Source organism: Ictidomys tridecemlineatus, chromosome 11, assembly GCF_052094955.1.
Source record: "Ictidomys tridecemlineatus isolate mIctTri1 chromosome 11, mIctTri1.hap1, whole genome shotgun sequence".
NCBI lineage: Eukaryota > Metazoa > Chordata > Mammalia > Rodentia > Sciuridae > Ictidomys > Ictidomys tridecemlineatus.
In genome coordinates this window covers 122,881,080-122,952,884 of record NC_135487.1, presented here as the reverse complement: position 1 = coordinate 122,952,884, position 71,805 = coordinate 122,881,080, and the positions used below count along the sequence as shown (strand labels likewise).

Here is a 71,805-nt window from a genome sequence, read left to right as displayed (position 1 = left end):
TGTGGTCTGGGGACCTGCGTGGGAGCAGAGCGTCCTCAGGAGTTCTGCCACCCAATGAGGTGCTGAGTTGGTGTCTCTGCTCCCCCCTTGAGAGTCACACCTGTGCTCAAACTGTGGGCTTTGGACTCTCACCTGAACAATGAGGCTCTGAGTTCTGCTTGGTGTTCGCAGCTCTGGTGGATTCTGCGAAAATCTGTTGGATGGAGTCCTGTCACATGCACTGAGATGTTGTGTTCCCTCAAGGCAAGACCCCGCCTGAGCAGGAGAAGCCACCTGATAGCTTTCTCTGATTCAGGCACAGAGCAGCCAGAAACAGGATCTCCTCTACTCTGCCACCTTGGATCCCAGGCAACCGATTTCTGACAGAGATGCCAGAGTAATTCCGTGGACTTTCAATAAATGCTGCTGAAATAAAAGATATCCATAATGAACCTCAACCCTTATTTCAGTCACCTCTAAAATGAACAGGAACCACACATCTAAACATACAACCTAACACTATCCGTCTTTGAATTCAGGGTTATGAAGGGCAGCTGCCTATTTTTATAAATAAAGGATGTTTTGGGAACACAGCCATTTTGTTGTATTGTGTATAATTGCTTTTAAGGATTATTAATTACAATGGAAGTAGAGATAAAAGACTGTTCAGGTGTTGATAATTTTTGAAACTGAGGTTGTATACACACAGTTCAAATACTGTTTGGCCTACTTCATGCATGTTTGAAATTTCCCATAATAAAAACTTGTTTTGTTTTTTGTAGTCTACCTTCAGATCTACTCTGGGCTATCTCAAGATCATCCCCATAAGCTCCATCACTCTCCTTCTCATTTCTCTGCAGCAAGGCTCAACCAAGCCTAGAGTCCCCTGAATGTCCTGTGCAAGCCAGCCATTCATTCTAACATGCTAAGCACAAATGTATCATCATGGTGGTACTCAATGAATATTAGAGAAATGTATTATAAGTAACATTATGGAAGGTTCTGTCTGCATACACCCTGAAGTTGAAATTGAACTTACCCTTCCCTATCACTTCTATAAACATGTTAATTAGCTCCTACTTCTTCCTTTCAAAGGAAGACTATGGGGCTAGAGTGTAGTTCAGTGGTAGAGTGCTTGCCTAGCATGCCTGAAGCCCTGGTTCAATATGGAACACCACAACAAATCAAATAAAAAGGAAGACTGTGACATTTGAAAACTTTCTCAGCAATACAACCTGAAACTTTCTTCAAGAAAAATAAAACTCTTATCAAGGGAGGCATTGTTGCCCAATATCTGCTCTACGAACAAGGTGGCTCATTTCCTCATCACGTACTAATAAAGACAATTAATAAAACACATACCACTTTCCACAGAAAAGACCAAAATGTGCTCCCAACCTTTATCAATCCCCTGGTTTCTTTACACACACGAATTATCTTTATGTGTGTGCTCATCACCATGATGAAAGTGAATGGGAAATTAAAAAGAAACAGCAAACCAACTACTCTTCAAAGCTTCAAAGCAGAGCTATTGTCTGTGACTTCTTGTCTCAAATCAAGTGGTTCTGACTTGATTTGAGACACCTGCACATTCTGGCCACCTACAGAGCTCTCTTTTAGATTCCTCAGTGGCTCTGAGCACATGGCTGCACTGTCAAAGCAGTGAGATCCTGGTAGACATTAGAGATAACCAGAAATTCTGTGCAGAGAGCCTCCCCACTTCTGTGCTTATGAAAGTTACCCTTTACTTTGAAGCTCACACAAAAATATCACTTCATTCCCTCCATTGAAAATAATCATTCCTTGGTCTCTAGTTTTTGGTTATTGTATTCTGCCACTCATTAAATGGAAATGTTCTACAGGGACTCTGTCTAGCATAAAGTGAGATCCTGCTAAATTTTCAGAGTGAATGCTGAATCAATTATGATAGAAAGGAATCAAAATCCTTCCAGAATCCCTTCTAAGAATCATCTTTGTTCACTGGTAGTACTAACCCCCTGGGACCAAGAGCAGTTGTAAATGCCCACATTCCTAGGTCAAGGGCTTTTACAGGTGGGAGGAGAAGGCGATGATAATTGAGAGGTTGTTCTATTTTCAGGAGGGTGGAGTGGGCTGGTGTTACTCTACATTCACTGAACAGTGATTTTTCAACTCAGCCAAACTTGAATATCCTGCCAACTTGGTGGGTGAAACTTTTCTACCTGGGCCCAATTCAGTCTGAAAGGTTTTATCAAAATCATGAGACCAGAGCTATAGGCATTGTCAACCTAATGAGGCTTAAGTGTCACTGTTCCTCCCTTGCACAGTTCTTACAATAAGGTAGCATTTCTAAGTAGGCATTTCTGGAAACTGCTTAAAGAACACATTGGGATGGGGAGGATTTAATTTCAAAGACACACATGTATACATGTATAATGTGCTGTGATTTATTTACTCATCCTGAACACTCATCTTCACATCTAATTTTGAATTCTTTTTCATGAAGAGGGAGACCCCTACACCCAAACTCAATAAGGAGGTGAAGTGAACCAAAGAGGAAAAGAACAAAACTGATATAGTACAAAAAGCTGCCTGCTGTTTAGAAATGGTCTTGGAATATTCACCAAACACCTAACACTCCTCCCTTCCCCCAAAAGATCCAAAGAACTCAGTGGATGTCAAAGATCCAAATGACTCAGTGTGGAACCCTCTCCTTGGTCTCTAAGGTAGGAACAGCAGTGAAAAAGTGAAATAAACCAGCACCTGTCTGACTCAAAGAAAAGGACAGTCCTGGTCCACTTGGTGTCCACAGAAGGGGGGCGACCTTTGGAACACCAGATTTTTGTCACCCACAGGGTCTTGGGGCATCCTGGCCACATACTCACAGGGACATTCTCTCCTTGTAGCAGCTGGGATCTCCCAGCTTATCAATTCCAATTTACACCCTAACTCTGTGTGCTAAGGTCTTGGGTGAAAAATGGTGAATGGAAACAGAAGGGACAGTAATAAGGGAAGGACAGAGAAGAGGCAGGATAGAGATGCAACAGAGGGGGCCTCAGAAAGAAAGGCAAGGAGGGTGTCCCTGCCCCTTTAGGCCCCCCTCCCCTCCCCAAAGTAGTCATCACCCAAGGCCTAGATGAGGAGAAGTGGGTAAAGAAAAAGTAAAAGGGGAACAGCACTTGTTAGTTTCTCTACCTAGGTACTCATCAGAATGAAATCAGGAAATGTCAGGATACTTACACAAAGATCCCAGTGTGAAAGATGATTGTGAAGACCCGAAAACCAAGAAGGAAGAGTCAAGTTAACCAGTGAGTATCCTGAGTATGGCTCTGGTCCACAGCTGCCGCAGCGTCGTCGTCCTGCTCCAACTGCTCACTGATCACCAAGGACCAGTGTTCCGGTTCCCATAGTGCCCGCTGGTGACGTCTACCGCTCGTGGACGCCCATCTCAAGGTTCCATCCTCGCGGGAGACCCCGCCCCGCCCGCAGCCGCCTCCCCTCGGGACTCCCACGTCACCCTATGGCCGTCCTGACCCTGGATGGCAACTGGTCAGCAGCCATCGCTGCAGTCCCCAGCCCAAAGCAGCGCCAGAGCGACCACCTCCATCCCACACTCATCCCCGTGCTTCCTCCAGCGTCCAGGACTCAGACTCCCGCCTAATGCATGGCGAGAGAGGGCCAGAGCTCGCTGCCTCCATCCCCATGCATGGCCCTTGGATGCCCTATCAAGCCACCTCCAAGACCACCCTGGCCACATAAGCCCCTCCCCACCATGCACTGCCAAGTCCCCCAGAGACCAGCCACTGGCCAGCGCTCATGGGGGTGGAACCAGGGCCAGCGGCAGATGAGGGCGGTTGTGGATCACAGGCTACAAGCTGTGCAAATACAGCTCGGGCCGAAACAGTTCAGGCTGATCCAGCCAAGACTATGTCTGTCAGCCTGGACACCCTTGCATCCATAACCACTGTGGCAGCCCAAGTGGCGAAGAAAAGGCAGACTCTTAAGTGACCCCAGTACAGCCCGGGGTCTGAGGATGCCATCGGCATCCGTAGTTAGTGTTTCGTCTCCTGGGGTACGAAGCTTGCAGAATCACTGACCTTTTTTCAGAGGCATTTAGACCACAACACAAGCCTCTCTCACCTCCTTGCATGCACAGGGCATGCCAAGAGCACCAGGGGGTGCGTTTGTGCCCTGTTTTTAATGGCAGCTGCTGTGGTCCCTGCTGATCCCCGCAGCCCTCAAATCGGGACATCGTGCAGCGAGGTCTCCAGCTCCTGTCTCCTTTGCTTGACCCTCCAAAGGCTGCCTGCCGCCCTCCCGTTGGCCAGCGGCAGGTGTGCTCTGCAGTCAGGTGTGTGAATGTCTCCCTGAGGGGAGCTCATGTGGAGCCTTTTTATTTGAGAAGTTGTCTATTTATCGATTGTGTCTACTGCCAACCTCTACATCCAGTTCTGAGATGTCTGAACAAGTCCTTGTTCCTTGCTGCTCAGAGAAGTTTACTGAGATTTCCAGTCCACTAAAGGCACTGAAAGCAGCAGTCGGTCTCTGTGGCATCCCTTTACAGGCATGGAGATGGGGACTTCCACAGGGGGCTGTGAGGATGGCAAGGGTACTACTGGCTGGTGATGGCCTGCTGTGAGGTGGCAGCTGGGCCAGCAGTGGCTGTGCAGGTAAAGCAGGGTAGGGGCTGGTGGTCTGTTCACTTATTAAAAGTAGATTTTGGTAAAAAAAAAAACAACAAACACAAATTTAAATTGAAACCAGCCCACTACTCTGCCCACAGTAGAGGGCAGCATTTTCCTCGCAGGTCTATCTTACTCTCTCCATCTGCACTCTCAAAATTCATCTCAGAATGAGAGAAAATGACTATGGAATGGTTATATTAACTAATCCCCCCCCCAAGAGCTCCTGGCCTGCCCTACTCACTGGAAAAAGCAATTCCATTTATCTCAGGACAGGAACTATATATAAATAAATAAATAAATAAATAAATAAATAAAATAAACCGGAAACACAGGTAGTGTGTCTGGGATCAACAAGCCAGGGCACAGAAAAATGACCTCATAGGGAGAAACTGAAAAGACCCAGGAGAGTGTGAGAAGTGGACAGAAAATGGGGGTGTACATAGGGAGAGAGATGAAATGATGGAAGGCAGTAACAGGTGAAGGCAAAAAGAAACAAATGAAGGAAGATCCATATGGTCACATCGTCATAAAAGAAAAAAATTGATAATTCAAATAAAACACTGAACTTTAAGGGAAAAAAGTTTAAAATATGTGTACCAGATACTGTATACATTTACTTAAATACTGTGCTTATAATTCCCTAGAAATACTTTGAAGAAAAACTTGATATGTAACTGATTGTTTTAAAAATCAGAAATTAAACCATTACACTTAGATGGTAAACATCAGAGGAGCTGAGCATTCTCCTAGGAATGTTCCTAAATTGTACCCTTAGAGCTTTGACCTCTATAGCATGATCAAGGATCAAGGGCCTTGATTTAACTGGCTCTTGTTTTCTGCTTCCCTTTGGTTCTTCTCTGAGGATTGCTTTCTTTCCTGAGCCACTTTAGCACAACACTTACAAGATTGCCTCTGTACAGCCTCATCCTGTGCCTGCCAAGTTAACCCAGAAGCCTCCAGTTCCCACTGGCTCCCTCCAGTGTGCAGTCCACCGTCTTTTCTTCCTGATATCTGGTCTGTAACTCCAGGCTTGTCACGACCTGGTTGTATGCCTTTAGCTGGCCTCTTTGTCTCTGTGAGCTGATGCCCCTTATCTGTAAAAGGTGGACCTAGACTTAGATGATGTCTGAGGTCCCTGTCAATTTGACCTCTCCTTAAGAAAACTGATACACACACTTAACAGGGAACTTCCCCCAACATCTCCTCTCCAATCCCCACAGGGTGTTTCTACATGCGTGTTTTTCATGCTCCATCCTTCTTTTCCTAGGATATGACAAAGGCCTTTAATTCCCTTCAGACTACCTAACTTGTAGCATGAACTGGCTCATAAAAAGGAAGTGGTAGGATATGACCACACAGCATGCAGTGGGATGGTGGCTGGGATAGCAAGGATTTGGAGGTACAGGGAGACTTCTCCTCTAAGCTGGAACCTGGAATCTCCTCCAGACCCAGTGCATCCCCTTGGCTCATCCTCTTAACCATCTCCCATCCTGTTCCTACCTTCCTCATGCTTTGCCCTCTTGCCGGCCTCTGGGCACTATCATCAGATCTGACAGTTCTATCTGAACAGGGTTGTTTTGCTTGCTTGCCCATGAAATCCTTAAGGGCCCTGCTGTGTGCTCCTGTCTTGAGAGCCTTGCCTTCTAGGAACCACATGAGAAGCAAAGCCACCACAGGTCTCTAAAGCATAAGGAAGCCTTGGCCTGCCTCCTCCCCCTATCTGAATAACCCCATCTGCTAAGGAGCATTGGGCCCTCTTCCTTCAAAGCTGGTGCAGGTCTGAAGAGGTGATCAGAGATGTGTCCTACTAGGGTAGGCAGAAAGGCAAAATTACTTCCTGACAGTGATGGAATACCCATAGCCAAATACTGCCAGGTCCAGCATTAAGGAAAGAGCATCTAGGATTACATGGTAAACTTTGTGACACTGCTTCCTAGCAGCTTCTGTGGCACAACACCTGCCACAGCATGGTTCTCACCTCAGCAGCTCTCCTCAGATGATCAGCTTGGGGACAACAGTTGCCCCCTACACATGAGTCTTGTGGTCCCAACATGGCATTCCTTGGCAGTCCTAGAAGCACCCTAGTGAGCAGCAGGGCCCTGCTGGACAGTGTCAGTGGTGTTCAGCAAGCACCTTTCACAGACCCACACCTCACCAGGTAGCTCCTCGGAGCCAAGCCAGCTGGACTTTGCACTGCACCATCAGGTCTGAGCTCTTTGAGTCCATGAGGGGAAGGATATTGGTGACTTCACAAAGGCCCTCTCATTCGTAGCTTATCATAATCTGCTTCCTTTGTTAACATGTTCTCCAAAATGTACTGCCCTCCTGTCCCCCATTAAGTATGCTGTCCCATTTTATTAACCTGACTTCCCTCAGAAAGAGACTGGTGTCCACACCAAGCCTATGCAAAGTCTTGCATATGGCAGCCCTCTCCTTGTTTTTTAGTGGTGTGGGCAAGACACCAATTGTACTGAAGTTAGTTTTGTGTCTTCAGAGTGTTCCTAGGATGTGAGTAGGTGTGTATACATGTATGATAGAGATTTCTCTTTATGTTGCTGTAGCCATACGTTGAAGGCCAACATCATTCATGGACATGGAGGGTGAAACAGCATAGCAGTCTTTCAGTGACATTTTTTCTTTTAAAGCAAAATTGTATATAAAAAAGTTTATTTTCTTTCTTTCATTCTGTTTTCTTTTGGCTTTGTTTCCCATTTCTAGACCAGTCCCTAGAACAAGTGATAAGAATAGTATATGTATCCATGTACATATATTTACATATGTGTATGTATGTATATATACACACATATATATTTTATATATAATTATATTTATATAATTATGTATTTATAAATTATATATAGTTTTTATATAAAAAGAGGAGGAGGAGAAGAGCACACTCTTACATATTTATTTATATATACATTATATATATATATAATGTATATATACACACACACACATAAATATATGTATATGAGCATGTGTGTGTGGGCATGTGTGTGTGTGTGTGTATACATACCTACATATATATATATATATGAGTGTGTTTTAAAAATATCTTTTTAACCCCAAATGCCTTTTCTGTTATCTTATTCCTGGTGACATTGACTGAAGAAGATATGTCAGCTCTCTTTTTCAATGGTCTACATTTTGTAGTTTTCTAATAATTTCCTTGTGCTTAAAGTCAGGCTAACATTCAGCAAAAACACTGAATTCCTAATGATGTCTGGGCCTATCTGGAGGCACAGTGTCCATCTAGACTTGTGGTCTCCTTCCAGTTGCTCATGTCAGGCATACTTTGGAGATCCTCTCTGTCATTGTGTTTTTGCTTTGTATCTCTTTCTGGCCCTTTAAGACATGGGCAATATGTGTTGGTCTTATAGGTTGTTTCTTGGGAATGATCTTGGCTGAATGGATCACCAATAGTTGTAAATGTGTCTAAAAAAGATGGTGTTTTAGTGTAACAATTTGTTTTTCAAATGGTTTTCTGAAGTATTGTACAATCTTGCCATTGGAAGTTGATTTGTCAGAGATAACATAATTAATAAGGAGTCTTAACAGTATAAACTAAGTTGGATGCACAATATGCTGCCTCTAATGTGTGAGCTCAGCAGGACTCTCAGGAGGATTCCCTCTTACCCCCAACATCCAATCCCTCCTGGGTGCTCCCCTTCCTTTGCCCAACCAGAAACATAGCAATTCCCATTGTAGGACCAAAAGACATGAGGTATTTAGTAAGAAAAACATCCAGGTTCTCTCTGTTCACATAGTTAGCCTTCACAAGCCAGTTTAAAATCCCCCATTACTATTCCTGTGCTCAGATGTACTCAGTGTATTTTTATATTGAGATATTTCAGAACTTATAGCCTCAAATGCCCCTGGTATGCTTCTCCTCCTTCTCTGTAGGGAACCAAGAGTTCAGTTTCCCCTTGAATACAAGCACCAGCTTTTCTGTTCTCACCTCTTACTTTAGATCTCTTAGAAATATCTGAACAGCGTGTTTCCAAAAGGTTTATTCCCCTTGAATAATGAACAGGTTTTGGAGCAAAATTTAACCAGTTTGTCACTTGAGAGAGAAGGAATAACCCTAGGTATGGTCACACAAGGAAGAGGACCAGCTCAACAGTCAGTGGCTTATCTCATTAAGAAACTTAACATCGCTTTGTTCTTAAACACAATAAGAACTACGGTATGATAATTTTCATCTAAACCTAACTGATTACCAACTAAAATGGTTAAAACAAGTGTCTTAGGCATGAGGTTTTTGCTCAAACCAGCAGTTTTTCCCAGCTCCTTGTAGACCTCAGGCAGGACTTACACTGAAATGCAAATGGCAGAAGCCTGCAAGCTCAGTTGGAGACTGAGACCTGCCCACCCCACAAAAAAAGATAAAAGCTTCTATTACCTGAACTCATACTAGACTAAATCCCAAAGCAAATTGTATGGTACTTGACTAAAATAGTTACCAGACATGTCATTTTTCTAGAACTCTTGTTTTTTTTGTTTTTTTTTTTTTTTATTTCACATTTTTTGAGCTCATCATTTTGGTCCTATGCACCTAGTTTAATTTTTTTCCCTGATCAATCCTATTTTTATTCAATTATGAAGTATTTAAACATGTGCAACATTGCAATGGAGATTCATCTGTGAAAAGCTACAAGGCCTTTACTTTTATATGTGTGCACACTGTGTGTTGTGTTGTCTGTCCATATGTGTGTGGGTCCATATGTCATGTACCTGATATCAAGATTGACAAATGGAAAATAAATGCTCATGAATTAAAATGGATCCGAGTACCTTGAATTAATGTAATTTTAAAAGTTTCAATTTAAATTGAGTAAACAGATGAAAGTAAAGAAGTTTTTAGAATTAAACTTAACTCACAAGTCTCTCTAGGTGGTCAAAGAACTAATAAACTATTGATGTCTATAAAATATCTAATATCCATTGTTTCTAGGACTTTTCTTCAACACAAAAGAAATGCCTGATACTGTTCAATACATTTACCTGATATCTTGGTAAAAATGAGTAAAGTAGATTTGACATGGAATTACTCATAAATGTATTTGTTAGACATCTGATTAATTTATAAGGTTAAAATGCTACCTGTTAAATATACTATTAAGTACTTTTAACTTCTTAAATTCTATTGGGTAATATTATTGATGTTTTCATAAATTAGTAAATACAAAAGGGGGGGTAAAGTTGCTTTGTCATCACTGAGAACAAGGTTACTAAAATTTAAAGTCTCAACAGACATAAGTCTATATTCTTAAACATTGCTTGCATTTTCATGAAATGGCAAACAGATGTGATTAACTGTGTACTGTAAATAACAAAATATTTTTTATTAAAATACAATAATTTGCCTAAATAAAAACATTTACAAGGATTGTTTCATATTAAAAAAGGGGATTAACATACGGAAAAGAGAAATTAAAAACTCTTATGTGTCTGAAATGATCAGTCAAGACTCCTTGGGGTTTTTCCTGAGGGTCAAATGTTAATGTGCTAATATAAAACAAGGTTTAAACTATATGTTAAAAGGACAAATATTTCTTAACACACTAATTTCCCCATAATGTTGTGCCTTAGGATGGCTGCAGCAGAATAGCAGGGGGCGGTGTGACGAATAACTTGTGTACGTTGATACAGCAGGAATGGGAGCCGTTTATTGTAGGACAACAGAGCTATTTATACATTTTGCACAGCTTATCTTAATTAGCATAAACTAGATACATCAGTCAACCAATAAGGAATCTCCACACTTAATGGCTCACTTTTGTTACTTCTCAAACCACTCCCTCTGACATTTTGCCAGGCACCATCCAGACTTGTTTACGAACTCTAACATTTCTCTGGTAAAATACCACGTGTTATTTTGACTTGTCTACAGACCTTAACATATCCCCCTTTTGTTTAATTTAAATAAGAACCATAGTGGTTTTACATAAACACCATAAATAACCTGCTACAAACAGAAAGGGAGGATACAAAATGTCACAATATTAAGCCAATTGATGGCTCCATGCAAGAAGCCCTTGGAAAAATTATACCAGCAATGACACCGTTAGCAAAGATACCGAGTTACAATTTGTTGCAGATTACAGTTTGTTGTCTCAGTCCAGGTAAAGCAGTGTCTCAGTAGATTAACTCACAGTCCAGATAAATCACAGTCTAGGTCTGCAGGCAGCTAGCTTAAATCACAGTCCAGGTAAGTTCTGCAGGCAGCTAGCTTAAATCACAGTCCAGGTAAATTTTGCAGGCAGCTAGCTTGATCCGAAGTCGAAGTCTTGTCCGGTTCTCAGCCGAAGTTTCGTCTGGTTTTCAGCAACACTGGAAATTCTTCCACTTTCGTTTTCACCGGCACTGGGAGGAAGGCAGGAACTCTGCAACACTGGCTAAAGAAAATCCTGTAGCATTCTACTAAGAAAACAACCTTCTGAACAATTTAGTACATTATCTCAAGGTTTTGTTACATTTGAAATAAGCCTTAATAGTGCTCATTACTCATTAGCTTCCAGGTGTGGGAGAACCATTGTAGCTTAGTTATTGGCATTGAAAATGACCAAATATCAGGGAAGCTGGTAGTGTCTTCTGCCAGCTGTAGCATCCTGGGCAGCCCCATGTGGCCCTGGGGAGAGTTCGGGGAGTGTCCCGGACTCAAATTGCTACTGGACACAGGGAGCAAGAGCCTGGGAGACTGTGCCTCGAGGTCAGGTCTAGATTTGGGCTCCCGGCAGTTGAAGAGCCGGCTGCCGCTGCCGCTTGCAAAGTACTTGCTGCACCATGACCCGCTTGCGCACATGGCAGCCGCTGCACGGATTCTGATTCACGCACCCTCCGGTAACAAAAAGTATTTAGTAATAGCCTTTTGCTGCAACTTTTTTCCTGATAATCCTTCTTCTGAACTTTTTTCTTCTTTCTGACTAGAGTTCCTGGGCTTTTATCAACACAAGCCCTAACTGCTCTTGGTTCCATTGGGGTGCCTTCTTCCCTTAGTAATTTACTTCTCACCCCTTCCATATTTTCATCATAAAGACAATACAATACACTGAGACAAAACAAGACACAAACATACTGTATCAATCTTCTCCATTTTTCCTCTCGCCCTATCTAGGGACGAGCAGATTTGCTCCCGTCTACCTATGGACAGGCAGCTTTTTTTTGTCACTTACCCCTGAGTGTCCTGGGGCTCCCCGTAACAGGCCACCATCTGCCGTAGGATGGCTGCAGCAGAATGGGGGGGGGGACGAATAACTTGTGTACGCTGATACAGCAGGAATGGGAGCCGTTTATTGTAGGACAACAGAGCTGTTTATACATTTTGCACAGCTTATCGTAATTAGCATAAACTAGATAGATACATCAGTCAACCAATAAGGAATCTCCACACTTAATGGCTCACTTTTGTTACTTCTCAAACCACTCCCTCTGGCATTTTGCCAGGCACCATCCAGACTTGTTTATGAACTCTAACATTTCTCTGGTAAAATACCACGTGTTGTTTTGACTTGTCTACAGACCTTAACAATGTTGTGTTTATTAAGTTTTTTTGAGCAAATAATTTTGAAGGAAAAAGAATTATATAGCTGTTGTTAAACAAGAACGGTTATTTTAAAATATTGTACTATGCTATTTCTTTAAGAGCTAAATTTTGTTAATATAAAAACATCATTGTAATTGTGGTGCTGTTACTCTGCTTTGTATATTAAATGTGTTCCTATCTTCCAGGTATACAAGTCTTTAAAAAGAAAGTTTAAAAGAACATTATATCAACCTGGTATTCTCCAAACTAAAGTTGTATGGTAATTTTAGACTTATGAGAATACTAAATTTGGGGCCAAAATATACCTCAGTTGGTAGAGTGATTGCTCACTTGCACAAGGCCCTGGGCTCAATCCTTAGCATCACACACACAGCCACACACACACACACACACACACACACACACACACACAAACAAACAAAACAAAACAAAACAAAAAACAACCAAACTAACAAAAAAAATGAAATTTCTTGGAGATTCCTTTATATCACTTAATACTCTACAACTGACCTGTTATTAATAATATATAAAATTTTATGTTACCATTTACATTGAAGTACAATTTAAATGTTTATAAACTAATGAGACCCTAATCTATGTAAAGGTTAATATTGTAAAACACAAAAGCATTTTGCTACTTTTCTACAAAAGGTTAAAAGTTCTCAGCCTTTCCTTACTTTGTGCACTAAATGTTATATCATATTGTGTTAGCTAACATCAGAAAGGGCACAAGAAATAATATTTGTAAACCTTTTAGAATGGTAGATAAAAAAAGACAAAGATCAGCTTCAGAACTAGAACACTTCACCTAAGATTTGTGAAGAGCCCTGCCTTACCTGAGATGAGGCTCTGCCTCCCACCTTACTACATTCCAGAATGACTCCAAAGTAGGCCAGACTTCAGTTCATTTAAAATTGTGTTCAAAGGATTGATTTTTGTTGTTAAGATTACTAGGATCTCAAACAGGGGATATAATTTATAACTCAGCTAAAATTCAAGACTTTTGTTATGCAAACTAAATACATTTATACTCTTATGAACTTTATTTTCTATTTTCTTTATAAACTGTTTAACTGTTGCCTGTTGAGGGTTTGCAGAGGTATTGCTTCTAGATCAGAACCTGGGTTAATTTAAGGTAATAAGTCATCACCTACAGGATAGGATAGTACAGACCTCAAGTAATAAAAAGGGTAAGTGACTGTAAGGTTATAGACAAATTAAAGTTAAAGCCCAATACTCTTAATTTAACACTGGTGAGACTCATTTTTTAGATGTTTAAGATTGAGACTTAAAAATTAAAGTTAAATTTAAAAAACCCAAAACATCAATATTTGGCTCTTGCCTTTCCAGTCAGTCTGAATCCAGTGAACAGGGAACTTCTCTAAAGAGCTTTACAACTCTGGGCCACATAACGTCCCAATAAGGGATATTAAGGAGACCCCTGGAGAACAGAAAGCCAATTGATGCACTTGCCATGAAGAGGAGGGTTATTGGATTATTGGAAAAGGGAGACATCTCTGATGTTTCCAAGGGTAACCACATGGTCAGCAAGAACTGGACCCATCCTAGTGTAAATGGCACTAGCAGAACTAAGACACCTCACTCAAGTTGCCCCAAGAGTGACTCCATAGAAACTCAGCTTACTCTTAACAATAGATAGAAACAAAGGTCAGTTTGACCTTCTTCATCTTAAACATCTAGCAAAAATAGTTAAAACCCAAACACAGCCATTCATGGGTATTTAAAAGGTAAATAGTAATAGTTAAGTGTAACTTACTTAAGATATACACTTATGTCAGCCCTCCCCCCAAAAAAAGAAAAGAAGTAGACTGGAGCCTACAAAGAGAGATTCTTAGAAGGAATGTCTAATAACTCTCAAGTAAAATGGCCAAGTCAGAAGTTTTAGTCAGTTTAAGGCCTACAGATCTTTCTCACCTCATTCACAGGTAGGATTAATATTTGCTAACATGATTATCTAGCCCTAAATAACAGAAATAAAGAGATCTCTACTAGACACAGAGGTCATACCAGTAGAAAGATTTTATAAGATCAGGTGACATGAAGTAACTTAAATACAGTTCATGGACATGAACATCTATAACATTAAAAAATAAATGTTTTGTTTACATTCCTGATAACTCTGAAGATGTTAAAGATTTACATTTCCAAATAAAGTATGGGGAAAGCTTCTCATCCCTCACATCTCTGGGTAAGAAAATATTGACTTCTGTCCTCCTTATGATATTCATTGACATGTTCTGGACACTGTAATGTTTGTTCAGTACTAATGTTTTTTGTTTCTCTCTTAGAAGCACCCTTCCCCAGATGATTTTACAACCTATTCTTCACCAACCAGACTTCAATATGACCTGACTTCTAAAAGAAAACTCCAAAGCTGCTTACGCCACCTCACATCACCCCCTCTCAGTTCTGAAGCCGCCAGAGCAGTTGTCAGCCCTCTTCTGTAAAGCTAGGGCTGATCATGGTGACCACCACATGTAATCCCAGCTACTCAGGCAGCTGAGGTAGGAGGTTAGTAAGTTCAAGGCCAACCATAATAAAAGTGGGTTGGGATGCACTTCAGCAGTAGAGTGCCCCTGGATTCAATCACTAGTACCACATATACATAAAAAATAATAATAATAATAATGAAAAGAAAAAAAAAGCCTGGAGAACAAGATGTCCATAGAGGCCTTGGCATTTTTTATTTTTCTTTTTTATTAGAGCTTTATAGTGATACATTGTAGTTGAATTGATCCCAACAAACTCACACATGCGTGGAAATTGATTTCAGTTCATGACCCTCCCTTCTCTCCCATCACTCTCGCCTCTCCCTCTCTCCTTCCTCTGCCCTACTGGACTTCCTTTCCCTCATCTATTAATTCATATTTAATTGGCTCTTTGTGTTATCCTATTCTTCCCTCCCTCTTCCCTTGGTCATAGTCTACCTTCCTCATATGAGAGAAAACATTTGACCTTTGAGTTTCTGAGTTGGCTTATTTCACTTAGCATGCTATTCTCCATTTCCATCCATTTACCAGCAAAATGCCATCATTTCATTCTTTTTTATGGCTTATTAGAATTCCAGCGTATGTATACACCACAATTTATTAATCCACTCATCTAAAGTCAGGCATCTGGGCTAATTACAACATTTAGCTGTTGTGAACTGTGCTGGTAGAAACACTGAGGTGGCTGTATTCCTACAGTGTGCTGAGTTTAGATCTTTTGGGAGATCCACCAAGGAGTGGGATAGCTGGGTCACATGGTGGTCCCAACACTGTTTTTTTGAGGAACCTCCATACTGTTTTCCAGAGTGATTGTACTAGTTTGCAGTCCCACCAAAAATGTACAATTGAACCTTTTTCTCCACATCCTCACCAGCATTTTTTATTGTTCATATTTTTACATCATTGTGACTGGAGATAGAGGAAATCTTAGTGTAATTTTGATTTGCATTTTCCTGATTGCCAAAGATGTGGGGCATTTTCTTTATACTTTGCAAGCCATTTGCATTTATATGAATGAGAAGTTTCTATTTGGTTCTTTTGCCCATTAGTTGATTGCATTGTATGAGTGTGTGTGTGTATTGTGTTTGTGTGTGTGTGTGTGTTTGTGTGTGTGTGTGTTTGTGTGTGTCAAGATTTTTTAGTTCTTTTTATATCCTGGGTATTAGTCCCCTATCAGAGGAGCAGCTGACCAAGATTTTCTCCCATTCTCTAGGCTCTGTGTTTATTCTCTTGTTTTATTAGCTGTGCAGAAAATTTTTAGTTTGATGGTGCCTGACTTATTGACTCCTGGTTTTTTATCTTGTGCCTTGGGGTCTTGTAAGGAAAGCTGGAGCCAGCGTGTTTATGATGGAGCATTGACTCCATGTTTCCTTCCAGTAGTCATAAATGGCTCAAAGTCTCATTCCTAAGACTTTGAGCCATTTCAGTTTGAGTTTTGTGCAGAATGAGGACAGGAGTCTTGTTTCATTTTCTACATAAAGCTAACCAATTTTCCCAGCACCATTTGTTTAAAAGGCTGTCTTTTCTCCAAGATATACTTTTGGCACTTTTTCAAATGTCCGATAGCCCTAGGAAGATGGATTTGACCCTGTGTCCTCTGTGGTGTTCCATTGGTTTGGTGTCTGTTTTGATGCCAATGCCATGCTCTTAGTGTTCCCACAGCTCTGTAGCATAATTTCAGATCTGATATTGCCACAGGCCCCTGATCATCTCATTTCAGTCCTTACCTTAGGGCCCTAGTGCCCCTGGCTTCCACAATCATGGTCAAGTGCCAGTGCCCAGCCCTACATCTCCACCCACTGCCCCTGCTGGGCCTCAGCCCCTGCGCTCCACTCTACCAGAGTCTCCACTAGTGCCCACACCCACGTGCCAGGGCTGCACTTGTCACTAGGCTCTCAACGACTGCTGTTCCCAGTATCAGTCAATAGTCCCATCCATACCTGGCCTTGCCCTGGGCTCCTTCCTCTGCTGACCCCAGGGCAGTTGATCAAGCACCTGATCAATCAGATCCATCACTCAGCACCTCAGATGCAGTGATTTTATTTTATTGTTCAAAATCCTGGTGGAAAGACAGAGTGAATCAAGCATTAGCTGTTCCTGGCACTAAATGGTGAGGTCAAGGAAGCAGAGCTCCTAAGCCATGGCTTGTTCTCAGCTCTCCCCCATTTTGTGGAACTGACCCCCACCTCACCCTCTCCCTGGCCCAGCCCAGGATGTGCCCTGGATGGTTTCATGCTGCCCACTCCTTCTCCTCACCCTCTACTGCCTGTGCTGGGTTCCTTCCTGTGTACCATGGCACTTGGGGAGGAAGGTGAACTCTTCTCCCACCTGAAGGCACAATCCATTATTAGCAGTGGGACCTGGCACTGCTGGCTGTGTGTGGGCGAGGTTGCAGTGGACCAGCTGGTTGACCTCAGCCTTCACAAGTTTCCTCCAACCTTCCTGATCCCACTTTCCCTGGTAACTGTCTGCTCTGGAGTCGACTTCCTCTGATATGAGTCAGTCCTCCCTTTCTCCTGAGAATGACTGTAGGGCACAGCTTTTTCTCTCCTCTATTAACTACTAATATCGTCTTACAGTCAAACCAGATGGGGAGCTATTGGTAAGTGAGGACCCCCCATTAGCCCCTCATCCAGTTGCCTCTGCTCCCCCAGCTGAGATGCCTCTTGGCCACCTGCTGCCCTCTCCTTGTTCCCTGTCCCCTCAGAAGCCATGTTAAAAGGTTCTGATGTTGGGTCACTCCACTGTGGATACAAAGCCTCTGGTTTTCCTGTGGATTTAATGAGATCTCTCCCCCAATTCTCTTTTCTTCTCAGCCTGTCTCCCATTCTTACTGTCTGTGTGAACATTATATTCTTTACAGTGTTACTGACTTACAATTTTCTGTTTTGTTGTGTCTTTCTCTGGCCTTGGTGTTAGTGGAATCCTGGCCTTGGGAACTGAGTTGGGAAATGTTCCCACTTCTTCAATCTTTGGGAAGAGTTTGAGAAAGATGGTGCTATTTCTTCATAAAATTCATAGTCTTACCAGTGAAATCATCTGGTCCTGAGCTTTTTTTTTTTTTTTGATGGGATACATTTTTTATTATTGATTTATGCTCCTTACTCATTATTGATCTATTCAGATTTTTCTATCTGTTTGTGATTCAGTTTCAGTAGTTTGTATGTTATTAGAATTTAACCATTTCTTCTAGGTTATCAGATAATTGTTCATAATTTTTTATCATGCAAGCACACTCAGAGAGCCCTCCAGTGTGGACTCAAACAAGTTACTTCCTGTCACCCTGGTAAACAGAGTGAAGCCCTGGCAGGCTGTCCCCCCAAGATAAGAAGGAAAGGCAGAAGATGAGGGTGGAGATCACCAAACTAGACGTTTCTGACCCCAGGGTAAATGATGTCACTGAGAAAACTTGTGGTGGCTGATAAGAATTTCAAGGAGGGTCAAAAGCCCCAAAATTTAGTATAAATAATAGAGCTGATGAGCAGGGATTCAGCCAGCTGAAACAAGGATGCACTCTGGCTGGAGGCCTGATGAGGACCTGACATCCCGTCACTTGTCACTGTTTTCTAATCCTCTTCGTGATCCTCACTGCTCTCAAACTCTACCACCTTGTCTGGACCAGGGTGAGAGTCACAACTCCTCCCTATGACCCTCTTCTCAACAGGTCATCCATTCCAAGCCAGGAAAAGCCTGTCTTGGTTCCGAACCTGGTCACCTCAGTCTGAGTAAGTGTGCATCTGCTGGATATAAAGCCTCAGGCTTAAGACTTTTGAACTCAGCATGCAGAAGGAATGTCTGACATTAGCCTGTCATGATTAAGTGTTCTGCAGTACTTAGAATTAATCTAGAATTGTTTGCTGTGAATTAATTAATCTAGAATTATTTGCTGTGAATGGATCCTGTCTATTGCAGTGCCTAGTATTAGCGACTGTCATTTTCTTGATTAAGAACCTATAGAGTGAATTGTATTGAGTGATTTGAGTGAATAATGCATTGAAAGGGGCAGAAGCACGTGGACATTCTTTGTTTCTCCCCTCGACTGCTTATGTCATAATTTTGCCCCCTTGCGACACTTTGCCTGTCTGCTCCCTAGCTGAGGTCCCCCTGTGCCCTTCTCATTCTTCTTGTTTCTCCCCACACAGGCCCTTACTGAAAGGCTCCACATACATTGTCCACTCAGGGCCTGTGGTTTCCTAACTACTGATTTCTCTGAGAACCTGTTTCTGAAAATATTTCTCTTCCTCACAACAAAAGTCAGACAGAGGAAAGAAATAACAACTCAAACTGTGAAATAATCCTAATGAGACCCCCAAATAAGTATGAGGTAAGAGTTATAAACCACAGGGCACCTAGATCCATCCCTGCCCCCACCTGTCTCTCAGGTGTGAGCTCCTGCTGCCCACTGGGTTCTGATGTGCAGGTAACCATTTGGCAGCTGGCTTCTCTGGAGGGGAAAAAAAAAACCACCTGGTTTCTGGTGTCTTCCAATTTCTGTGGGACTCATACCCCAACCATGGCTGATTTCAAACTACCAACATCATGACCCTGAACACAGAATTGGGAAAAGATGCACAAAACCTGCTCACAAACCACACCAACTGTCTCCAGCACTCACAGCCAGGAAGGGAGGCCCATGTTTCAATACATAGGACACATTTTACACACAGCATGTCCCCTGGACACCAGCCAACTATCTCATGGGGACAGGGGGTGGGGGATAGACAGTGTGCTCCAAAGAGGGAGGAAAACTTGCTGAGAGATAGAATGTTGCTCTCCAATATGGCAGCACCCTAAGGTGTTCACGAGAATGATTTTCATTGCATTGGATTTCCACCTTGAAATCTAACTCTTCCCTGCAGTAACCATAGATGAGGTTTAGTTACTGCCCACTCGCCCTCGGCCTTCACTAAGCAATAACCAGGCCAGACTCATGCCAGGTCCCCACCGTCTACCTCCCCACAGGAAAGCACAGGTGACATTTCCTTTGGGACCTCAGCATGCCTGAGGAATAGCCAGGTGAGACTCTATTAAAAAATAAATAAATAAAATAAGTTGGGGGATGTTGCTTAGCAGTAAAGTGCTCCTGGAGTAAATCCCTAATACCATAAAGAAGAAAGACATCAAGAAGTATCTACTGCCTTTCACATCGTTCTTGACCCTCCAGTACCCCTTTCCCAGATTCTGATAAATGAGACCTTTCTACACCAAAATACACGTGAAGAGCCACAGAGACAAAGCCACAAACCTATGGCCATCTGATAGTTGACAAAGGGACCAAAAAAAATATTTTGGAGAAAAGACAGCCTTTTTAACAGATAACGCTGGGAGAACTGGATAGCTATATGTAGAAAAGTGAAATCACACCCCTGTCTTTCATCCCATTCATTCCACACACTTTCAAATTGAAATGGCTCAAAGTCTTAGGAATTAGACCAGAACCCTTACAACTGCTTGAAGAAAACACAGGATCACCTGGTGCACTGAGAGGCGCAGGAGGCTGAGGCAGGAGGATCCTGAATTCAAAGCCAGCCTCAGCAAAAGCGCAGCCATAAGCAACTCAATGAGACTCTGTCTCTAAATAAAACACAAAATAGGGCTGTGTTGGAGTGCCCTGGAGTTCAATCCCCAGCAACACCCCCCCCCCCCCGCAAAAAAAGAAAAGAAATAAAAAATATATGTGCCGGCACAAACTTCCTCAACAACCCTTAAGGCACAAGAAACAAAACCAACAGTCAGTAAGTGGGATGCCATTAAACTAAAAAGGTTCTGCATAGATAAGGAAATAAGAATATGAAGGGAGCATCTACAGAATGGGAGGAAATCTTGGCCAGCTACTCCTCCAATAGGGGATATTAATATCCCCTATTTCCCTAATTTCTCCCTAATTTCCCCCAAGACCCTTCATCCCTGAAAGGGAGATTCTCAAAATCTCCATACTTCAAGGCAAACCTCTAAATGTTTACAATATTTTATAAGAGACTCACTGTGTTAATCTTGGTGAAGTCAAGAATAACATTAAAAATAGAACCCCAAGGGCTGGGCTGTGGCTCAGCACTCACCTAACATGTGCGAGGCCCTGGGTTCAGTCCTCAGCACCACATAAAAATAAATAAATAAAATAAAGGTAGTGTGTCCAACTACAACTAAGAAATTAATATTTTAAAAAAATAGAATCCCAAGCCTATGACAAAAGACATTACATTGAATTTTTGGATAGTCCATTTTATATAACTTTTATTTTTATAATTATAAAACTATTAATATATTATTGCATATCATATTTAACATCATATAATGAAAGACATTTCTAATAGATTGTCCTTGCCAGGGGACCCTGGCTGGACCTGCAAACCAAGATTTTTTCTTCCCATAATGAGCTCTCCTCCCAGCAGCAAGGAGAATAGTTGGGCACAGACCCTGGGATTTTGGGTGCTGGGACAATTCCTGCATGTTCAGGAACACCCCGAAACTTCCCGACCCAACTGAAAATACCTGTCTGTGGGGCGGCTTGTTCGCGACTCTGATCCTGGGGCTGGACTCTTCTGACCAGCAGGGCTTTGTGCTGTCCAGTGCCTTTTAGGCTAGAAGATGGATGAGCTGGTTCCACAGGCAGCTGCCCTGGGAAAGACTGGGTCACACCCGAGCAGAACCACGTCTGCAAGTAATTTTTCAACAATTCTTTGAGTGATCCTGGACAGCGTACTGGTCAGCTTGCCTATGAGCTCATGTGCTTGTGGTTTAGTAACCAAGGCCCGCACACATGCTCCGTGAGGTCACTAGCGGATGCTCAACAAATATTCACACATATTCCTCTTTAAACTGGAATCCTTTACCTGGATTTGTAACTTCAGTTTCAAAATTGCTGGCTGCTGCAGGGCATGAGGGCACATACCTGTCATCCCCCATTCCTGGGGGTGGGGGGCCTGAGGCAGGAGGATTGCCAAATTCAAAGCCAGACTCAGCAACTTAAGGAGACCCTGTCTTAAAATGAAAAATAAAAAGGACTGTGGGGTGTGGAGATGTGGGGATGTGATTCTGTGGTTAAGTGCCCTGGAACAAGAAAAAAAGAAAAAGAAAAAGAAAAAGAAAAGAAATGCCGGCTGCTTTGCTACTAGACCAGAGCCACGGGCACCTCCTATAGAACTGCATTTTCCTAATACCAAAAAATAAAATAAAATAAAACTAGGAACAGGAAACACCTGATAGACATCACTGTTCCTCCAGCTAGCTCCTGTCTACAGCCACTACAACACATTTACATTGAAAGAATCAAATACCAATGTGTACTTTAAAGTACTTGCCTATTCACATTGTGAATTCTTTTTTTTTTCTTTTTTGCAAAACTTCCACGAGCTTTTACTACCAAACTTTTGCAGGTTAACTCTTTAACCCAGCTAATAGCAAACACCAAATCTCCTTGGAAATCCAGACCTGTAGAGATTTTCCTTTTAAAAAAAAATATATGTATCTGCATATTTTACAAATATGTGAAATTCTCCAATGTTGCAGGAAAAAAATTCCAAGTGATGCCAATCCATAAAAGAAGAATCTGGCAATCCATCCCCACGTGAAAAGAAAAAATAGAACCATCTTCTCCCACAATCAGGAAACTGATCCTTAGCCTGGGGGCCACATTCCTTGAAACTTGCCAAAGATCCTAGAGTTTCCTCCAGGAAATGGCCTGAAGGCCCCAGCAGAGATGAAGTGGCCTCTTCTAAGCCAAACACCAAAGACCCTGTAATTTAAAGTCTAACCTTTCAGCTAAAAATGCTCACAGAAAGCACCAAAAAGGTGCACCTCTTCCCTCCTGAACCACAGAGGTAAGAGATCAGAGAGAACCCAGTATTTTTTTTAATTTGTTCTAATTAGTTATTCTTGACAGTAGAATGCATTTTGACACCTGGTACATAAGTGGAGTACAACTTCTAATTCTCCATGTAATTCTACATGATGTGGAATTAAATCAACATAGGCGCACAGGGTGACAATGTGCAATTCATTCTGCTGCCCTTCCTACCCCATACTCCCTCCCCTGCCTTTACTCTCCTCTGTCTAATCCAAAGTACCTCTCTACTACACCCCCCATTGTGAATTAGCATCCACAGATCAGAGAAAACATTCAGCCTTTGGTTCTTTAGACTTGGCTAATTTCAATTAGCATGGTGGACTGCAGTTCCACCCACTTACCTGCAAATGCCATGATTTCATTCTTCTTTAAGACTGAATAATATTCCATCGTGTATACAAACCGAAGTTTCTTTATCCATTCATCTGTTGAAGGGCACCTAGGCTGGGAGTGAAAAAACAGTCTCTACCTCAGAGGAAGGGACATGACCTTTGTCCTTGGAAAGACCCACAGAGCACTCCTAAGCACATTCCCACCTTGCTGAGTTGTTTATTTACAAATAACAGGAGAGATCTGCTGCACCAGGTGTCCCTGGCTCAGTCAGGCTAGGTGAGGACCCATAGCATCCCCCTAGCAGCCACCAATCAGCATGAGACAGGGAAATACCTGGGATGCCAGATGACCCTCCCAGTAGTTTATGGTGTTGGGAAACCCTGTAGTTCAGCAGGAACACCCCTCTTGGCTTAAACCAATCAGTTCAAAGGAATCCCCCTCTTATATTAACCAATCACCCCTACTCAACTTGTTTCCGCCAGTGAATGTGCTAATCAATGTTAAGAGTTGTTTGATTTTCCTGTGGTATAGAGTGATTTGCTGTGTGATGTTGTGACACATAGAGTACCCCCCAAAACCTATAAAATCTCACTGAACAAAGGACCGGGACTCACTCCCTGGGATCGGGAACAGTTGTGAGTCCAGGCTTGAAATAAAGTCGAGCTTGCAATAAAGACTCTTGTGTGCTTGCATCGGATTCAGCTCCTGGAGGTCTATTGGGGTCCCACAAATCTGGCATAACAGGAGAACCCGGTATTGGACCTCATCTGTCTTATGAGAAGTTGCTTATTTTAGGCTCTGCCACCTTTGCCACCTTGGGTCTTCATCTCACTGTGCCTGGAGGGTTCAAAGGAAGAAGTGGTTGGAGTCTATCTCTGATGTCCCTGGCTGGGCTGCCTGGTTCTCTGTTGCTTTACGGAAGTCCTCTCCCCTTATACAGGCACTTAAGAATAAGGACATTTTCACCAGGTGTGGTGGTACTCACCCGTAATCCTAGCAGCTCAGGAGGCTGAGGCAGGAGGATCCAGAGTTCAAAGCCAGACTCAGCAAAAGCAAGGCACTAAGCACCTCAGTGAGACCCTGTCTCTAAATAAAACACAGAATAGAGCTGGGGATGTGGCTCAGTGATCGAGTGCCCCTGAGTTCAATCCCAGCACCTGCCCCCCAAAAAAAGAAGAGGGAAATCTTCAGTGACTTCATACCTGACAAATACTTCAACAGCAGCTTCTCAAAACCACCCCTGTAGAAGAAGGGACACCCCTCCCCCTTAATGCAAGTCACAGCTCTTTCCAGTCATGGGCTTCTTAATAGATTTCTGCAGCAGCTCATTAGCTTTAGCAAAACGTCTACACCCAAAGAACCCACTCTACACAGACAGCAGGGATGGATGGGCAGTCTGCTGTACAGGAGGCCGCTTCCTGTTGATGGCACTTCTGAGCAGAAGATCCCCAGAGCAGGAAGACAGGCCTTCAAATTCAGCCAAGGCCACACTGCACCAGGAACTCTCCAGCCCCCTCCTTACGCCACTTAGGGGCTTGATGGGCCCAGACAGTGAGCTCAGCATTGAGCAGGAGGACATCCTGATAAACCTCCGTGACCCGGATGAACAAAACCTTCTAAGTCTGTGGACAGCGCTTTATAAATATTTTCCAAACTGCGTGGAGGTGGAACAGGTCTCTAGACGCTAAAGCAGAGCCCATGAGCCTGACCGGGTCCATCACAAGGACCTTGACCCAGGATGACAACCTTCACATCTCTCATGTCACATGTTTGGGTCCATGTGAAGGCTGGGTGTGGAGGTGGATAAACAGTATAAGGTCTTCATTCTTCTGCGAAAGATCCCATTAGCTCTATAAATCACGGTTTCCCAAACTGTCCGCTGAGGGTCTTCTTCCAACTCCCTCCACAGCCGACCGGCATGAGGCATGGTTTATTTCACTTCTCTCTCTCCAGCACCCCAACCCTTCCAGATTGTGTCTTGTTTGTATGTCTGTCTTGTTTTTTTTTTTTTTCTTTTTTGGTACCAGGGGTTGAACTCAGGGGCACTCAACCACAGAGCCACATGCCCAGACCTATTTTGTATTCTATTTAGAGACAGGGTCTCACTGAGTTCTTTTCTGAGGCTGACTTTGAACTCGTGATCCTCCTGCCTCAGCCTCCAGAGCTGCTGGGATTACAGGCTAATGCCACCACACCAGACCCCCATCCTTTTAAAAATATTTTATTTAGAGACAGGATCTCACTAAGTTGCTTAGGGCCTCACTAAATTGCTTGAAGCTGGCTTTCAACTTGCAATCCTCCTGCCTCGGCCTCTCAAGCCACTGGGATTACAGGTGTTCACCATTCACCACCACACCTGGCCTCTGTCTGTTTAAAGACAGGATCTCACTATGTTACTGGTCTCAAACTCCTGGGCTCAGGAAATCCTCCCATCTCAGCCTCCTGAGTGGGGAGACTACAGGCACGTGCCACACACCTGGGTCATTTAGTTTTTATGTGCCAGTAAGGTCCCCATTGGACACACAGAGACTGGGTGATTTGCCCAAGGTCACACAGAAGGGAGGGGACAACAGGCTCCACCCCCAGAACCAGGCAGGTGCCCAGCTGTGGCACTAGAGATGAAGACCTAGAGGTGTCCTCAGGGACCACAGCTCTGCGGTCCATCAGCTCAGGCCATCTCCAATCTGAGCTGAGAGGCAGGGGTGAGCACCCCACCTACAGAAGAGAAGGCCAGCTCAGAAGGGGAAGGACGAGAAGGTAGAAAGCTGGGTGCCAACCCAGGGTTTGCTGAGACCCTTCTCAGTCCTTCAAAGCAGGCTCCACTTCCAGGGGTGGAAATCCTCTCCAGGGCTGAGTGCTCCCCACCTGAACCAGCCTCCAGCCCCAGGAAAGCACCTGACTCCCCGTCCCTCCCCTAGACACCCACCTCCACTTCTCAGGGTCTGTCTCAGGGGGCTGGGGAGGGAGCGCCCCGACTCTCCTCTCCTTGAGGCAGTCTCAGTTCAGAAATCTCTTTCCTGGATGATCAAGAGCCAAGGTCAGACACACTGGGTTCTCAAGGATGCCCAGTGGGAACCCACCCCATCCCACCCAAGCAATTCTCTCAGCCCCAGCAGAGACTGGAATTTAAGGAACCAAGCCTTGACCCTCCCCCTGCAGGACCCTGAGTTCTCACCTGGGCACATATCACCTTGGGACCAGGCTCCCAGTCACTGAGTCACACATTCTCACAGTGGAACTTCTGCCCCAGCTATGGATCTGCCACCCCCTCAGGGACATGGAAGGTTCCCCAATGTGTGTTAGCTGGTGGTCTTTTCTGTTTTGTGAATTATCTATACATATTGGATTCCTCTGGGGATATCCCGGGGCATCTCACCTGGGCTCCATGTTCCAGATGTCCTTCTCTGGCTGTCACATCTACCTGCCCTGTGGCTGCTCTGGGAGAGAAACCAAGAGACTCCACACTCCTCCACAATCACCTGCAGCCTCTGCCCAAATGTTGCTCAAAGCAGTCTACAGTGCCACCTCGTGGCTGAGGGCCAAACTGCAGGTGGTTTTCCTGACAGGAGGCCCTCCACCCTCAGGTCACCTCCATGGAACACACCTGTAATGAGTGTGTCCCCGGGAAATAGCAGATCCAGATCCTGGAGCTTAGTTCTATGGAGAAATGAGAGGGGGAAACCATGATGGTGGTGAGATGCCACGTTCTGCATGAGGAAGGCAATGCGGGGTTGATCAGGGAAGCTGCAGACTGAGGCAGGGAGTCGGCCGACTGACAAGGGGAGGGATATGTCACTGCAGCAGAAGAAGAGGGTCCCTTGCAGCATCTCAGCCTGGTAAGCACAGCACTTACTGCACAGGCGATGGCAGCCTCTGACCCCCGTGCCGTAGAGACCAGCCTCAGGACTCCCCAGATGTAGGTCTCCCTGCAGGTTCAACACCAGAGTCAGTCCCTGACCAGTGACTGTGCAGCCCATGGCATGGCCTGTAGGGAGCAAGCTCTATCAGAAAGAAACCAGGACTCTCTAGAAAGAAGTGGGGCTTGTCCCAAGACAGAACAGGGTCAGTAGGAGGACAATAGGTATGGAGGAGGCCAGGGGTCCCCACTCACCCCAGAATCAGAAGAAACTCTGGAAGTCCTTCTGGGACCCAGCCCACCAAAGTCACTATGGAGGACAGCAGAGGTGGGAAGAGTCCTGTTGTGGCAGTTTTTTTTTTTTTTAAATTTCAAAACAAAGACTAGCCTGTTCCATGTGCTCCCTGAGGAACAGCCCAAGCCATAGCTACTTTCCTGTGGCACTGAGCTAACTCCCACCATGGAACCCGAGGAAAATCCCAACTCCAGGTGTGGCTCTGCCTTCTTAGTTTCTGGAGACATTCTTCAGGGAATCTGAGTTGTTGCCAGGCTGTTTCAGTGATGCTAATCAATTTTCAGGCTAACTCCTCCAGGCCATTGTCTGGTGGCCTGTGCCCAAGACAGGAGCCTTGACTCTAATGACTTGGAAATAGGGTCACCATCTTGGAGAAATGGATGAGTAAAAGTGAAATCTAGACAATTCAGAGGCCTTCAACTAGCGGGTCCCCTAATGCTGACTCCACACCAGTTGGCTGGTGTTTCCCATGAGGCTGGATGTACCCCAGGTCCCTTTGTGGGGCATATAAATATGCCATCTCAGAGGCTCACTTCAAAGGTCATTTCCCAAGGTCATAGAGATGATGCTGATCGGCATCCCCACCTACTCACCCCGTGATACTCCAACATCCCCGAAGAACAAGAGCAAAACCTCTGAAATGAAAAAGGCCTATGAAGGCCATCCTCAGGGGCCACTTCAAAGGGATCTGCCACTTTTCCTGGGGATAAAACGATTTGTGGCCTGTGGAGGCACTGGTTCCTTCATAACTGAGTTATCAGTGGCCTCCTGGGCCTTCCCTGGATCCAGGCAGGATTTTGAGACAACCTGAATCTTCAACTAGTATTTAAAGACTGCCACGTATAGGAAACAGTAAGGTAGAGGATGCTGGCCCGGGGTGAGACAGGTGGATGGAGACCTGAAGGAAGTTGTTTTCACTCTGCAGATACCCCCCCTGGTTCTCTTTAAACCCCACCCAGGCTGCACATATCTGGGGACTGTGTGACACTCCGTCCTGCAGGCCAGATCCTTCCAGCACTGCCTGTGCCCAGCCAGGGCAAGCCAAGAACCAGGGAGTCCAGTCTCTCACTCACAGACCTCTGGATCCAGGTTCTTTTTCTTTTTCTTTATATCATCCTTTTTTTTCTATTTTTTTTCCTAGTATTCTAGGGATTGAGCCCAGGGGTGCTCTACCAGGAGCTACATCCCTAGCCCTATTTATTTTGAGACAGGGTCTCACTAAGTTGCCCAGGCTGACCTTGAACTTGCCATCCTCCTGCTCAGCCTCCCAAGCTGCTGGGATGAAGGTGTGGGCCACCACACCAGGCTTTTCTCCCTCACACACACACCTCGTTTGTAGTTACACATGAGCATAATATCTTTAGTTTGTTTATTTCTTTTTATGTGGTGCAGAGACTCAAACTCATTGCCTCACATGTACAAGGTAAGTGCTCTGCCACTGAGCCACAGCCCAATCCTCTCTCTCCCTTTTAAGACAGTGTCTCACTTTGTTGCCAGCTGTTCTCAAACTCCTGGGCTCAGAAATCCTCCCATCTCAGCCTCCTGAGTGGGGAGACTACAGGCACGTGCCACACACCTGGGTCATTTAGTGTTTATAACACAAGGGGGGCTGGGGAGGGAGCGCCCCGACTCTCCTCTCCTTGAGGCAGTCTCAGTTCAGAAATCTCTTCCCTGGATGATCAAGAGCCAAGGTCAGACACACTGGGTCCTCAAGGATCCCCAGTGGGAACCCACCCCATCCCACCCAAGCAATTCTCTCAGCCCCAGCAGAATTGGAATTTAAGGAGCCAAGTCTTGACCTCTACCACTGCAGGACCCCTGAGTTCTCACCTGGGCACATATCGCCCTGGGACCAGGCTCCCAGTCACTGAGTCACACATTCTCACAGTGGAACTTCCGCCCCAAGCTATTGATCTGCCACCCCCTCAGGGACATGGAAGGTTCCCCAATGTGTGTTAGCTGGTGGTGTTTTCTGTTTTGTTAATTATCTATACATATTGGATTCCTCTGGGGATATCCTGGGGCATCTCACCTGGGCTCACCTTTCCTGATGTCATTCTCTTACCTCGGGTTTCTCTGGCTCTCACATCTACCTGCCCTGTGGCTGCTCTGGGAGAGAAACCAAGAGACTCCACACTCCTCCAGAATCACCTGCAGCCTCTGCCCAAGTGTTGCTCAAAACCGTCTACAGCGCCACCTCGTGGCTGAGGGCCACACTGCAGGCGGGGTTTCCTGACAGGAGGCCCTCCAGCCTCAGGTCACCTCCATGGAACACACCTGTAATGAGTGCCTACTGCGTGCCAGCAGCTCTGGAGCACAAAGACAGAAGCAAACTCACTGTCCCCGAGTGGCCCAGGGGTGGTGGGAGAGAAGCAGAAATCCCGTCAGAGCAGGGTGTGAGGGCTGCTCTGAGGGAAGCAGGTGCCTTCATGAGGAGGAGGCAGCCATGGAAACCTAAATAAAGCAGGAGGGAGGCCTGGGGAGAAGGCAGGGGCCCTGCAGAGGACAGGCCAAGCCACAGACCACCAGGAGGTGAGGGGGCTGCAGGGAAGGGAAGGGCTGTGGCGGGGGCTGAGGCCAGGTCCCTGCCCCTGATGGAGACTGGCAGAGCAGACTCCTGTGCCCTCCCCTGACCCCGAGTGTCTGAGGAGGTGGAAGGCTGGCCAGGACAATGAGCTTGGAATTGACAAAGAGAAAAAAAGCAAATATGAGCTCCTCTTTGCTTAAAAACCTTGCATGACCATTGGATGGGGAGGACAACGAGGAAGTCACTAAGCCCATCTTCACAGATGTCACAGGTCCTTCCTCACACAACTCCAGGGGGTCACACAGGTTGAGATCTCAGCACGGGGGACAGAAACAAATGGAGCCAGGGAAGGGACACCTGACTCCCCCAGAGCCCAGCCCACTGTGGATTCAGCATCCACAGGGCTGATGGGAGCTGGGGGGACGACGGGCCTCCCCACCAGGAGCTGAGGGGACGGGGCTTGGCAGCAAGGCCTGATGGAAGCAGCAGTGTCCACCCAGGGCAGACCCAGCTAGGAGGAGGGTGAGCAAGAGGGAGGAGAGCCCAGGCCGCAGGGCACCGAGCTACAGCCAAGCAGCCCGCGGGGAAGGCCAGCGGGGGCAGGATGGGACGGAGGCCCAGGTCACAGGCCAGGTCAGCACGATGAAGACAGAAGAGCCAGGACGAACCCCTTCCCCCTCCCCTCAAGGACTCGGGGTCCAGGCCAGGCTGCAGGGGTCTGAGGCCTGTCCAGGGAACGAAACCCTGAGGCCAAGGCTTCCCACTGGCCCTTCAGGTGGTGGGGCCAAACACACTCATGCAGGGTGTGGGGACGATTCAGCCCCCGAAAACCTGTGGGGGGGAAGAAGAGGACTGAGACGAGTGTCCTCTAGAGAAGAAGCTCCTGAGAGGGGACCAGCCCTGGGCAGGCAGGGGACTCCTGCAGCAGCGCTCACTGCAGATGGAAGGCCCAGGCTCTGGTAGCTCTTTTGAGGAGATTGCGGGCTGCAGTCCATGCGCAGAGCTCCGTCTGCTTAGAACATCTGCTCCTCTGTCTTCTAGCTGCTGCTCACAGAGGCCCACCTCTGCCCAGCCTGAGCCTTACAGAGGAGGCGCCCCACCAGCCCAGCCTGACCCCCCAGCACCTGACCCCTGCCCCATCACACTGAGACCAAGACACGAGTCCAGGCTCAGGTCTGGACAGGGGCCATGGGCCAGGGCCGTGGAGTCTCTCTCAAACCCGAGGCCACAGACTCACCCAAAACTCAGTGAACAGGCTCCCCATCTCCCAGGCCTCCCGGGGAGCCAGGAGCAGAACTGGGCATAGATGGCACTGGAGCTCAATCTGGTCCCCAGCACAGTCCAACTGGTGCTGGAGTCCTTCTTCCTCCTGGGAGAGTTTGCTCCCCTGGGACCATCACCTCTATCCTCTGGGCCAGAAGACTGACAGGTGCCCCAAGGCCCCAGGTGCCTGGTGCTGGGCATTTGCCTCTCCCAGAGGCCTCATAAACTGCTGGCACCCAACCTGGACACTTGAGGCCAATGATCTGCCTGGTCCCTCATCGTCCAGCCTTGTCCTACAAGAAGGAGAAAGACCTGGGCAGAGGGTCCCTTCTCTGTCCACAGCCCACGCTGTGAGTGTTCAGTGAACCATGCCAGCCCAGCCCTGCCTGTCCAGGGGTGATGAGGGCCTGATCACCGTCCTCTCCTCTTCCTGTCCATCTCTCCTGCTAAGCTTCCCTGCTGAAGCCTGTTCCTGAGCCCTTAAGAATTTTTAGGACCATTCTTGTGACTTTGGACACAACATGACTGTTACAAGAAGACCCACTTTCAAAATGGCACAAGACACTGCAACTGAGGACTGGGGACACAAAGGTGACTTTTGAAAGGACAGAGCATAGAAGAGAAGGGGGTTAAGTCACCCAGGCTTTTTCTCCAGGCCCCGCCCTGTCCACCTCCTGGGCCCGGACAGCTCACCTGGCTCCACTTTCCAAATTTCATTCTCTCACCTCAACTTCTTCGAAAAAATGCCCCGAAAACCCTGAGTGTTCCTTTTTCTCTGAAATGCTGACTGAAGACGGCTGGGTATTTTAATGCAGGCCACAGACACCCCCTGAATGCTCTTCACAGCGAGGACCTCTTGAAGGCTGGGGAGGTGGGGGGGTGGCGGAGGGGGCTCAGCCTGGGACAGCTTTTCAGTGTTCCTGGAAGAAAACCTCAGGCCCCTCCCAGGAGCAGGGCCACCTTGTGGACAGGAGAGGATGAAATGCCTACACTCTGTCCTCAGGGCCCAGGGCACCCATGCTGGTGGCAGGAAGCACAGGGAGCAGGAAGGGAAGCTGGTGGGTGCTGGGATGGGAGTGGGGAGAATCCTGCCCCAGGAATGGAGCTGGGTCCACCCACAGAGGGAGGGCAAAGACCTGAGCTAGTGCCCGCCTCGGCTGCGCCCAGTGCTGGGGCTTATACTCGTGTCTAGTGCAATCCTGTGACTCAGCCACTCTGCCCCACCTGCCTCAGCCACAGTGGTGCACCCGTGCATGGCACCCCTGGACAGGCTGCTGTAATGTTGAGTGAAAGAAGCCAGAGACAGGGACACCAATCTGGGACCAGGGATGCCACTCAGTGGGAGAGCATTAGCCCAGCAAGCTCAAGGTCCTGGGTCCGATCCCCAGCCCCACAAAAAATAATAAATAACACACACCAATCTGTGATCACACATGTGTGAGTCCCAGACTCTGACAAACCCACACCTTCATGCTTGTGGATGCCACACTGAGGGGTCAAACTGTGGGAAAAACGAGGAAGTGGTTATCTCAGAACGGAGGGGGAGGCGCTTGTTTGCTGGGGACACAGATTCTCAGAGTGATGTTACTGTTCCATCTTGTGTCATGTGGTACTTTGGTTGATTTTTGCTTTATAATAATTCCTTTGGCCTGTACATTTATTTTTAAGTACTTTTCTGTTGTGTTATTTTCACAATTAAAAATGCTTTAAAAATACTGTTGAGGACTTTTGTTTATTTATGTTTCAAGACATGGTCTCTCTAAGTTGCCCGGGTTGGCCTTGAACTTGCCATCCTCTGCCTCAGCCTCTCTTGTAGTTGGGATTACAGGTGCATACCACCACAACCAGCTGTGTTGGTAACTTTTGAGCATAAGTGTTTCTAAGATTTTTGTTTTCTTCCTCAGGACTTATCACAGATGTGGGTAACTAGGCACACAGTATGAATATTTTACAGTTCTTGAGACACATTATACACAATATTGTATCTCACCATTCAGTTTGCATTTCAGTGACTGCTAGTAAGTTAGAACATTTTCCCAGGTGTTTGTCATTTTCTACTTTCTACCATTGGATAGCCAGTCATGTCAGTAAGGTGCCTCCTCAGCATTTCGAAGGAGCAGAAAGATCCATGCAAAGATATCCAGGAAGGCCGGATGTGGTGGCACACACCTGTAATCCCAGAGACCAGGGAGGCTGAGGCAGGAGGATTGCAAATTCAAGGTCAGCCTTAGTAATTCAGCGAAGCCCTAAGCAACTCAGTGAGACCTTGTCTGTAAATAAAATATAAAAAGGGCTGGGATGTGTCTCAGTGGTTAAGCATCCCTGGGTTCAGTCCCCCATACCAATAAAACAAAACAAAATAAAAAAGAATACAAAACCCAACAAACCAAGGAGGGCCAGGGGTAAGAGAAGGAGGCCGCCAGGCCCGGCTTCTGGAACCTGGGATCTGACCAGCTGGCATCCCTTCCCCCTCTGCAGCCACAGGGCTGTGCCCGTCTTTTCTGCTGGGCTCCCTTCATCCTGGGTCAGCTGGAGCAGCAGGAGGGGCAGGCTGGAGAGGCAGAGTGAGCTGACTTCACCCCTGCTGCGGGGAGCTGGTCCAGGACCTGCAGACACAGGGTGGGGATGAAGAGCACAGCACTCGGGCTGGGCTGGGGAGGGGGCCTTCAGCTGGAGCAGGAAGGAGGTTGGGGAAGGGGGGTGAGGCGTGCAGAGTGAAGGAAAGTGAGCAGACGGGAATTGCAGGGGATGGAGGAAACACTGGACAGATCTGAAACTATCCTGGAGGGACTGGAAGAGACCAGAAGGGCCTTGAACAGCCAGGAGTTGAGCCTTATCTTCAAAGTCAGCGTTTCCCAAATCTGTGCTGATTCAGAGCACTAATTTAGCAGGACCTTGGTGGAGCTTTTGGGTAAAAAGGGAAAAGGGACATAGGACCTCATGGTCATGTGTTGTGAAACACCAGAGCAGAATTCAAGCTGGTGTCCTGCTGCATGAGGGACTCTGAGTTGCTCAGAAAGAATCTGGTCTGAAGCGTTTCCCAGATATATCTGACCTTTCCCCTGTCCTCTTCTTCTTTTTGGCACCAGGGACTGAACCCAGGGGTGCTTAACCCCCGAGTCACATCCTCAGCCCTTTTTATGTTTTATTTTGAAACAGGGTCTCACTAAGTTGCTTAGGGCCTCCCTAAATTGCTGAGGGTGGCTTTGAACTTGCTGTCTCCCTGCTTCCGTCTCCAGAGCCCCGTCCTCCTTTTTTTAAGAAGTATCTCTCAGAACTGATGATCCATGGATTTTGCTGGAAGTTTCTCATGTAAGTAAACTGGACGGCAGTTTGTTGACATGGTGGGTGACGGGAGCTGAGCTATGCCCTACTCTCCCCTGAGAGCCCTTGCCTTTTCAACTCTCTTCCCCTGTGATCGATGATTAATAATGTGGTCTCATTGAAAGTAAGTCCCAAGGGCTCAGCCACATCTCCATGGGAAATATGAGCTCCTAGGGTGAAGCTCCCTGCTCCCAGCCCAGACCCTGGCCAGTGGTTCTCACACACACATACACACACACACACACACACACACACACAGAGACACACACACACACTTAATGAACTCCTGACTGGGTGCCAGCCAGGGGCAGGTGTTCCAGTGCTCCAGGTCCTGGGACACATCCACAAAGGCAGCCACCAACCTCCCTGTCCCCGTCATTCTACAGTGATGAAGGCACCTCACAGTAACCACAGTGCAGAAGGAATGGTGTGGCATTTTTGGAGACAAGGGCTCTTGGAAAGGAGCAGGGGATGCAGTAGGAGGACCAGAATTGGGGGGCTTCAGTTTTACGCTGGGGGATCAGAACTGGCTCCGAGGAGAAGGAGAACTTGAAGAGAAGAAAGGGGGTGAATGAGTGGCCACACAGACATCCGGGGAACAGCTTTTCAGGTGGAGGATCCCGCCTGGCTGATGGCCCTCAGTGGGGACGTACCCAGTATGTCCCAGGAAGAGGAGGATAGTGTGATTGGAACAGATGTGAGCCCAGGAAGAGGGAAGGAAATTCTGAGGTCAGAGAGGAAATGGGAGCCAGATCAGCTCCATCGTGACCTAGAACCTGGGGTTGCCAGAGGAACAAAGTATATATGAAAATGGATTTTACATTTGGGTGATTTTATGTAAACCACACGTTAGAGAGACCAGAAAGGACTTTTTTTTTTTCTCTGTTATGTCTTGTTATACACAAATAAAAGGCAAATCTCTAATCTTTAGAGGTTTAAATTTGACAGTGACTATCTATTTACCTTTGACTTTGTCTCATTTCTTTAAACTTAATAGCTGAGTCCCATCTGAATAAATATTTTAAAATTCTTAATTATTAAAGCAAACTTCCTAGGTGCACTGACAGGCTATATAAAAACCTCACCCACTAATCCCATCAACACTAAGGTTACTGCAATCAAGTTCATTTTATAAGCATTGATTAAATTTTCCATCACAATACCATTTGTAATCAATGACAGAGAATGAATCATTTCACTTCTAGAAAAATGACACTGAAATTTTCTTTGGAAAATTTTAATAGTGGGATGAAATTTCTAAACATTTAAAAATATATCCTTAAGCAGAACAAAATATCCAGGATGCAATATAAGTAAAAATTATAAGAATGTATCAGTAAACAGGGTACCACCTTGGTCTATAAGTGATATTCTCCACATCAATTTTTAAGTTTCAAAAATACCACTAAGAGGACACTGGTTGAAGTTTATCTCTGACCTATTTCTAAAAAGCCTGGCAGTACACTTATTCTTAAAATTGACTTAAGGTACTTGTGTTTTCAGTAGCATTTAGAACAATTTAGCACTTGGTAGCAATACTCCGATTGGCACACTGCACTAAAACACAACTGTGTAACATTTTGTAAACTTGCTGCAATTTTCAGTAGCTACACACCGTGCAACAGAATTATGATGTTCTCCTAATCCATATGCATGTCTCATATACACAAGTATTAATGGTTGTTTGGAATATTCTTTGCCAACTACAATAGCAGGAGAATCTGCCTGCATTATCTCTATTGGTGTTTGTAAAATGTGAGATGGAGCTCTTACTCAAGTTGGTCTCCCCACGCAGCTGTGTTTACAATATCATCACAGTACTTTTCAAACTCTTCTGGAGTATGCGTATTTCCTGAATTAGGATTCGTTAAAAATGGCAAAAAGTCTCCCACGTGGCTTTGCATGTATTCAGCAGTTTGACTTCTTAAGGCAGCCACAGTCCCAGCACAGTCCTGTTCTTTCAGTTGACCCTCAATGGCTCTCTACACACAGTGGCCATCAGAAGGAATCTGTTTGATTTCCAACTCTCCGACTGCCAATATTTGAGCAAGGTTTTCACTTTCTACCTGTCTAGCTCCAGATAAGTTCTCAGTTTCAGCTTCAGCTCTCCTTCCCTCCTGCTCCTTTCCCAATGCAGCTTTCTTCTCCCGTCTCTTTTGTGTTGTCCGAGGCGGCTGATTTCCAAGTACCAAGTTTGAAATATTAACAGCAACAGTATCTATCTAATTCTCCTTGCAGGTCAGTCTCCATTGCTCCAGTTCCTCTTTATGTTTCTGTTCCATTTCTTTTTTCCAACTTAGCAACATCTTCAGTGAGTTGCTTCCTCCTTTTATTTATTTATTTATTTTTTTTTGTCATTCATGCCCTGAATTTTGGCTGACCCACGCCTTTCCCTGGATCCAGATGGCTTCTAAATTGCTACTTCCCATCCCATCACCTTGCAGTTCCTTCTTCTCTTTTCGATGCCTCCTCATCAGCTGCTCCTCCTCCTCAAGCTCTTGGGTCAAGTCTGATTCCCTGAGGACTGGGTCGCCCAGCACAGGTGCTGCAGAAAACCTGCAGCAGGAGCCTTGCACCCATCAATCCTCACCCAAGGCACCATTGGTCACCGCTGAGATCCAGCCCTGCCTTGGAGGTGGCACCAGATCAGAGTCCAGCCATTGGAATCTGAGAGGAAGTTTTTATACAGTAGCATGCAGTGAAACAAGATTCCTGCAGAGAGTATATTAGTATCAGAATCATGAATGAATTGGAGGATTTTCCCTGTCTGATAATGTGTAATCTTACTCTGTGTTTCATTTCACTTGTCTTCCCAGAGTTTTCTGTAAAATCAACAACTCAGTTTGCAGAGTTTTAGTCATTCTTTAACATGTTTAAAAATTTAGTTTGTACATTACATTTTGTAAGGGAATTGATGTCAGAAGGAATATTAAGACATCATAATAGGAAAAGAGATCCACTAGGAGAGCTTTGGTTATTAGATTTGGGCTACTTTGATTCATGAAATAATCTTCTGTATTTGTGTAAGATTTGATGAAGGGCGATAGGTGTATGAATGTCTAATCGACTGCAAACATTTTGCATTCCTTTTGTGACCTAACTTACAAATATTCAAAGTTGTTTTTCATCCTGCTTTGCTACTTAAAAACAACTGCTATAGAAAGACAAATGAACAAGCCACGGATCATTTTGTCAAAAGACAAGTTGCAAAGAAGCACATAAAAAGTGCATAATCCCATTAATCATTAGAGAAATGCCAAATTAAAATCATAGTGACGTAGTATTATACCATCTCAGAATGACTAATATAAGGAGACTGAAAGCACCAAATGTTGGGAGAGGATTTGGAGGAACCAGAATTTTTGTGCACTGCTGGAGGTAATGTAAAATGAAACAGTTATTTTGGGAAGATGTTTGACAGTTTCCTGTAATTTTAAGCCTACATTTGTCACATGATTTGGCAGTCCCAATCTTAAATATTGACTCAATAATCCCATTCCTAAAGAAATGAAAACCAGGGCTGGGCTTAGGTGAGGCAAGAGAACTACCCAGAGTGCAAAATTTAAGGAGGCCTTCAGTCCCAGGGCTGCACTTGCACAACCCTTAGAATAATCACTCATTTAAATTTCTATTCTAGATGCTGACCTGAGAAAACTTTCCACACAAAAGGATGCATGTTCATAGTTGGCTTTCTTTGCAGTTTCCAAAATCTAGAAACAACTCAAATGCCTATGAACAGGTGAATGAATGATCCTATGGTGGTACATGCATACAAAGGGAAAACCCAAGAATTCTGAGGATGGGTTTCTCTGCTCCCCCAAAATATTAGACCTTTCCTTGCCTGGGTTCTTCTCTTCTTGACTTCCAAGAAGCTTCTACTCATGAGTTCACTTCATTCCCAGGCATAGAAATTTTATCCATATTCCATATTAAAATCCTCTGCTAACATCCGCACAGCCTCTCAGCCTTTGGGTCCTTAAAGGAAGGGCACAGATGACAGGGGCAGAGGAGAGGACAGCAGGGTGACATGGGATAAAAATCGCCCCCATCAATTAAATTTGTCTTCTCTAAGCTGTCCTCTCGCCCCTTGCCATTAAGTGTAATAACCAAAGGAAAAGTGCTTCTTTTGAGCTTTTAATCTGTTTGGCGATGACCTTTAGAACCTTGTTTAGGGAGACCTAGGGTAAAGAAAAAGTCTCTTAGGGCTGTTACGATGAATGTTCCAGACTTGGCTTTAAAGACCAACTTCCTATATGACCTTTACCAAGCATCTTTCCTATACTGGCCTCACAAAGGTCTCTTTCTAAATTCTCTTCCTAGATATAACTACCTGTTAACTGTTTCATGAGTATTTTCCATAAATATTCTGTGAACATTGAGGCACAGAATATGTTTACCCAAGTAGGATCATATTACACATATAGTTACCCAACTTCCATTTTTCACTTAAAAATACACCTATGCATCTTAGCTATCTTTCGTTATTGCATTACTTGGTCTACTGGGTCATTTCTGATATTTAGCTATTGTGGAAATCCTTATACAAACAATTTTGACCTTCATTATGTCAGTATCCCTAAAGGAGGTGGTCCTAGAAGTAGTTTTGCTGGGCCAAGCTTTCAAAGTGTTTTAAAATGCCTAGTCAATAACAAGGTGCCTATTTACCTTGTAGGTATTATCCATCCATTTGGGCTGTGCTAATTGGGTGAGAAGGAAAAGGAATTATATTCAGGTTGTTTTTACTTGCATACATGTAATGTATTCATAATGAAGATATAAAAATCTTTTTATATTTACTGACTATTTGAAGTTTTCATCACTTTCTACATTTCCTATGGAATATTACTGTACATGAAAAGGTATTTATGCATCACAGTTATTAACTATGGTTTGTTTTAATCCATTTTCAGAGAGTATTATTATTTATAACACTTTTCTTTTTCTTACAAATATGTTAGAAGTGGAAACTGCCATGGACATTTTGTTTTGTCTCAGTTCCAGTGTCCCGCCCTGTGCTCACCCTCAGGGCTCCCAGGGCCCAGGCTGAGGTGGGGGACGTGGTGGAGCTTCACTGCGAGGCCCTGAGGGGCTCTCCCCCGATCCTGTACCAGTTTTACCTTGAGGACGTCACCCTGAGGAACAGCTCGGCGCCCTCTGGGGGAGGGGCATCCTTCAACCTCTCCCTGACTGCAGAACATTCTGGAAACTACTCGTGCGAGGCCGACAATGGCCAGGGTGCCCAGCGCAGTGAGACGGTGGCACTCAGCATCACAGGTGAGTCTCTTATGCCCAGGGCACGGGTGTGAGCCAAAACTTTCCTCCAGGGACCCTCTGGTCATTCTCACGGGCTTTACCAAGAGGGTGCTTCCCAGGTACACTAAGCTGGCGGCTCTCTATAAACTGATAGATTTCCAAATGCTTCTCCAGCGATGGCACTTGTGGTGGGGGCAGGGACAAAGAGCATCATCGAATTCAGGGTTTAGCTGCTGGCTCTTCTCTCACTGGCCACTGTCCATCCTGACCCTCAGCCCTGTCTCAATCATGGCAACGCCCTGCCTCACAAAGCCGGGAGCCATGTCCTGTGCCACACCAACACCCACTTGGCCTCAGGGATTCTGGGCCTCTAGGCTCGTCCTGTCTCCCAGGCCAGGCACCAGCTTCAGGGCTCAGAGCAGTTGAAGGCCACAAGCCTCTGTCTTGGGCTCACGCATGGGGTCTCCCCGTCAGGGCTAACGGAGAGCCAAAGTGGTCCTGTGGCCCCAGGAGTCCCTGGGGGGCTGCTGGGGATGGGGGTCCTTGCTGCTGGCGCTCTGCTCTTCTACCATTGGCTTTCGAGGAAAGCAGGTAAGAAGCTCCTGGCTCACCTCCACCTGAGCCCCTCCCTCCTCTGCCTTCCTTCAACCTCATGCCGACTGTGTGACCGTACCCCAGGCTTTCAAAACCTCCTCTCCTTCCACCCCACAATCCCTCTTCACCTTTCCCACTGGGTCCCCCAAAGCCCTCTTTACCAAATCTGAAACTGCTGAAAGAGCCGTGTTAGTGGAGCAAGGCTAGGTCACATGCAGCTTATCCAACCCCCCAAATTGCAACATGCCTCCCTCGGTATCTACAAAGACCCCTAAGTGATGGGAAGAGGAGGACATCAACTCTGAGAAACAGAAGTGAAAAACAGAAGCCAAATGGGAGTTGGCAACTTGTTGATTTTTTTTTAAATGCACACTATGTTTGTAGATGATAAAGTCTCTTTTCCTGCCTTGCAGCTAATAAACTGCCTGCCATTTTTAAAGATCACTCTTTAAAAACTCCAAGTTAAAGGTCTATGACTTGTGGACTCCTATTTCACATTATAACCATACTCCTTGGGAGGCCAGGGTCAGTTGTTTAGTAGTTTGGGTCCCATATATCACCTCCCTTGGGAAGGATTCAGACTTTATTGACAGCAATGCCTGGTGATTTCTATGTAAGTCTCCTGGGGCTGGGCCCCCTAAGAAGGTCCTCTTTTCCTAAATCAAATACCTCTGTGCTTTCTTTCACAGGGGGATGGACCGCCTCTGACCCCTCCAGGTAAGACCTGGGCTGTGTTTCCATGTAGTTAATGAATTTCCCATGGGGTATACAATGGAATTGAACCTGATTATCACCAAGAGCCCAGTTTCTGCTGTATGATGCTGAGATGGGTGGTACCCGCTTCACGTCGCCACTTCTGTTGGGATACCTCAAGGCAATTCCCAGGACCTTCCCATCCACCACTTCAACTGTAGAGGCCTTCTTCTCACATCAAGTATCCACTACTTTTTATTTCTCAGCTCACATCCTTATACAACCACCCCTAGCTCTTGGCTTGTTTGTCTGGGTGACCACTGTGCCCCCTGAGTCCATCCATGTCTTGAGATGACTTAGCTTAATTAACCTGGAGAGCTCTGGACTTGGCCAACATAACCAAGACCTGTTGTGATGACAGCCAAGAAGACAGAGCCGCATACCTTGGTCACCCAGTGAAGTCACTCTGCCAGCTGAAGAAGGGCCACTGTCTTGGATCCTTAAGGCTGACTTCAGTAGCCACACTGTGGCTCAACACTATCCCCGGGCAAGCCCCTGGTGGCAGTGGGAGTAGTATCTAAACCATCCAGAGTTCCTAAGACCTTTTCTGATTCTGATCTCTGTGAAAGTAGAGGTTCTGGAGCCTGGTTTGAATTTTGTTTTTTCCCCTTTCTGGTCACATGGTCATGGTCAGTCACTTCACCTTGTAAAACCTCCATTATTTTTTTACCTGTAGAATGGAGATAAAACAGAACTAACTTTCTATTGCTCCAAGTACAGTGCCTGTTACATACCTGGTGGCCGTAAAGTCTAACATATAGTATGAATTCCTCATGATTCGTAGTCATGAATATGATTCCAGGCTTGACTGCCCGTCTGGGGTAAAAACTCACTGAGAGGGATCACCATAGCCACTGTGTCAGGCCCCTGGGAAACACCAGTGTTGCTGTGTCTCACAGGCGCTCTTCAGACTCCAACCCCCAGGACCCCACCTACCACAATGTGCCAGGATGGATAGAGCTGCAGCCGGTGTACATGAACGGTGAGGACCAGGGACACGCCGTTGGGCTGGGCCACAGGGTCGGTGTGGGAAAGAGCTGGGACCAGAGGTGAGGGGTGACAGCCCACAGACCCAGAAGGTTTTGTCCTTTTGGACAATAAACAGGCTGGGGAGGAGGACAGGGCTCAGCTAAGAGGCAAGCTCCTTCCTGTCCTCTGACATGTCAACTTCTCTCTGAGTAAATTCTAGAGGAGAAGACGTGGTTTACTCCCAAGTGTCCTGCCTCCAGAAGGAAAGCAGAAATTCAGGTAAGAGCAGAGGGAGCACCGGTTCTGGCCAGCCTTCAACGTCAACAGCCTACTGCTCCATCTCCTCCCCAGAAGGTCTGGGCCAGCCAGACACAGAGCCAGCTGCCCCCAGCCTAGTTCACTGGGGCTTCTCAATTTGTGCCTACACTGTTTGGGGTTAGCCCAAGCCCATCATATGGTACTGCTCTCTCTGTCCTCAACTGATGGCCTCAGTACAGTCTAACTCAGCATAGAACCATCACCTTGGGATGTCACTGAACCCTCTGTAAAGCCATTTGTTTATAAAATGGAGCAGGACTATTATTCTCTGCTGTCGTATTTTGGGCTCCTATACAGAATAATATAGACTGGTTGGCTTACAAAATAATCATTTATTGTTCACAGTCCCCAACATGGTCAGGGTCCCCTCTTCCTCTTCCTGGTTTGCAAACAAGAGCTTTCTTGCTACATCCTCTCATGATAGAGAGATCATCTTTCTTGTGCCTCATTTTCTAAGGACGCCAATCCCATCATTGTAGATCTAAGATACATCTAAGATATATATATGTGTGTGTGTATATACAAATGATCTAACATATATTTAAGATATAGATTGATGATTGATAGATTGGTCGGTAGATAGATTAGCCTTAGAACAGGGCTCTAAAGGGGTGTAAATAAAAATTGTGTAAATATAGAAAGATATCTTAGAGAGAGATACATATATATGATCTAAGATATATATTTACATCTAAGATCTCAGCTATATATATATTTCCTTAGAACTAGGATACAAATATATTTATCATATGTATAAATATCTTAGATATCCCTTAGAACTGTACCTGTAGCATATATAGATATAGAAAGACATAACTGTAGTATACTTGCATATGATAGAGAGTTTGTTTTCTTTTTTTTCAATATTTATTTATTTTTTTAAGTTGTAGGTGGATACAGTATCTTTAATTCCTTTTTATGTGGTGCTGAGGATCGACCCCAGTGCCTCACGCGTGCTAGGAGAGCACTCTACCACTGAGCCACAACCCCAGCCCCGAGTTTATTTTCTTTAGAGCACTCAGAACTGTACCTGGCACACAGAAACTGCTCAGCACATGACAGAGGATAGGAATTATCCATCTAAAACCAGGTGCACAGTATGTGCCTGTATCATATAGATGCATACATCTCTACCATAAGCCCAGAGGCAGATGACATGCTGATTCCCATCATAGAGACGTGACAACTGAGGCAGCAGAGGTTGAGTGACTAGCCCCAGACTGACTGCCAGGGTGGCAAGGTAGACCCAGGGCTCCATCCCAGGGAGACAGGACTCAGAATCTTCTCTCTAAAGCCTGCTTCAGACAATGCTCCATAATATGTGACGTGACTCTAGGGTCAAGGGACTACCAAGGTCAAAGGTGAAGCCCTTCTTTTGAGAGCTTCTGGAAGCTCAGTGGGGAGCAAAGTGTGAGGTGGTGCTGAGGAGGGGGCTGGTCAGCGCTCCAAGGCTGAGGACAGAATGGAGCAGTTGCTGGGCAGGAGAGGTCCTAGGGCGGAAAGGACTGGCCTTATAGCACGGGGCACAGGGACAGCTCTGAGTGGGCCTCCACAGCTGAGCGCTCCCCTTCTTTCCACAGCGGCCTCTGCACACAGCCTCAGCCATCAGACCGTGAGTCTCCTGACCTGTGTTGCCTCGTCCGGGGGCCCAACAGCTCTGGCCCCCGCCTAAGTGTTCCTTCCTCCTAGGACTCCTCTGTCATCTACGCCAAGGTGAAGAAGGCACGCACCCCAGCCTCCAGGCCCCACCAGCTGGCCTCCCCAGCTCCTCACAGATGAGTCCACGCATCTCCCCAACTGCTGTCTCAGCCTCTGAATCCCAGTGCTCTCCGTGGGGAAGAAGGAGCAATGAAATGGGAAGATTGAAGCCACCCCAGGCCACATCCAGCAGCTTTTGTGTCAAATGCTCTCGTCTGCACCAAGCCCAGAGCCCTGCTGGACTCCCACTTATTTCCTAGGTTACAGCGTTGCCCTCGTGGCTCCTTTTTTAATCTAGTGATAAGTTGCTCCCAACTCGGGGCCCATTGCATCTCCAGGCTTCCTTAGTGTGTCAGCTCGGGTGGTTGACAGTCCTCAATTCCATCAGGGAGGTCCTGCCCGCGTGGGTACACTTCTCAATTGCTATCAGCCTCCTGGAACGACTGCAGGAGCCTGCCAGATGGGAAGCACACGCCCCAAGGATGATGGACGCCATATGGATGTCCTTCTAGTGGACTGCACTTCATGCTTTTCTACCTGTCTGAATCTCCAAGGTCACCTGACTTGAGTCTAACTCCTCTCCTGCGCCTGTGCCAATATCTATTCATCCAAGTGAGTGGACTTTGCACTCCAGTTCCCAGGTCTTCCCCAACCTTCCAGGATGCCCAAGGACACTGCTAGAATGCATATTGGAATATATGCAAATTACCATTTGACTGAATGAGTGAAGAAGAAACTATGGGTAATCAAACTGGCATCTGATCCAGCTTCAGCATGCTCCCGAGAAAAATTCAAGAGGTACATCTGTTTCCTCTGAGCAAGAAATAAAAGAGAAGCAGCTGGGGTGAGGAATTTGGCTTATCAAGAAAGAGGGTTTCTCAGACTTTAACGTGCCTCCGGAATACCTGAGGATCTTATGAAATTGCAGATCCTGGCTCCGTGAGGCTGGGTGGAGCCTGAGATTCTCCATTTGTAACAAACTTCCAGGTGACGCTGATGCCACAGGTCCAGGAACCGTACTGAGAGCTGAGGTGCAGGAGGCCTGGCTGCCCTCCATGTAACTCCACGGGGGGCTTGAAAACAGATCACACTCTTCCTGAAGCTGTCCTTCAGCCAGAGCACCGCCAGCTGCTGTGGCATACAGAAATTCCCTGCAGCATATTGGGTTTTATCAGCCACCCTGGGTGGGGGAATGTGGCTTCCGCCATCTTTGTTTCCCCACACTTTCCCGTGAAGGGTGAATGAACACCCTATGCATCAACATGCCCTCCAGACCCTGCCCCTAGTTGGGAGGTGCTCTTCTCCATTTCCTAGCTCAGCCCTTCTGCAATTCCTTCTCCTGAAAGGCCTTTCCCATCATCTCCATCTACTGAATTCTGCCCTTTCTCTAAGCCCCACCAGTATCCACCCCACCGCCTCTCCTTTGGGCACCTATGGCACTTTGACAGATTCATAATCTCCATTGTCAATGTGGGGAGAGAACTTAAAGTTTATTAGGACAACCCTAAATTTGCTTCTAGAAATTGAGAACCAGAGAACTGGGAGGAAACCAGATGATGATGACCACATAGCCAGGTAGTAGCAAAGCCCAAACTAAAGTAACCCAGGGCAAGACCACATTCTTTCCTCCACATCTCTCTTCTGTTGCAGAAACATGGGGCTGGGGGCATTTCTGGTTCTCCAACAACTTCGAGAGGCCATAAAAGCAAAGCCCAACTCCAATTGATGTACACACAGAGCCCAGCATGGTGCCTGGCATATGGCTGGCTTTCAATAAATCATTGTCAAATTGAATGTTGGATAAGTCTCCTAATGAATGCTGCACATCACCTCCACAAATTTATCCATATCTTTACTGATTAACTCTTATAGCAGGGGAATGCAATTCATGTCCTCAGATCTCAGAATGTTTGGGGATACCAATAAAATAATTTCCATCAGACCAACCTGTCAGTCTGGAGTGGATTTTTTAACTGTTTTTTACAAAACCAGCATTGCCTGCAGGTATCTGAAATTCAAGAAAAAAAAACCCAAACAATCAGGTGAACCACAAATTTTTTTCTTTCTCTCCTTACTCCTTCCCTCCCTCTCCCTTCCTTTTTCCCCTTTCATCTCCTTCTTTTTAGCTGAAGACACACCTCTGTCCCAGTCACCCCAGCCAGGAGACACACAGCTGTCTCTGGCTCTCTACCATGAATTGGTCACCCAGTCCAATCCATTCTGCTGTCTGTCTTATGTATCTCATAAATCGTGTTCCCTCTGCCCCTGCCCTGGTACCGGCTCTTGTCAACCACGAGGACTATTGCAGTCACCTGAGACTGGTGTCCCTACTCCAGACTCTTCCACCCCCATTCATTCCCAGTAGGATCAGCAGGATGAACTGTCCAGCCTGTTGATCCCTCTGCTGGGATTCCCTTGTTTTCCAGAGAGCTCACTCTTTCCTGTGGGCACAAGGCTCTTTGCAGTTTAATTCCAACCCAAACGTCCAGCTTCATCTCCAATCCTTCCCCACCACCACAGGAACAGGCACCCCACGCTCCTGACACACACACACACACACACACACACACACACACACACACACACACCTGATTTCAAGTGGCCATACCTTTCCACATCTGTTCCAGTAACTGTTCCCTCTTTGACTTATCTGTGGAAGTCACTTGTCCTGCAAGACCTAATTCCCCTCTCAGGGAAGCTTCTCTTTCTTCCTCTGGGTCTCTATAACTTTTTTTTGCATCTTTTTTTCTTATCATCCTTACAAGAGAGAAAGAGAGACACAGGCACAGAGACAGAGACAGACAGAGAGAGACCCTCCCCAATTCTCACATCACCGCAGCCCACAGTACAGGACTTGGTCAGTCAGATGCTCAGCTCTTAGTGGATAAATGTATAGAATGGGACTTTGCCTGTTTTCTCAGAATAACTCCCGTGGCCCCAAGGCTGAGGTCTGCAGTTGACAGTTACCCACCATGTTCTGAAGAGGAGCTTCTAGACACACCCACGGGACCAACAGAGGGCACACCCGCCCTCGGCACTTCCAGATCCTCAGGCCTCCTCATCAGTGATGTGTGGGGTTCATTAAGGAGATGGTGACCCAGTGAGGGTGCTGGGCACCTGCCCTCCTGACCCAGCCAGGGAAGACAAGACTCCTGGATAACTGCTCAGAGAAATGAAGAGGGTCCTTCAGCACTCAGCTCAGGAGTCCACAGGCCCCTCCTGTGCCCCCGAGCCCTGCCCACTGAGCTTTCAGGAGATCTGGACACGAGTGCCCTGGAGTTTGGGTGTCTGAGGGAGAAGCATTTCTCACACTCCTGATGTCCCCACCCTGCCGTGGGGAGGGAGCCCATTACACCACACCCCTGGTCCCTCTCTGCCTTAGTCCCCCGATAAGGAACAGCTACTTAGCTCCCTGAAGAGGATGGAAAGAGAGTGTGGGCATGTGTGGACCGGCCAGTCTGTCTCCCGCTGTGTCATGGCCAAGGGCATCTCACGGGAGTTTGTGTTGTCCTCTGTCCTAAGTTCCAAAAGACCCACTTCTGGCTGCAGATGTAGCTCAGTGGTAGAGTGCTTGCCTAGCATAAGTGAGGCCCTGGGTCAGATCCCTGGACCCCCCCCCCAAAAAAAATAGCATGAAGCAGAAGTTCACAGACAGGTGCCTGCAAGGCTTCAAACCTTAAGAAACAGAGGAGACTTCAGAAGAGCAAATGCACAGGAAGGATAGAAGTTTCTGCTATGGCCATGGTGGATGCTTTATGCATCAGTGGTATTTACCTGGCATAGACCACGTGGGGTTTTTACCATGGTTATTTGCAATAATTTATTTGGAACTGTCATCTGGAGCTGAATTTGATTTTGGCTACTGAAGGCCTCTAAAGCTCTGGCTGCACTGTTTTTTGGCAGGTCACTAAGACTTTGTCCTAGGGCTTTGGTGCTGAGAATGCACACACTAACCATTTTTTTTAAAGAGAGAGAGAGAGAGAGAGAGAGAGAGAATCTTAATATTTATTTTTTAGTTCTCGGCGGACACAACATCTTTGTTGGTATGTGGTGCTGAGGATTGAACCCGGGCCGCACGCATGCCAGGCGAGCGCGCCACCGCTAGACCACATCCCCAGCCCGACACACACTGACCATTAAGCAATGCTGGGCAGGGGTGCTGGACTGCTCAGGCTGGAGTCACTGTAGCCACAGGTCGCACTAGTTCTGCTACTGTGTACTCAGGATGCTGCATCTGCCAGGCAAGGATCCCAGTTTCTCTTGGCATGTGCAGCACGACCCAATGGCACTTCCCTCGTGTATACCATGTGCCCCGACCTCCACTCTGGGCCACCTGCTGGAGGTTGATCTTGACAATGGGATAGTAGAGCCAGTGGATGGATTTCTCTCCTTTACCATTCACCAAATGCTCTGCTCAAAGATGCAAAAACTTGATATGGAAACATTCTGAGACCAAGCAATCAACTTGTGGCATAACTGTGACAAAGTTGGAAAGACACACCCTTTAATGTGTTCTCCTTACTTCCCAGACTCTCCCATTCTCTCATTCCTGCTCCCTGGGATTAGGCTCATCCATCATGAGGTTAACACATGAACTTCTGCTTCATGCTATTTTCTAGGGATCAGGAGCTAAAACAGCAGCTTCAAGCCACAGAGTTAGCGCCAGGCTGCAGTCACATGGAGCCCAGCAGTCACAACCAGATATGCAGCCACAGAAAGTGGGAGCAGATGGAAAACGCCTTGGCAGAGAAAAGAGTCTTGAAAAAGATGCCCACTTCTTAAACAGATGTTACTTCCCTAAACAGTCAAGGCTGTTGCAAAGGTTTAACTATTTAAAAAATATTTTGTCATTAAAGTCTTTGACCTGTTGGAATTCAGAGCAGTAGTTCCTGCTTTCAATGTAATACAGATGAGTTCCATGTGTGCCACATGGTGTTCAAGCTTTCTGGTGCAAGGGCCTGTCCTGGATCAGCAGGGCCAGCTCTGCCAACCCAACCCAAGCTGAGCCTTTCCAAAGGAGGCCACATCATGTCACAGGCCTGCGCCTTGTAGAGCACAAAGCAGAGATGATTGTCTTGATTGCAGAAATGTAGTTTGCCATAAAGGTGGAGCAGGAGAAATTTTTTCCAAAAGGGCAGGGTTCTTAGGTCTAAATGAAAACCCAGAGAGGACAGCATAAGGGCAGTTCAAGACTAAAAACATATCTGCTCACCATCTCTTCTAGAGATCTTGTCACCAAATAGCTCACACCCAAAACAGTCTGAGAAGACTTTTGCACCAGGCTCCAGAGAGAAAATTTAAAAATCCCTCATTAGGAAAGAAAGGTACCTCCTCTGTGGATTTCGACTCCCTGTCTCCAAAATGATAAGTGCACAGGGCAAAACAAACTTGCTGGAAGATTTCTACCACTCCGGTTAAAGTTATGGGGCACAGACTCCAGATCAATGTCCTTCTAATCAGACTAACATTAAAAAGATCTTTTCCATTCACCCTTCCTGATTCAAGTCTCTGGCAATGCCACATATGAGACTCTGATGATGTAATTTTCTTGGGATCATTGTTTGAGAGGAAACAAATCCAAGACCTGTCCCTCGAAGATATCTCAAAACTGTCAATGTCATGAAAGATGGAAACAAAAAGGCACTGAGACTCGGGGAGCCTAAAGAGATCTGGCAACAAAATACAAACCTTCTCTGGATCTGGATCCAAGGGGGAAAAAGCCACTGAAGAAATTTTTTTGCGACAATTAAGGAAAATTAATATGGACTATGTAATATTGGTACTTTTGAGTCAATAATCCCATATTACTTTCTATTTTTTTTGTTTTTTTTTTAATTTTTTATTTTTTTTATTGGTTGTTCACAACATTACAAAGCTCTTGACATATCATATTTCATACATTAGATTGAAGTGGGTTATGAACTCCCAATTTTACCCCAAATGCAGATTGCAGAATCACATAGGTTACACATCCACAATTTTACATAATGCCCAATTAGTAATTGTTGTATTCTGCTACCTTTCCCATCCCCTACTATCCCCCCTCCCCTCCCCTCCCATCTTCTCTCTCTACCCCATCTACTGTAATTCATTACTATCCTTGTTTATTTTCCCATTCCCCTCACAACCTCTTATATGTAATTTTGTATAGCAATGAGGGTCTCCCTTCATTTCCATGCAATTTCCCTTTTCTCTCCCTTTCCCTTCCATCTCATGACTCTGTTAAATGTTAGTCTTTTCTTCCTGCTCTTCCTCCTTGCTCTGTTCATAGTTGCTCTCATTATATCAAAGAAGACATTTGGTATTTGTTTTTTAGGGATTGACTAGCTTCACTAAGCATAATCTGCTCTAGTGCCATCCATTTCCCTGCAAATTCTATGCCATATTACTTTCAAAACACTTTTAATAATATTTTAAATACTTTCAAGTGGTCTCATAGAATTTTTTTTAAAGTTTTTAAATTTGTTTTTATTAGTTACACATGAATACATTTATGCACTTTGATATATCATACATAGATGGGATATAATTTCTCATTTTTCTGAGTGTTCATGTTGCAGAATCATATTGGTCATGTAGTCACACATGTCCATACAGTAATAATGTCTGTTTCATTCTACTGTCTTTCCTATCCCCACATCCCCTCCCTCCCCTCCCATCACTTCCCTCTACCTAATTTAACGTAATGCTATTCTTCCCTAGTGCCTCCACCTTATTGTGAATTAGCAGCCACGTATTAGAGAAAACATTCAGACTTTGGTTTTGTGGGATTGGCTTATTTTGCTTAACATGATATTCTCCAACTCCAACCATTTTCTGGAAAATGCCATAATTACCTAGGTATCCCTAAATAGATGAATGGATAAAAAAAAATGTGGTATACATAAAAATTTTTAAAGTGTGTGTGTGTGTGTTCGTGTGTGTGCATGAACGTGCGTGTGCATAGGGGGGTGAGAGAAAGTAAGAAAAAACAAATGTGACCCTAAAAAAAGTCACTAATTGGTAAATACAGAGAGGGCACACTGGTAGCTATTCTTTCAATTTTGGAGAGATTTCAAATTTTCTAAAATAAAATATTAGATGTTGAAGAATGGAGAACATCAGACACTAGGCTTTGAATTAGGGGTCTCAGAGGTGCTGGTAGAACTTCACCCTCCCTGTCCACTGAGAGTGTGGAAAGAACACCCGACCCCGGCCCGGGCAGTTAGGGGCTTCCAGGCCAAGACAGAACCAAACAAGACACTGAGGACAATAACTGGAGTTTTTTTGTGTGTGTGTTTATTTTATTTAAAATATTTTACTTTAATGTCCTTGGGAATTTAATCTTGGAAATGCAATTCCTCCCTGGGGAAATGCATGACGGAATGAGGTTTATTGCAGAGTACCTTGGCATTGCCGAGTTGTGATTGGAGTTATGATCAATGATTGGATCTCGTTGCAGAATCTCTGATAGACTGTTATGAAATATCGGTGAAATATTTGGGAATGGATGATACGACAAAGGGCAAACTCTGGCCATGAGTATGGGGTGACCTGGGTGGCCTGTCACGAGTTGGCTCTCTGTTTTAACCCATTTCAGAGTTCTCAAGGGACAAACTGTCCCCTGCCTGGCAGTGGCCTCGGGAGGTCTCCATGACAGAGAAGCAGTACAGAGCCTTCCTGCCCACCACAGCCCTGGTTGGCCACAGGCTCACTGGGTAGTATGTACCCGTGGTCAAAAGAACCAAAAGACGGGGAGTGCAGAAGTTTTCCTTTAAAATAGTCTGACTGCTCCCCAGCTCCCTAGAACCTTCTCTCAGATGGCCTTTCACTCAGGTGGCACCTCCCTCAGGGGACACCTTCCCTCAGGGGAGACTTCCCTGGAGCGGGCTATCTCAAGTTTTACCCTGGAGAGCAGGCACTCAGCGGGCCCATTTGGCTCTCAGAGTTCAGCTTTGTCACCCACCACCTCCACCAGGGTTCTCCAGAGAAGCAGAACCACAGGGGTCTATTCATTAGAAGTGAGTAGGCCTTTTGATTAGGTCTTTTGATTGACAAGCCCCAAGATCCACAGTCAGAAAACCAGAGACCAGGCAGCCCATGTGTGATCCCCGTTCCATGCCATCAAGCTGAAGAGCCAAGAGGAGCCGATTCCAGTTTGCGTCTGAAGGCAGGAAGCCTGCACTGGGCAGGAGGGGTCAGTCCCCTTACTCGAAGGAGGTCAGTCCTTTGTTCTGCTGAGACCTTCAACAGATGGCATGGGCCCACTCACGTCACAGAGGGCAATCACTGGATTTCGTCTATGGATCCCTACGTTAATTTCACCTGGATTTGTCTTCACAGAAACACCCAGAATGTTTGACTCCGTGGTAGACGCCCCATGGCCCCATCAAGCTGACCCTTGAAGTGCACCATCCCCATCACCAAGGTGTTCTATGGACTCTGCTATCTTTCTTGCTGGTTTCTCATTTAGGTCAGGACTCTGATAGGAAGAGGGCGGTTATTGGGGAGGGGGCTCGTTAAAAAGGTAAGGAGCTCCGTTTCCCTCACTTTTGTGGTTAAAAACCAGTAACAAAATTAGGCCTGATTTGTCTTTAGTCCCTCCTGGAAGTCCGTCTTTCTCTTTCGCCTCTGACACAATGTTTCCTAATTTAATTTTACTCCAGCTAGCCAACCTTACAGTCTGGCCTCCTCTGATACCTTCGGATCACTGCAGCGTATACAACAGAGACCTAACTCTTAAAAAAAGCTACTAGGTATTTTTTAAAAATTAATGAACATCAAACATCATGCTAAGTTTTCTGTATAAATCATAGATAATGTTTTCCACAACAAGCCTACGCAATAATTCATTACAGTTCCTATTTTAGAGATGAGGAAACTGAGGCTTAAGGAAATTAGTTTAACCCAAGGCCACATTTGAGTAAGTTGGACCTACGACTGTCCAGCACCAATGTCCAGCACCTGCTCTTAGTTACTTCACCAGATGTTCCTGGGTGGGTTTTCTGAGTCCCATCGGGGCAGAAGCATTTGTGAAGAAGTAGAAAAACTTGAGACTTGGAGTCAGGAACTTGGAGTCTGGCTTTGGTTCTACTTGCTGTTTACCCTCTCTGATCTCTGATTACCTCAGCTGTAATACAAGGAAAATAAGAACAGCTGCTGACTGAACTCCATAGGCAAGGAGAGGAGGTTTGTGCAAACACCTGCAGATGTTCACAGAAGCAGGTGGGGAGGTGCTGGTGTTTATCACAAAGTTCACTTCGGCTTCCATTTGACTTTATTTGTCCCTCCCCCATCATTATAGTGAAGCAGCTGCTTAATTGCCCCCCCCCACCCAAAAAAAAGATGCTTTGGAAGAAAATGAGAGGAAATAATCTGGTATCCTTTTTAACATGAAGGGAATGGGATAATGAGGCGGGAAGTGTGGGAATACCCAGCATTTCAGAGATGACCTTTTGTGATTTGGGTGTTACTTGACCACCGTCCAGGGAATTAAAGACGAGACGGGTGACTTCCCTAGAGCACTCTCCCGGGTGTTTTGTTGACAAAAGAACGTGTTGTTTGCTCCTGAGAGCATTTCCATAAATGCCAGTTCCTTGTGTGGGGCCCCTGGCGTGTCCTGCAGCTCTGGTTACCTGGCACCAGGCGGTTCAAGAGATGAAGGGCAGGGATGGAAAGCGATCAAGGGAGAGAGCTCAGGCTCCTGGCTTCTCAGGGCTGTCTCCTCCACACCCAGCCCCCTCCTGAGTCTCCCTGGCTGCTCTCATTCACACCTTCTCCACAGCCTGAATACCACATCCAGGGCTCTGAACCACAGTGCAAACCCCATAGAAAGTTCTGTGCACGGTTGGTTCTGTGGCTATTGACGAGTGAGGGGGAGAGTTGGGAGAAATGAGAGAACAAGGCTGAGAGCAGGTGCCTCTCCCTCTTTCCATGTGCCCAGGGTGCCCTCTCCCAGTGAAGGAGCTGTCACCTGCCTGACCAAAAACAGGACAAAGGACTGGGTGGGGGGAGGTGCTGAGAGAAGCCCAGCTGCATCCCCCCTGCAGGGTCAGGGGTCCCAGGACTGAGGCTTTGAGAGGCGGATGGTCAGGCAGAGGCAAGCTACTTAATTCTCATGGCTCATGATCAGAGGAGACCTGGAGACAGCACTCAGCCTGTGCTGGAATCCTCAGCCCCGGAGCACCCCAACAGCCTGGAATCACAGGAAGTGAGAGTTGAAGGACACCCCTGGTGCAGCTTTAGTGTATGTGGAGGGGGACGTCTTTACACTTCCTGTTGCCCTCTTCACACCCTGAAGTCTATCTGCAGTAAGAAGATCCTGCTCCCTGGACTTATCATCAAAGGCCTCTTCCAACAACTGGACCAGGGGAGCAATGGAATGCGGGAGAACCTCCTCTGTCCTCAGGGTCACTGCTGGCCTGTTCTCTGGTTGTGTGCTCAGTGTATACAGCTGAGCCCTTCACACCGTTGCCTTGGCCGACTTCCCCGTGAGCACTTCCCTGACTACCTTATTTATAATTGCAGATGGCCAGCGGCCTCGGAGGGAGGATGCCCAGGGAAGAGGGCACAAGCCATAAGACAGGATCACACCTGACGCATTTGAGGACAGACAGCAGAGAGCAACAGAGTGGAAGCAGACAGACCAGCCAGGAAACCACCATGAGATCCAAGCAAGAGATGATGATGGCTGAGATGAGATGAAAACGGTGATGGTGGTCAGCAATGGCGGGATACCGGTCATATTTTAACTGGAATTTCCTGGTGGATGAGACGACAAGTACATGAGAAAGAAAAGAATCAACATGACTCCAAAATATTTAACCTGGGCCCCTAGAAGGATGGAAATTCTTTTTTTTATATTTATTCTTAAGTTTTAGGTGGACATAATATCTTTATTTTACATTTATGTGAGCTAAGGCTCAAACCCAGTGCCTGGTGCATGCTAGGTGAGTACTCTACCACTGAGCCACAGTCCCAACCCCAGGGTCTGAGTTTTATAGGGTGTGGCAGGGACAGAGAAAGGGAGGAAGTTTGTTGGTCACTGATTGTGGACTCTTTTAAGGCAGGGCAGGAAGGCAGGTAGGGGAGCAGTTGTAGATAAGGGAAGTTCTCTGTGGCCTATTGTTCTAGAAGGATGGAAATTCTATCCTAACATGCTAAACAGCCTGAGTGGAACAAATCCGGGAGAGAGGATCAGAGTTCATTTTCAACAAGTTCCACTGGAGAGGCACAGGGGACATGCAGGTGGAGCTGTCAAGCAGACAGTCCATCACCTAAGGCCGGGTCCAGGAGAAAGGCCTGGGGATGCATCTGTCAGTCACTGGCATAAAGACAGCATGAGATCATCAAAGGAGGCATGGTGGGCACAGTGGCCGAGGTAGCCTTTGTGACCACTTCAGAAACATGTGTTGGCTGCCAATTCAACATGGTCAAAGGAGCACTTCAATTGACTCCTCTCAAAAGCCAACACAATATTATTTGATCATTTACTGGTCTATGTCCTACAATACTGTATGCATTATCTCAATAGATCCCTGAAATTATCACTGAGAGAGTGACATTATGCCCATGTTTCAGATGGCATGGTGCTAAGTTCACATTTTTGTCAAAGATCAAGGATGAAGCTAGGTTTCAAACTCAAGAGGTCAGCCCTCTTTTTTAAAAATATTTTTTATAACTTTATTTATTTATTTATCTTTATGTGGTGCTGAGGATCAAGCCTAGTGCCTCACCTGTGCTAGGCAAGCGCCCTACCACTGAGCTACAACCTCAGCACCAGGAGGCCGGCTCTTAGCCACACTGTTATACAGACAGAGCATGCATTCTAGCAAATCTAAACTTTAGCAAAATAAAATAACATTTCTAAGAGGAAAATACACAAGACCCCTAAAAATGTGGGTGAAAAACCTTCCAAGGTGACAGCCACACAGCAGTCCTAGACAGTAAGTTGTCCTCAGAAAATCAGGGGACTCTAAAGTTTGTGTTCAGGTGAACCACTGCCACTACAGGAACTATACACACAGGCACTCAAAGTAAAGATCCTAAGACATTGTTGATCAATTCTAAGTGATGAGATGAAGATATATGAATTTTAATAGAGATTTTAATAAGAAGAAAAATAGTAATTAGAGACCCTGGGAAAAACAAGACAGTGTAAGAAAGAGGTGGTTCAGATTGGATGCAAACTAAACTATGGGGTAATTGTGGATAATTGATAGAGTGGAGAAAAGACCCTTCATTCATAGAACATTCTCCTTCAAGTGCCCAAGGTTTAATTACACAGCATCTTATTTCCTTTTCTGTGGGCCTAATCATAATATGAGAGGACATTTTCTCCAAAGTCAATCATGGCTCAATTTAAGGTGTGAAGAGTTGAGTTATGACCAATATGATTATCCACATTGTCCAGGAGTACATTCAACCTCTGCAGAGTTAGACTTTGGGACTGCAAAAGAAACTAGGAAGGGCCAGCTCTCCTCAGCTCTCCAGGACTTTTCATCACTAGGTTGGTCCAGCAATGGACACCAAATGCCACCAAGGCCAGTCCTTCCTTTTTCTTGAAAAGGCAAACAATTGGCTCAAATTTATTTCATAACTACATTTATTTTGCATGACCATGGCAAGATGGTCTTTCCACCCCTCAAAACACTAGGTGTATTTTGAGCTCTGTATTTAGAATGAGATGGAAGAAGCTTAATATCTGCCACGAAATGTCTCCTGTGGCTCTCCCTTCTCTTAGCCTTTTTGAGGATGCCTGATGACCAATGTTGCTTCCCACCTGCACTGAGCACATGAGCTCCTGTGTCTGACAGCCCAACATGGTGGGCCTCCCTTCGTTCTTCTTCCCCCTGGAAAATGCTGCACTGGCTTTGACTACATTGAGAAGGAGATTGGATTTTCCCTGCTCTCTTTGAGTGGTAAAAGACATAGTCACTATCTTTGGTCTGATGTTAAAGTCAACAGCAAGAAAACCCTTTTTAACATAGAGGCTGGGATGCTTTGTCCTGGAAACACCTGCGGATGGGGTCGTGTACGGCAACTGTCATTCAGCAGGGCCTGGGCAGGAGCTAACACAGACACATGTTGGAGTGACTCAGAGAAGGGCAACTCCCTTCCAGTTTAGAGAGCAGCACAATTAACATAAAAATTTCACTGGTTTTCAAAGCCCAGTCAACATTGAATTTGGAGAGAGAAGTCGTTAAAGTCTGACCTGACTTGGACATATGATTATATTCCCAATAAACATTAGGAACTTCCTATGTTACCAAATACATCTGTAAAATATATAAAACAAATTATCTCCCAGCAGAGCTCCAAGACTGGGGTGAGAGCTGTGTGAGCGTGCTTGAGTCTCCCCTTTATATGCCTTCCCTGACTGATAAATGGCTTCCCCAGGCCCGGGTCAGGACAGCTGGAAGGTCTCTCCAGTCACCCTGCAGGGTCCATGCAGTGTCCTGACAAGGGTCTTTTCCCTCCCTGGCTTCTGTCGTTGGTTCCAGCTCAGTGAGAAGTGCCCACACCCCCAGGTGTGGCAGCAGGAGTGACCCCAGAGTACAGGGAGGGGCATCTACATAGAAAACCAAGTTGTGCACCTCAGAACTTGCTTGCAAGCTCCTGTGGTTTTCTTTCACCTTTTTAGTGCAACACAAATCTACCTTCTGTCTTCTTACCCAGGTGCCTCTCTTAGCCCCTAAAATGCCCTTCTCACTCCCTCACAGACCCAGGTCCTCGTACCTGAGTTATCTGGGTCCTGCCACATGGAGCCCTTTGCTTCAGCCCCACCTTGACTGGCAGGAAGCCGCCTGATCACATGACCTCTGGCTTCACTTGTTGTCTGTACTCAGCCCTGCAGGTGGTGGGCCTTGGTCCTGGAGGGGTCTGTTCCCAGCCAGGGCCTCTCCCAGGCAGAGCTGCTTCACTGGGTTAGAAGTCATCCTCTCAACAGGCCTCCATCCTCACTGGCAGCTTGGTTTCTAAACGTTCCTTTCAGGCTTGCCTTGGATGCCTGCATTTGTTGGGACTTTCCTTTTTTTTTAGTTCTTTCAATTGCTTTCCTCCCCCAGTTGGATCACACAGAGTTCCCCTGCACACATCTCCCCAAACCTGGGTTTATCTGAGTCTGAAGACCTTCTCTTCCCTGTGCCTGCCAGGCCTCTCAAGCTGCTGGTCCTTTAAAGCTTCACCTAATTCCACTCTCCTTTCCTCCATGTCTTCTTTTCTGGGTTCCCTATTTCAAATATGAGACATGCTTCTGGCTACGAATGCTGGGAACAGTAGGCACCCATGACCTCTGTCTTTCTCTTCCAGAGTCCCCCACACAACTCTGCTGCTGCACCTCTTCTGCCCCTTCCTGGCACAGCCCTGGGTCCCCTTAAGGAAATTCACTTCTAATAATCCCCTGCATCAAGCCTCTCCCAATGGACTCTGCCTCGTAAACATCTGGGCACTTCATTTTCTTGTTTCTCAAAACACAAATATGACTATGTCATATCTAGAATCAAGGTTGGCTGCTTGTTTATTTTCAAATAAATTAAAATCATGTTGCTCCATCTGGCATCCAAACCCAGAGAGCCACTTTGCCACTGAGCCTCTATTGCTGCCACTTGGATGCAGATCCACTTACCTCAGGTCCCAGGGAGGCGGGGCTGCTGGGAGCCCTGCATCAGCCCAGCTCTGCCTCCTCCAGGTTCCTCCCAGGTGGGGCTTCCATTCAGTGAGTGCAGAGCATGGCCACTTGCTTTAGGGCCTCACTTGCGGTGACATAATGATGGCCTAATGGCCTGAAAGGCAGAGGGTTTGATTCTAAATGAGGAACATTTCTCGTGGCAAATTTAATCTGCTTGAGAGTGAAAGAAGGCATTTACATGGAAGGAGGACTAAGTAGACTCGGAAGTCACAGATGGACCAGGTCTGATATGCAGGTGCCACGTGGAGAAGAGAGATGGTACCTGCTGCTCCAGTTCTCCCAGCTGTCCTGGGTCCCAGGTGTCCTTGTTCAGGGTCAGCCATTGCATCCTAACCCACCTCCTGCTGACTTCCCACCTTCTCAGACTGGTCTGTGTAGTAGCTGAAACCTCTCCCCACCTTCTCTGTGCTCTCCACCTGCCTTCCCTCTGCTTCCTGCTGATTCCTTCTGAGCCCTGGTCCCCATGTCCTCTTTGTCCTCCCTATTAGCCATGGCCTCATCTCCTAAGCCTCTTAGCATTCTGGTGATGGAAAGTCACTATGTCTGCTCATGCTGCTTCTCCAAGGGCCAGACTCAAGTCACAGGGATGTCCTGGCACAACTACAGAAATGCCAGATAGCCTGCCCACCTGGAGCGCTCTGCCTCCTGTACTCAGAATACAGATGAACACAACCAGACCCACCTGTCCCCAGCATACACCTGTCAGCTGAACTTCTAACCTGAGTGCATTTCTAACAACTGCTTCAGTAGTCTGTCTGTACGAGCCCCTGTGCATAGAATGCTTGGTGGCTTCAGTGCTGGCCCCCTGTGCCCCCCAGATCTTGCTAAGCTGCAAGGGCACTGCCTGCCCTCAGAAAGCCTCCACTCTCCTGGCTCATTCTCCTCCTTAGAAGAAATGCTGCTCGATGAGTCACAGTTGACATGTTTGTCTCCAACACTGGAACATGAGCTTGAAAGGAGTGTTGTCTGGTGTATCTAAGGATTTTGGTTTCCTGAGTACTCAGCAGCCTGGAATCAAAAGGATGATCAATAAAAGCTGGTTGCACTACATTATTAATTGTAATAAATGCAGTAGCAAATGAAGTAAATGCAAATGCACTTAAAAAGATTTCCTTTCAGTATTCTGATTAGTAAAGATGAATGCACGAATGTGATTATGAGGTGATAATTAGAAAACTGTCTATGTCTATATATCAATGTCTATATCAGAGATATATAGATATAGTATCTATATATCTATAAAATTTTTTGTATCAGATATATATGTGTGTATATATAGATAGATATATATATATGATGAAGATATTTAAAATTCAAGAAACTAGGTGGAAAAATATTCAAAAAATTAATTTTCTAGACTGATGAACATAAATTTAAAAAAATATTATCAGCTTCAAATTATTATAAAACAATGGAAATATTTCTTTTCTAGAATTAAACCACACTGAAGATTTAATATTTACAATAATTTGTATTTTTAAAATTATAACAAAAGTAAAACAAAGTGGTTACACCTGAAGTCTAATTGCAAAATCGATACTTCAATTATTTTATTAAAAAGGTACTCAAGGCTTGTCAGTGACTCAACCTAATTTGTTACAAGAAGAATGAATTTTAAATTTCAAAAGGCTCAGTGCAGTGGAAAAGCTCTCTATTTCACTGAAAATAAAGAAAGTGGCAAGCAGTATTCATATGTATGCTTGTCAAAACCAAGTTAACTAAACAGTTAATGAAACCATCCCCTGGTGAGTGGAATGGTTGCTAGAGGCCACCCCATGGGTGAGAGACACTGAACGAGAAGGAAACCAGTGGATCTCCCAGAGCAATGAAATGCTACGTGTCTCAGAACCCACTTATGATGGGCCAGACCATGTTCAGGTACACTCTGTTCACACAGTTTTATATATTTTATTATTGCTACTAAATTAGAATAAGATTTTAAAATGCGCTTAGTATGAAAAATAAGAAAGCTATCTTTGACAACTAAAAGAAAGTGAACATGGAGTTGGGTGAGGATGTACTTTTTCCTTCATGATGAGGGGCTTTTGAGAGGAGGGAAGAAGATACGTCTCACCTGCTCACTGTCTGAAGGCTCAACGTGCACAGAAGCCAGAAGTTGGATGGGGGAACTCCCAGTGTGTGCCTTTGGTCATTTATTCAGAAAGAATTTTTAAAGAACCACTAAGTGCCACAAGATAGATGCTATCAGTAGAAAGAAAAAAATACATCTCCACTCTTAAGAATATCAGTGAAAAATAAATACAAGGACCATAAATAACACCCGTAGACTGTAGTGCAGTACCTTAAATTTGGGGTCAGATAGACTTGGACTCTCAAACACTAACTTTGAATTGTGATCCCTAATAGCTACCCTGCTTTCACACATCACTACAAGTTAAGGGATCATAATGGAGTAAATAAGATGGTGTAATGATCCCCTGCCCATCCCTGTTTATCCATACCCTGTGATCAATTGGTTGATTCCTCCGTTGGTGAATTTGCAATCCAGAGGTGGCTTCTATTAGCATTACTCTAGTTTACAGTTTAGACTGAGACCACGTTTAACCCTTCTGACTTAAAAATACATGAACTTAGAAAGATGACTGAAACGATGTGCCTGACTGTGATAGCCCCATGCATGTCCATGGTTAGTTGTTCTAAAAATGGAAAATGCATTGCAAAGAACATAGAAGCAATTTAAATCAAACGTAGAGAAACCAGGTCATGTCTCAATCACAAGAGGGTGGTCTGTTTCCATTTATGCTGCACTTGTGGTATGTGTAGGGTGCAGGGCAGTTGAGTTTTGCCAGGCTGCCATGCAGCCATCTCTACAACCTGGTGAGGCTCAGACTCTCTCCTGTGCTGGAGCCAGGCCCAGGCTGTCATCCCTACTACTCCTGACACCTCCTGACATGCCTGTCTTCACACAGCTCCTCTGGCAGACTGAGCAGCTGCAGATACTGGCGCTGAGTCCATCAGAAGGTGCAGGCTGCCAAAGCACAGTTACAGGGAGGCGAGGGGCAGGGCAACCTCTGGCTGGGCTCTGACCTTTTCTGTACTTAGCTCTATTCCAGAGCCAGTGACCTGATAGAGCAGCGGCCCAGGCAACCGTCTTCTCCTCATGTGATCTCACAAATCAGAGATGGCTTTTCCTCTACTGCCAACTCCCTTAAAAAATCCTGACGTATTTCTGAGCTTAATTTGGCAAACATTTGTGTCTGGGGCTGCAGGGGGGGGGGCACCTGGACCCAGCGCTTGCAGCTCTTTACCCAGGTACCTGTCCGTGTGCTGTCTAATCAAGCTGCAGCTCTTGAAGGTTGTTTCCCACCCCCTGGATTATTCCTCCTCCATCCTAAGAAACTCAAATAAATCATCAGCCAGGAGGAGATGGGAAGTCCATAATAAGAGAACAGAAAGGAGTGAAAGGAAGTCTTTAAGCCTCACCCTGCCTCCAGAAAAGGAGGAGGAATTGGAAGATTTGAACCCCAAGTTAGATTTAGAAACATTTGCCCTTCAGTTTCTTTCCAAATAAAATGTGATAATCTCCAAAAGACCTTTTATTGAAGTCATAATAACTAGGCTTTCTTTTTTTTTTCAACCTTATTGTGCTGCTTTTAATTACAAAAGATGTAAAATGATGCATTATAAAACTTGAAAGCTATTTTATACAAATTCCAATCTTTAAATATCATTTAACAATGGGCCCTGGGATCCAGGACACTGGCAGGAAGTCTGATTAGCTGCTGTGATGGTCCCATCCATGAAGAAATGGAGACACACTAGGAACCACCTGTGCATAAATCAGAGAAGCCACCAAGGGTTAGAACCGAAAATGTCTTCAAATATGCGCATGGACTTGGAATCACAACATTTCAGCTCAGGTAATATACAGTAGACTTAGGAGAAAGGAAATAGGACAAAGGAGAATTGATTTTTTTTGTTGTTGTTTTTTGTGTGTAGTGCTGGGGATTGAACCCAGGGCCTTGTGCATGCAAGACAAGCACTCTACCAACTGAGCTATATCCCCAACCCAGAACTGATGATGATCTTGATCTGACCAAGAAAATTTTTCTCCTAACACCATATGTCTTAAAAACCACAACCATACAGAAATTAAAAATGGTAACAAATAGGTTTTTAGTACTATGATTTTTAACTGCTAGTAAATGAGAGTAGTATGATTGATGTCTTGTGACAAAACTAAATATTCAAAAATAGTTGTTTTGTTTTTTTCTGAAGTCTATAGCTATTTCCAATGCTAAGGACCAAGGCTGGCTTGTCACAAAGGCAGCAGTGAGTGCAGGCTTACATGCTGAGGGGCAGGTAACACTGTCCCCGGTGTCCCTAATACCATCTAGGTAAGGCGGGCTTTATAATACCCAGAATCTTTTCACGAGAAAAGACCAGACTGATGGAGCTAAGGGCAGATTTAATTCAGTGCTAAACCACATTGTCCTCATTACTGACTTCCCCTGGGTGTCTACACTTCTACAGTAACCTAGAAAATGTCCCAGGGGCAGTGCAACTCATCCTGTGGGTCTTGGGGTCTCTGTTGCAAGGCAGGGCTGCTGTGTAACGTGAACTAGGACTCTGATGCCATGACTCCCATGAGTAAGGTACTATGCAAAGAGCGGATTACGTTGGGACCCCCCTTTCCTCAAATAACATACTCTTATGACATCTGTACCATTCTCTGTCTGAAAGGCAAGATCTGATTTGAGGGCCTTTGACGTAGGAGCTGGCTTCTATTAGCACACTGGGGTTTTGGGTAGCTTTACAACTGGAAGGCACTTTTATTTTAACAAAAAGTTACCCCCCTCTGAGATCTACATAAAGGGATTTGAAAGTTTAATTGGGAATAAGGCTTGCCAGGGGAGGCCAAGAGCCCCTTCCTGAAGCAGAAATCAGGCAAGGAAGACTTGGTTGGTTTCCTAATTTAACAGCAGATTCAGGGAAAATGGTAAAAACAGGAATTCTTGGGTTCCAAAGGTAGGTGGAGTGAAGGCACCATCAGGGTTGTTTGAAAAATCAGAGATAAGGCCAAGGATTGAGGTCTGGAGAGCCACCCAGCCAGGGTCCTCTACCAGACTCTTCTTGCCATAGGCACAGAGGTGTCAGATTCAGACCCTCCTTGTGTAGTCTTAATTCTTTGGGTGGGAGCAGTCCAAGCAAAGGTTCTAGCATCTTATCCCTCCTCCAGGGTTCTCTTCCTCCCCATGCTGTCTTCTCATTGCTTAGCTCTTCCCTTTCAGTGCTCTGTGGGCAACGTCATGTTTTCCATTCAGGGGCTAAGTTAGAGGATGCAGATGGAAATATGATCAAACCATTTTATGATAAATTATTAATGAATAACCATGAACCAAAATTTCATTTACTATAAAATTACTTCTTCTACCTCAAAGCATGTTTGAAGTCATTTACAGAAAAGCATGGATCTGAGAGGGAAGATCTTTTGAGGTGGAGGCCTAGTCAGGATCCCTTAGGTACCAGCACTTGGGGGCCTTGCCACCTATCTGCTATGGAGCATGATCCCAAGTCTAGTGGTAGATTTGGTCACCTAGTGTTAAAAGCATATTAAAGTGCATGCTTAACTTAAGCACAGGCACAAGCATTAGAACAGCTAAAGCTCTGAGAAGATTTGGTAGGGAGTGGGATAGCTATAGATTAGACTGCCTTACAGCATGGCAGATCTGTTCATTCATTCATTCATTCATTCATTCATGCACACGAACACACATGTGTGTATTCAATACACAGTCATGAGGCACTTATTCCATGCCAGGCACTTTTTGGGTACTATGGGTTAAATAAGGAATAAGGCACAGCCCCTGCCCTCTAGGAGCTTATGGTCTAGACCCACAGAGAAGCCACTCTGGGGAGGACAGGGAAATTCAGCTGCTGGGTGAGTGAAAGAACCTCCATCTGCTCCTTCCAATTGGTGTGTAGGGAGAACTGTGCTTGTCCGGAGTTTGTCTGGAGGTCATCCTGTGTCTGAGATACCTACAGTCCCCTCTCTTTCTTGCCCAGTCTCCAGGAAGGAGCATGTTCTACTCAGGCTCATCCATTATCAGGAATCTTTTTTCAGTGATTGAATAAAATAGTCTTCCTTTTCCTCCTGTCCATGAGGAAAAGGTGTATTGAAGCAGCAGTAAAGAGATTACAAACTGGGATAAAAAACTAGCAGTGGTTTGCTGAACTCAAGCCTGTCCTTGGACTTGTGGTTAAACTTCTTCATATTATAAGTAAGGCATCTGAGAGAAACATGGCTCTTGCCTAAGCCCTGGAATGTCCTCCAGCTGGAGGGTGCCTGGCCTTAACAGCCAGATCGAAGAGGGCATTGTGGTGCTTTGGTACCGTTGCACAATGCTGAGCCAATGCTATGGGCCCACAGCTTCTGCCTGCCTCCGGTGTCTTCAGTCCCATGTCCTGTCTTCAGTGTTGATTGAGATCAGTGGTTCTGAGCACTACATGACACTACTGAGGCCTCCCATTACATGATATTTTCTACTTTTACGTATTGACCAACTAAACGGCCAATAAAAAGATGGAGGGGTCACAGGATGAGCTTTCCAGTTCATTGGAAGCTCTAAAGCAGCCTGTCTGCAGCAGCACAACTTGTGCCACAGGCTTTGGAGGCAGGACATAGCTGTGTCTAGAAAAAGCCATGGAGTCTGAAACTGAACCTCAGCTGAAAGCCTGAAACCATGGGGTTGATTCCTTCCATGTTGAGATAACTAAAGTCCAGGGTGTTCATTGGCTCCATTCTATTTTGCTTTGTTTTGGCTGTTTCAGGGATTTTCCTCTTCTGGTGCTTTCTGCTCAGAGTCGGTCAGCTCGAAATGTCTCTTCCACAGAGGGGTCCAGCAGACCCATGCTGGAGTCACTCAACATGCTGAGTCCGTCCAGGCTCAGGGGTTCAATTTGGAGCTCCTCTTCCAATGGAAATGGAGTGTCCACATTCAGGCTGACCTCAGGCATGCCTGCTAGCGCACTGCTCAGGTCTTTGAACAGGTTGGTGCTTGAATCTTCTGTCAGGATTGTGTTGGGGAAGTTCCCGCAGTTGGAATATAGGTTAGGTCTCAAATGAAATGACTCCGGTTGCTCTCGATGACTTTGTTGCACCAGGGGCACCTGTTAAGGAAAGGCTGAGCCTGGCCTCACAGACTGCTGGTCAAAGCCCACATCTGGGAAGAAGTTGGTCAAAGACGAGCCCTGGGACGTGAGAAGCTGGAAGTCTGATTGTGGCAGGGATGAGGCTGCCTGGGGCTGCTGGGCAGGGGGCTCTTGAGTGTGGGGCTGCTGTAGGAGAGGCTGGGTGAGCTACTGGGGTGTGGGGTAAGGGGGGGTGGGGATACTTGAGCTTGAGCTTCTGTGGGCAAGAAGGAAAGTGGGCTTCGCTCTGATGACACCATCTGAGAGGCAGGATATGGGTTCAGTGGGCTGGTTGAAGAGAGCTGTCTGCTGAAATCTTGATGTGCTTCAGGGCCAGGAGAAAGTGTGAGAGGGCTGACGGGAGGCTGCCTGCGCCGAGAAGGGCCACTTAGGTTTGTGGTGGGGAGAGATGGGTTGCTAAGGGAGAATAATCGGAGCGAAGGGTGAAGAGCAGACGCGTTGGCAACTGATGTCTGTGGGTGGCTATTTAGGGAAGAGGAAAGCGCGATCTTATTGAGCATGGCTTGAATGGAGGGGTTACTCCAAGAACTCTGGAGACCAGAGGAGCTTCTTATCCCCAGGTGAGTCATAGCAGCTGGGAGGTTGCCCACACTATTCCCCCACACTCATACTACCAAAGAGGTTGTCACTGGTATCCAGGGAGGCAGGCAGGGGCACCGAGTAATGGAGGTCGGTTAGATCTGGCAATGACCCTCCAGTGTTCAGGGTCCCCAGAAAGGGTGAGAGGCCTATGTTTTGGCCGTTATGTGGGAAAGCATTGCCACCTCCAACATCACAGGATCAAGGTCGCCCTGACAGGGACTGAATCTCCTTGGTCTCCCATAGTTGTTTTGGCAGTGGCTTTGGAACATTTAACAGATTTTCTTCTTTCAATGGGCCAGGGAAAGATGCCACTTCCCCATGTCCATCATTCTCACCATCACAGAAACCCATGTATGGGGCAGGCCAGGCTGACTGGCCCCCTCCTCCATAGGGGTCCTGGGGCTTGGTGCTCAGAGCACTCGTGTGAAGAGCAGAATCAGAATCGGTCCTGTTAAGTGCAGATGTTAGCCTGAACCCAGGATGCTTTTCTTCTTTCCAAGGAGGTTGCTGCCTTGGCCAACTCTCATCCAGGGGCTGTGAAGAGTAATTGGCTCCAAAAGTACTACCATCAAATTGTCGTCCTGGCTTGTCCCCAGACCGTCGGTGAAGGGGGTGGAAGCGGTTTCTGGCTGGCCTCTCCACCAACCCATGGTGGCGGGTTCCGCGAATGTTATCAACTTGATGAAACGATGGCTGCAACTCTGAGGCACTGCTCCGCAGCTGCTCACATTTGGTAAGGATCCTCCATGATACTGTGTAAGGCGCAGTTGCTGAAGCTTCTGAAACGGAACCCGCGACAGGGTGAGGTCGGTCCTGAGCTGCTCGGAGGCCCGCGTCTCCTCGGCCTGCCGCTGCGTGTGCAACGCGATCTTCTCACTGAACTTCCGCGGGTTGGCGCTGCCCGAGCCCTGCGAGGCGGCCATGGCGCGGGCCCCGCGCTGGCAGGAGGCGAGACGGCAGGCGCAGGCCTGCGTCTCCACCCACCCGTCCGTCCGCAGGCCGCCCAAGCCGCCGCCCGAAGCCCGTCGTCCGGCGCGACCCGGCAGAGGAGCCGCTGCGGCCCCGGAGCCAGCGAGCCACAGCGAGCGCACTCCATAATAACTAGGCTTTCTATGTCATGAATTAGTGAAAGATTAAATGTTTAATTTGCTTTTAAGTCATCATTAGGTTTATTAATATTAAAATTACTCTGCTAATGAATACCTTTTAGATGGTTTGCTGTGACACTGTGAACTAAGGGGGAAAATGTTATTTGCTAATTACTTTAGGTGACAATTCAAAGGATCCTCGCTTTTGTTTAAAAACAGATAAAATAAAACCAAGAAGATGTTCATGGGACTACACCAGCATTTTGGAAACCTGAAGACAGAGGTGAGTGCAACTGGCCCCGTGGAACAACTCATGAGAAGTCTGTGGGTTTCATAGTAACTATCAATCCCGCTCTAGAAAAGCTGTGCCACCAACTGACATGGCACAAGGAACCAGAGAACGAGAAGCAAAGTTTCCTGAACAGCCCTCTGGGAGAAAACCCATAGATCACTCATTGCTTTTATTTAAAAAAAATTTGGGGGGCGGGGAGTAAGGGTACCAGGGATTGAACTTAGAGTCACTGAACCACTGAGCCACATCCCAGCCCTTTTTTGTATTTTATTTAGAGACAGGATCTCACTGAGTTGCTTAGCATCTCACTTTTGCTGAGGCTGGCTTTGAATTCAGGATCCTTTTGCCTCAACTTCCTGAGCAGATGGGATTACAGAAATATGTCACTATGCCCATAATCACTCATTGCTTTTAACCTTCTCTCAAGCCATCCAATGATTAACAAATATTTTTCTGCAGCAAAGAGTTCCCAGGCACTGCAAAGCTGGCACATCAAAGGGCCAGGGGTTCCAATCTGCTCACCATCACTACTTCCTAATCACATCACATCGCTACCTACCTAATCACCAGCTTGAAATGCTGGGTCCCACCAGACACCCCTGAGCATCTTCCCCTCTTGGTCTCCACACACTGCAGTCAGCACATTTGCTTCCAAATGCCTCACCTTTCTCCAAAGCCACCAAGAAGGGAGTCCAACTGCCTTGCAACTGCCAGCCTGTCTTCTTGATCATCTGTCCTCTACCCTCTGCTCTGTACTCTTTGTACAAAGCAGATCTGGTTGTGTTTTTCACTTGCTTGAAACTAACTTTAAATCAGAGCTCAGACACCTGCAGCCTGAGACCATCCTGTCCCACAGGGAGTACCAGTCCTGCACTGAGAACCCCTTGGTGAGCCTTCAGATATGCCCTTTCCTAAACTCATTCTAAGGCCAAGAAATGTGGATGTCTGGGGGCGAGATCCAGGCACTAAGAAATTCCCAGGTGACTCCAGGGACAGCCAAGATTCCACTGTTCTGTTCGCTGGTCAGATGACTGAAAAATGAGCACAAGTGTGGGAAAGTGTCTCTCCTCAGCATGTGGCTTTGGTTTCCTCTTCGACCTCCATCCACTGCCACCAGAAATCCATGCACATCATTGAAACATTGATTATTTTCTCATGTTTCAAAAGATCAGATGCCAAAGATTCAATTGCCCATAACTCACATTGATAACACACTTACATTGTCCATACTGGCCTGCTTTTATTAAGTTTTTAGTTATTTCTCATAAACCTACCTTGAAAAGTAGTAACAACTACTTTTTTTTCTAAGTGTAACAACTGTCATGGAAGTATATGCTTTCCCCTGCCTCCTTTCACCTTTAGGAGTTCTTATTCTCTCACTTTCTTTGAAGTTTTATTGAAGCTGTTAGTATTCCTAACATTATATGTGTATGTGTATGTGTTTGTGTGTGTGTACAAATGCATATAAGTGTATAACATTTTAGGATCCTTTAATTTAACAAAAATATTCTGTTGAATGTATCTGCATTCTGTGTAGTCTGGGAAGAGATAAGGAGAGAGAGAATGGGAGAGAGATTAGTTTTGATGTGTTGTTTCATATTATGGGAGCAGACCATCCATGGCACTTGCCAGCAGGCTGGAAATTTAGGAAAAAGTAGATGCTGCAATCTCCAGTCAATTCCATAAGTTAGCAGGTTGAAAACTCAGGTGAGTCTTCTATGTTTCAGCCTTGAGAATAATCCTTTCTGCTTTAGGAACCTCAGTTCTTGCTCTTCAGGCTGTCAACTGATTAGATGAGGTCCACCTACACTATAAAGTGTGGCCTGTGTTACTCAAAGTCAATGTTAATCACAGCTAAGAAGTATTTTTCCACATCTAGACTGATGCTTAACCAAACAACTGGGGACCATAACCTTGCCAGCTGGACACATAAAAATAGCCATCAAAGAGTGGTGGTCCTTAAACTCACCCACTGTGCTCACTGGTTTTGACTGGAGTCAGCCTGTGGATGTTCCTGGTTGCCTTGCTCACTCTCCTGCTTATGCACTTTTGAGAGTCTTCAGGTTTATGCTGCTCTGAACCTCATTGCTACAAGCTTCAGGCACAGGCCTCCCTTGTGTGGAACTGTCCCTGGTATATGTGCTGGGAATGTGGCTGCTGGTCACAGGGCATATAAGAGGTCAGCCCAGGGACCACACCCAGCTCTCTTCCTAGAAGCAGCAACAGTTGCTACAAGTGTTGATCACATGTGAGATGCCCTGGGTCTAGTCTCCTTGGAGGTGTCCAGGCACTTTCTCAAGGTCTCTTAGCTGTTGGCAATAAAACATTCAGAAGCTATTTCATTATGAGGTCTATATTTATTGTTATTGATAATGTTATATTCCTTTTCTGTGTTTGATAGACATTTGTATTCCTTTGTAAAATTTCTGGTCATATATTTTGGTCATTTTTAACTAGATTAATTATATTTTCTTACCAATTTGTAGGTTATCTTTACATATTTTTAATTTTCAAGTGTGTAAATTAAATTGAAACTCTATCAGTTATATTGAAAATATATTCTTAAATTTCTAAACATTTTTAGTTTAAGACATCATTTTTCCCCTGGATAATCAAGCATTGATCACATTATTCTTGTATCCATTATTTACAAATATAAATGACAGTGTGTCTCTTAGTTGCTTTGGGTATATGGGAAAAATTAATCCTTCTGAAAATATTATTAACAATCACACAAAATTGAGTACGTCTTAAGTCAATGAACCATAAGTCAAACTTCAGCAATATGGTAAAAACTACTTATGTTTACATTCAAAGAAAAATGCATGAACTTCTTATAACAATATGGGCATATAATTTAAAAAACTCATACTCACTTTACATTATTCTGTAGCTAGTAACATCATGAGATGCTTTTAAAAGTCAGAAATATTGTACTATTTATAAATACTCTGAATAGGAAAGGAATCACCTGTAAATTTTATTCTCAAAATTGATCAATAAGGAGGAAAATGCTAGTTAAGCAGACAAAAATGTACCAAAACCAGGGTATTACTCATATATACAGAAGATATGAACAGTATAGATTTATTTCTAGTTGATTCAATCCTATTTACACATTTAAAATACAAAATTCCATTTCAATCTGTCAAGAAGCTGACCACATTGAGTACCAGAAAAGGAACCTGATTGAGCTTCTGACCGTGACCTCAATATCCTGGAAAAGGAAAAGTAATTTCATGGAATCTAGATGCATTTATCAACACCAATTAATAAAAATTAATTCTGAAAAGTAATTCCTGAATTTCATCCATTCACAAATGAGTCAAAGGCCTTAGGACCTTAACACTTGGTACTGCTTGATGTTGTGACCTACTCTCCTACAGTGGTTTGTTTTCATCTCCTCGAAGGATTGTTACAGTTGCTGAACTAAATGCAGTAGGGTGGCTGAGTCTGCCTGCAGAACTTTGGTGTTGTGGTCTCCATTCTGATTTAGGTGTAGTTTGATAGTCACTGCTGGCTGAATCTGTTGCCTGAGACTTCTGCTTGCAAGTTGTACATGTAGTTGCCACTCAAGGCTGTGGTAACTGGGAAGGCTGGGTGCCAATTCACCCAGCATAGTCCTGATCTCGTTTCTGTTGTCCAGGTAAAGCTGAAGCAATAATTTGCTCAGTTCTTCAGAGAATCCCAGAAGAAAAACAGAGTCTTGGAAATCCACTTCAGAAATGATGAGTTGGAGCTCTCGGTGAGCAGGTAGGTCAACCCTTCCACACCATGCTGGACAGTGTTGCTGCTCACGTTGAGCTTCCTTGGGGCGCCCTCGTAGACCTTGGGGATGGTCCCTGGCCTCAGGAACTCCACCCAGATCCACTCAAGCTCCACTACCACTTCTGCAGGAAGGCCAGCTGCTCCTTAGGCTCTTCCCACAAGTCCAGCAGCATCTTCGCTGGGCACTCTTTTTCCCCCACAGCACCCCGGTCTTCCTGTTTAAGACATCTTTGGACATACAGATGTCTTTAATGTTTTTAAAAAATATTTTTTAGTTATAGTTGGAAACAATACTTTTATTTTATTTATTTACTTCTATGTGGTGCTGAGAATCAAACCCAGCACCTTGCACATGGTAGGCAAGCACTCCACCACCGAGCTCCAGCCCCAACCCCAGATGTTTTTAATTTTATGTGCTCAAATTAATAATCTTTTCTCATGTGATCGTGTGTTTTCATGTGTTTTAAAAGCTATCTGCAATACTTTCCACTAATCATCTTAAC

General features: G+C 45.6%; 1 protein-coding gene and 4 pseudogenes across 1 annotated transcript; 1 reads left to right on the top strand and 4 right to left on the bottom strand.

The window, feature by feature from the left end:
* Window positions 1-24,148: 24,148 nt before the first annotated feature.
* Window positions 24,149-25,301, bottom strand: LOC144368728 (uracil-DNA glycosylase pseudogene; annotated as a pseudogene).
* A 10,304-nt stretch (window positions 25,302-35,605) lies between these two features.
* LOC144368727 (deubiquitinase OTUD6B-like) lies at window positions 35,606-36,841 on the bottom strand (annotated as a pseudogene).
* Window positions 36,842-37,475: 634 nt separating this feature from the next.
* Window positions 37,476-45,600, top strand: LOC144368726 (Fc receptor-like protein 5). The gene is made up of 6 exons (XM_078027847.1): window positions 37,476-37,524; window positions 39,142-39,420; window positions 40,683-40,710; window positions 41,646-41,728; window positions 41,926-41,994; window positions 43,614-45,600. Exons 1-6 carry the CDS (start codon window positions 37,476-37,478, stop codon window positions 43,703-43,705), a joined length of 600 nt encoding a protein of 199 aa, XP_077883973.1. The 3' UTR covers window positions 43,706-45,600.
* A 17,561-nt stretch (window positions 45,601-63,161) lies between these two features.
* LOC144368391 (CREB-regulated transcription coactivator 3 pseudogene) lies at window positions 63,162-67,102 on the bottom strand (annotated as a pseudogene).
* Window positions 67,103-70,868: 3,766 nt separating this feature from the next.
* LOC144368725 (COMM domain-containing protein 2 pseudogene) lies at window positions 70,869-71,475 on the bottom strand (annotated as a pseudogene).
* Window positions 71,476-71,805: the final 330 nt, after the last annotated feature.

Excerpts from the sequence above, each read along its gene's own strand:
- LOC144368726 (XM_078027847.1), top strand. The coding sequence starts at position 37,476 with ATGTTGGGAGAGGATTTGGAGGAACCAGAATTTTTGTGCACTGCTGGA. Across the intron at positions 40,711-41,645 it reads ACCGCCTCTGACCCCTCCAG|GCGCTCTTCAGACTCCAACC; the intron begins GTAAGACCTGGG and ends TGTGTCTCACAG. Across the intron at positions 41,995-43,613 it reads GAAGGAAAGCAGAAATTCAG|CGGCCTCTGCACACAGCCTC; the intron begins GTAAGAGCAGAG and ends TTCTTTCCACAG.